At 47.6% G+C, this 72,089-nt stretch overlaps 1 protein-coding gene across 2 annotated transcripts; it reads right to left on the reverse strand.

The window, feature by feature from the left end:
* Nucleotides 1–1,821: 1,821 nt before the first annotated feature.
* Nucleotides 1,822–25,983, reverse strand: LOC146822437 (uncharacterized). 2 transcript variants are annotated; one of them, XM_085613542.1, is made up of 2 exons: nt 25,695–25,983; nt 1,822–5,347 (listed from the first exon to the last, which is right to left on the reverse strand). In XM_085613542.1, exon 2 carries the CDS (start codon nt 4,928–4,930, stop codon nt 3,065–3,067), a length of 1,866 nt encoding a protein of 621 aa, XP_085469668.1. In that variant the 5' UTR covers nt 4,931–5,347; nt 25,695–25,983; the 3' UTR covers nt 1,822–3,064. The 2 variants fall into 2 exon arrangements, with proteins under 2 accessions (XP_085469668.1, XP_085469669.1); XM_085613543.1 differs by having other exon boundaries at nt 25,605–25,913.
* Nucleotides 25,984–72,089: the final 46,106 nt, after the last annotated feature.

Below are 72,089 nucleotides of genomic sequence, written 5' to 3' on the forward strand. Positions count from 1 at the left end.
CTCCAGCCCGCTTCCTGGGATATCCTCATTGCACAAGACACCACCTCTATAATGAACTCCATGCACTCTGGGGTACCCACTGATCCATGCCCCCACCATATCTTTAACCTCAGGAGCACGGCGATCAGATTAGAGCTCACAAACCCACATACCAGATCGATCACCATGGCCTCCTTCGCGGAAGAGTGGTAACACGTAGAAGTGAAACCCCTCCTACAAAAACCTTCAGCAGACCTAGAGCAGCTGAAGAACTCCCAACTGATACCACTGCTCTCGTTCCTGGTCATAGTCTTCGAGAGGACAATCAACAGTAAGCTGACCAGTCACCTGGAGCACAATAACCTCCTGGACTCCTCCCAGTCAGGCTTCTGTGCCAATCAAAGCACAGAGACTGCCCTGATAGCAGCCACAGATGATATCAGAGCCCTCCTGGACCTCAGTCAGAATACAGCCCCCATCCTTCTTGACCTCTCGGCTGCCTTCGACATGGTCTCCCACCAGATCCTGATCGATAAGCTCCACCACATCGGAATCCAAGGAAATGACCTCAAATGGATTGCCTCCTACCTCACCAGAAAAACTCTGAAAATCAGACTCCCACCCTACTCCTGAGCCCAAGGACATCATCTGTGGTGCCCCACAAGGATCCTCCATCATCCCCACCTTCTTCTACACTTACATGATACCCCTAGCCAACATTATTAGATCGCACGGGCTGAAAGTCATCTTCTACACCCACCTCACCAACTCCAGAGACAACTTACATAGGTGCACGGCCAACATCACCGACTGGATGAAGAACAACTGCCTAAAACTGAACACAGACAAGACAGAATTCCTCATCTTCAGTAACCACTCATGTCCTTGGAGCGATGCATGGTGGTCAGCAGAACCTGGCTTCTTCCCCTCCCTTACAGACCATGCCCATGACTCACAATGCACATGCGCTCTAAGATCTTTAGATCTGGCAGCTCCCCATCAGCACCAGACAAATGATGACCCAAGCCCTGGTGACCAACTGGCTTGGCTATCTAAACACTCTGTATGTAGGAATCAACACTAACCTCGAGAGACAACTGAAGACAATGCAGAACTCAGCAGCAAGGCTAATCCTCAACCTCCTGAAGCAGATCCACATCACTCCCCACCTCAGTAAACTTTACCGGCTCCCAGTCCAGAAAAGAGGCAAGATACTGACCCATGCTTATAAGGCACTCCACAACGAAGGATCGTCCTACAGCAGCCAAAGTTTATTCTTTAACCAGCCCACCAGACACCTGCATTCCGCCTCCCTCTTGCTCACTCACACTCCCAGAGTCTGACAAACCAGGCACGGAGGCTGCTCTTTCTCCCACCTGGCTGCAAAGACCTGGGATGAACTTCCCCTGCACTGGAGATCCGACACATCAATGAGTCTGGAAAGAACTCAAGATCTGGCTGTTCAACTGATCAGCCTCTCCAGAAAGCAACTCCTCCCCCAGCGGCCTGAGAATCTCACGGATGATTTGCTGCACTTAATAAATACCCATTGATTGATTTGAGCCTGTACATTCATATAGGTTTTTCCCAGTGGGGACTTTGATGTTGTTTAACTCTCCCTTACTAACAAATGCCTTGCTACAATCAGTGCAGTCTTCAGGGTGGACTTTTGATGTTGCGTTAGCTATCCATTTATGAATTCATGGTCACAATCAATATATTTATAGAGTTTCTCTCCTGTGTGAACATTCTGATATATTACATTTTGTTTTGTAATTGATCCCTTGCCACATTCTATTTATTATTAGGGTTTCTCCCTAGTGTGGATTTGTTGATGCTGCATCAGCTTATTCTTCCTTGGAAGACTTTATTACACTCTGTACATACATTAGATTGTAGATTTTCAGACATCGCTTCAGTTGTCCATTTATTATGAATGCTTTGTGATATTCAATACTTACATTTTCTCTCCTGTGTGAACTTATTGATTTTGTATTCAATTTTGCTTTGTGATGAATGCCTTGTCACATTTTGTAAATGCATGTGGTTTCTCCCCACTGTGGATCTGATATTGTTTTAAATCTCCCTTTATAATAAATAGCTTGTCACATTCAGTGCAGTTGAATGGTCTCTTTCCATTTGGTATAAATGCTTTGTCACATTTTGTACACTGATATAGTTTCTCTCATGTGGGAACTTTCTGGTGAATTTTTAAACTTTGCTTTGTAATAACTGCTAAGTCACATTCGGTACAGCCCTATCGTTTCTCACCAGTGTGGAATTTGATGTACTATTATGTACATTCATAGGGTTTCTCCCCTGTGTGGACTATATGATGTTGCATAAGAAGTGACTTTCTAATAAATGCCTTCTCACATTCAGTGCAGTTGAATGGTTTCTCTCCAATGTGGATTTTCTAATGTCGCTTCAGCTCTCCATTTCTCATAAATGCTTTGTCACATTCAGTGCATTCATACGGTTCCCCCCCCAGTGTGGACCTTTTGATGTTGCTTTAGCTGTCTATATTTTATAAATGCATTGCCACATTTTTTACTTGTTCTGGGTGGTGGTATTTTTAATAGGTAATAGGCGCTTATGGTTTATTCACCTGTTTATCTAGTGGGAATATTATTCACGGTGCTAAAGGGTTGGGGAGAACAACCAGCCTCCCTAAATTCTTGTGGCAAAGCAACAAAACAATCATCAAAGGGTATACCCAAGCACCCGCAGAGTATCAGTTAGCATAAATGCAAGGTCATTTACGGCATGAAACAAAATAAGTTAGTCTTTTGCTTCTTTCTTTGTGGTTTCTTTTCTTTAATATTCCTCTTTTAACAGTAGTTCATCAAGCCAACACGTGTTTCGTCGCCTCCGTAAGATAGTACATGCGACTTGTTCACGGCTGAATACTGTTCTCAATAGTGGTATAAAGTGTGACGATAATTCCAGGTCACACTATCCTGTGACGCAAGGAGGTGCCCTGTTGAGGGTTTGGCATGTTGTTCAGTGAGAGTTCAGATTCCAAGCTTATTTCGTTATAATCTTCTTGTTACTTTATCGTAGATCTTGACTGGGGGGTGTATTGCTACCTCCTCGCGCCGGACTCCATATACGAGTCTGCACATTTTGTACGTTCATATGGTTTCTCCCCAGTGTGGATATTTTGATGTCGCTTCAGCTCTCCATTTGTTATAAATGCTTTGTCACATTCTGTACATTGATATGGTCTCTCTCCAGTGTGGACTTTTTCATGTCGCTTCAGCACTCCATTTGCTATAAATGCTTTGTCACATTCTGTACATTGATATGGTCTCTCTCCAGTGTGGACTTTTTGATGTCGCTTCAGCTCTCCATTTGTTATAAATGCTTTGTCACATTCTGTACATTGATATGGTCTTTCTCCAGTGTAGACTTTTTGATGTCGCTTCAGATCTCGATTGGTTATAAATGCTTTGGCACATTCTGTACATTGATATGATCTCTCTCCAGTGTGGACTTTTTGATGTTGCTTCAGCTGTACATTTGTTGTGAATGCTTTGTCACATTCTGTACATTGATGTGGTTTCTCCCCAGTGTGGACTCTCTGATGTTCCATTAGAGTTGACTTTCTAATGAATGCTTTGTCACATTCTGTACATTGGTATGGTTTCTCCCCAATGTGGATTTTCTGATGTTGATTTAGCTCTCTATTTCTTATAAATGATTTGTCACATTCTGTACATTGATATGATCTCTCACCAGTGTGGGTTTTCTGATGGTTTTTTAGGTCTCCACTGAAAATAAATGCCTTGTCACATTCTGTACATTTATATGGTTTCTCCCCAGTGTGGATTTTCTGATGTTGTTTTAGCTGTCCATTTGTTATAAATGCCTTGTCACATTCTGTACATGCATACAGTTTCACCCCAGTGTGGATTTTCTGATGTAGCTTTAGGTCTCCATTTGTTATAAATGCTTTGTCACATTCTGTACATTGATATGGTTTCTCCCCAGTGTGGACTGCCTGATGTTTCATTAGATGCGACTTTCTAATATATGCCATGTCACATTCTGTACATTGGTGTGGTTTCTCCCCAGTGTGGATTTTCTGATGTTGCTTTAGCTCTCTATTGCTTATAAATGATTTGTCACATTCTGTACATTGATATGATCTCTCTCCAGTGTGGGTTTTCTGGTGTTGCTTTAGATCTCCCTGTCTTTTAAATGCTTTGTCACATTCTGTACATTGATATGATCTCTCTCCAGTGTGGGTTTTCTGATGGTATTTTAGGTTGTCACTGAAAATATATGCCATGTCACATTCTGTACATTTATATGGCTTCTCCCCAGTGTGGATTTTCAGATGTCGTTTTAGCTCTCCATTCGTTATAAATGCTTTGTCACATTCTGTACATGCATACAGTTTCTCCCCAGTGTGGATTTTCTGATGTTGTGTTAGCGTTCCATTTGTTATAAATGCTTTGTCACATTCTGTACATTGATACAGTTTCTCCCCAGTGTGGATTTTCTGATGTTGTGTTAGCGTTCTATTTGTTATAAATGCTTTGTCACATTCTGCACATTGGTATGGTTTCTCCCCAGTGTGGATTTTCTGATGTTGTGTTAGCTTTTCATTTGTTATAAATGCTTTGTCACATTCTGTACATTCATACGGTTTCTCCCCAGTGTGGACTTTCTGATGATTCATTAGATGTGACTTTCTAATGAATGCCATGTCACATTCTGTACATTGGTATGGTTTCTCCCCAGTGTGGATTTTCTGATGTTGTGTTAGCCTTTCATTTGTTATAAATGCTTTGTCACATTCTGTACATTCATACGGTTTCTCCCCAGTGTGGATTTTCTGATGCCTTCTTAGATTATCCTTCCTTCCGAACACTTTATTACATTCTGTACATTGATATGGTTTCTCCTCTACGTGGACACTCTGATGCTGCACTAGGTCTTTCATTGCAAAGAACGCGTTTCCACAGTCAGTCCATCAATCTGGTTTTTCTCCAGTATGAAGTTTCTTATGTCACACTTGCTCTTTTTTTGCCTAATAAATGTTTTGTCACATTCTAGAAATTCATATGGTTTTTCTCCTGTGTGTTCTTCCTGATACCAGGTTATCTCTTCCTTCGTAATGGGCACCTCAGACTTGCTTCAGTATGTCAGTGTGTTTTGTCTCCAATGTCTATCAGCTGATATCTAAGAGCCAAGTACAGACCTCATTGGGCAGTTTGGGTTTTCTGCTGTATAAAAAGACTTTGGCAAGGCATTAGCCTTCAAGGGAAGAGTTTTTGAGGCATACTGTTTTTACATCACTGTCCACACCTGTGATGTTTAATAGCTTTACTTTTTTCGTTTATTACTGCATTTATTTCACCTGTTGGATTAAGAAAAATAAACAATGAATAAGCTTAAATGCAAAGCCCATCAGAAAAACCAATTGGCATTTAATGATACATTTAATTGTCCATATAGACAAGTGCGCTGAAGAAATTCTAGATTCCACTTTCAATGCAAAGATGCAATAGGCAGAGTAAGGGCATACGATCCTTCCGTGATCCCCTTATATCGAGGAGCGTGGACTCAAGGAGTAACCAAGAGACCAGAAACTGTTGCTTGTTCAGTGAGTGAGATCTTCTCCCACGACACATTACAATGTTAAATCCACAGCAACAAGATGCCTCCCTTCTTATCCAGGGAACGGTTCCTATGATCACACGGCCTCACAAATAATGCAAGATGGAGCCTGTTAGAAACCGGGTCTCTAGTTGGCAGAGGAACGCACCATGTCCAAGTAGGGCCAGCAATCCTAGTCACAACACAATTCCAAATTATCCTGTGCTCATCCCCTGGTAGCTGGATACAGAGCAGGCAGGCTTAAAAGGCAATGTTTAAAGGGTTTGTGCAATAACTCATACAACAACACAGTGAATACCTCACAAAAAGACTCATCAACAGTTTAGAAAAATAGAGAACATTTATCTGAGTAAAACAAGTCCAAAACGATCAAAATCAATCAAGTAGAAGCTGAGATATTGAATGTTGAAGAAATAAAAGCTAATAAAACAATTAAAAGCAGGTAACACTAAAAAAGGTTACTTCAGGTTGGTCAAGAGGGACTGGTGCAAATTCAAAGTGCAGGCCGACTATGATGGAGAGCAGGAAGACTACAGGGAGCCATTTGGGCCCACTGAACACAGTACCTTGGAGCTTGGGGTGCAGTGTGCGTGGGGAGGCCTTGTGCCATCTAGCGGCAGAGACTTTGCAGGGCTTCGTGCTGCGTCACATCGGATTTGGCAGAGACTCAGCTGCAGAACCCACTTCTGAGGTCCAGAACTTGGAAGGGGCACCTCAGACAAGGGTAGGACTTACAGAAGGGAGAGTCCAGCAGGATCAGCAGAACTGCAGGAATTCTTTTGTGTCTATGACACTTCAGAAACAGGAGGCAACTAACAAGCCCTTGGAGAACAGGTTGGAGTGAAGGCAGAGTCTACCTCTCCTTCCAGGAGTCAGAGTGCTGCACTCCACAGGGCAACACACAGAAAAGCAGTTCTTCCACAAAAACAATCCAGTTGAGTCTTTTCTGCAGCACCACAGTTCTTCTGAAAGCGGTTCTGTGAAGATCCAGAAGTGTCGGATTTGACGGGGCCAGAGACTTAGCATTTACGTCCAAATGTGCCTTTGATCTGAGGGAAACTCCAAAGAGTGGTTTTGAAGTGCACCAGTATCTCTTTCAATCCCAGCACTCACTCCAGACTACCAAAGGGAGTTATCAGTAATTTGTATGGGTCAGTCTGCTACCCTGTGATGTGTAAGGGTGGGCCCATTTCTCCCATCTGCCCAGGAAGACCCATCAGAATACAGATGGATGCAGATGGGTGCTAAATCACACCCAACCCATGCACTGTCTGTGGGTGTCTAGACGGAATGCACACAGGGGTCGGTCACCAAGCCCAGACGTATATTAGAGACAGGGTGTAAGGCACAAAGAGCAGTACATGCATAGAAAAGTCCACTTTCTAAAAGTAGCATTTTTAAAATAGGAATGTTAAATCAGACTTTACCAGTAAAGAGGATTTATCATTACTATTCCAAATATTTGAAATATGAAACATGTAACAGCTACTCCTTTCCAATCAGGAATTACAGCTCAAAGGTATTCTAAGGAATTCCCAGTTCTAGCCAATGAAAGTCGGCCTTACAGCAGTGAAAAATTAATTTAGCTGTTTGTCATTACCAGGACATGTAAAACATAGAGTATATGTTCTGACTTTTACTTACATAACACTCTCCCATTGGTTTACCAAGGGCAATCCTTAGGGGCAACTTATATGTAATGAAAGGAGATTTGAAGGCTTGGCAAGTAGTTTTCAATGTAAAGTTGATGTGACGGTAAACTGCACATACACAGGCACTGCAGTGGCAGGCCTGAGACATGGTTTCAGGCCGCATATGTGGGTAGAACAATCAGTGCTGCAGACCACTAGTAGCTAATAATTTGCAGACCCTGGGCACATGTAGTGTACTTTACTAGGGACTTATAAGCAAATTAAATATGCCAAGTGAGTATGAGCCCATGTTACCATGTTTAGGGGAGACAGCACAAACACTTTAGCACTGATTAGCTGTGGTTACGTACGCAGAGTCCTGAAGCCAGCAAAAACGAGCACAGAAAATGGAGGGAGGCAGGTAAAAAGTTGGGGAAAGATCACCTTAAGACTTTCAGGTCTAACAGAGCCTTTTCCAGTGAATGGACCACACAGCACAGAGCATCACAATAACAGCGGGAAACATAAGCCACTGCTGCAAGGGAGTCCTCTATACTATCAGGGAGTCTGGGACAGGATCTGGACAGGTAATCTGAGCATCTTCCACATAGTGTAACCAGAGATCAGAGGCTCTGACCAGATCTACACAAGGAACAGAAGGTTTACAACCATAATAAACACACATAGGCAAAGTCAAGAAGTCGCACCTTTTAGACGTATAGGCTTTCCCAATGCTGCACAACATCAAGAAAAAACAAGTATTTGCAACTCAATAGGTCTCGGATTGTTAGAGTTAGAGCTATTGGTGTTGTAAATTTACATATTTTTGACTTATGTGTTTAGTAGTAGAGGGATGTGATGGCAATTGTGTGTTTTACCAATAATCTTAAAGATAGCGTATCAATTGTGTTTCTGGTGTATGGGGCTTACTGGGATACAGTTTAAAGCAATCCTGGATTTGTTTTAGCAAATGAATACTATGCATTTATTAAGGACACAACGAGAATTCTTCATTACATAAAGGGAAATGGTCACCCTAGGTGGTAGGGGTGCATAGAGCACCTTGGTGGGCCTAGGAGAGGGGGCAGAGGCTAGTGCCTGAGAGGAGGGAAAGGCAAGGCAAGCAGGGTGCTTTAGGTGAAGGAGACAAAGAAAGTGCCCCCGGGGAGAAGGGGCAGTGAGGATTGCTTCAAAGGAAGGACATTGTAAAAGAATAACCCAGCACTGGTGAGTTGCATTCTCAATGACATGGAGCCATCATGTAAACCTACCTGGTCAGTAAAGAGTTTGAGGGTGGAGCCATGCCAGATTTTCACAATATCCACCTGAATCTTATTTACATGTGTTAATGAAAATGGGAACCAGAATGGGTGCTTAGTCTGGCCCTCGTCAACCTGGGTTGGGTAACCCTAATTTATAAACAATGTGAAAGCATTATCACGATGCCTCCACAAGAAGAGCAGGCATCTTTTTAATGCTAATAATCATATCCAAAATTAAACTCACTTTTATTTTTAAAAAAAAATGCTCTAGCTAGGAAGGCATGTGTTATTGATGTGTATCGAATGACTAGATTGTCTTATTAAAAACACAAAAAAGAGACTAGGAAAACCCTGAAGGTCAGACGGGACCAGGGGTAGACAAGTATTTTTAAGGAACAGTGGTCCCATTCAACAGGAGTCAGAATAAATATCACAATTACTACAATAAGAAATTGGAGTTCAAAAGAATGATCAATGCAAGTGATGAAAAAAGTATTTATAGTGATAATTAGGAAAACGTAATAAACAATTCAATGAGTGCGCTAGCCGTTAGGAGGTTAGAAGGGAAATCAGCCGATTTCCTTAACCCAGGCTGGTGACTTAAAAAGGTGACTTTTTAATGAACAGCGAAAGTACGTAAAAGTCAGATCAGCATCTCATACTCAATCAACAGATATACAATAAAGTATTGAGTTTAGAGACGTAGGTCGACGACGTTTCGATCCCCATACGAATAGTGGGATCTCTTCAGGACAAGGCAATGGTAAGGGTGCCTGGGAAGTTAGCGTAATAGCAAAATTTGAAGAGGGGCCGGAGAGCCTCAGGTGCGGCAACGCATGCACGATAAGGAGGGGAAGGTAGGGCGTCCGTGATGCAAGGCAGGGTGGTGAGATCCGCGCCGGGACCAGCGAGCGGGAGAGGAGCGAGGCCTCAGGTGCATGCAAGGCTTGAAGAGCTCCTGACCCGACCTAATCATAGGCTTCGGTTCTTGCACCTAAGGTATTGCTCCACTTCATTACGGCAATCCCGGCGCGAACCCAACCGCCCCGAATTGTACCTGCGCGTCTGTCCTTCAAGCCTAAATGTGTTTTAATCAACGCCACTGAAGTTACCATATAAAACTTTGTAAAGGGGGCTTTGCGCACCTGTGTAAACTTCTTGGTGGTCAAAGTACCATTCCACAGACGAGATCCCTGAAGCATCCATGCTCTTTCCCTCCCAAATATGGATATGTGAATTACTCTGCACATGAGCCCAGAAAGAATGGAGCAAGGTGTAAGCAAGTACACTTAACCACTTCCATGCTCATGACTGCTCCCGGCCGTCATGAGTCATGGTAGTCGTGTGCTCATGACGGCCGGGAGCCGTCCGACCGTTGCCGCTCCGCCCACGCGCGGCTAATTCCCCGCCTGTGCAGGCGAAATAATTAGTGGGCGGAGTTCGGACGGCTCCCGGCCGTCATGAGCACACGCCCACCATGATTTATGACGGCCGGGAGCTGTCCTGAGTACCTGGGCGCCACGCCCAGCCGCGCATGCAAGGGGTTAAAGCGCCTTGTGTCCTACAGCTCAAATAGCCGCTCTTTTAGCTACAAAGAATAGAAGACAATGATCAGGGTGAACAAAAATGGCAAACACAAAGAATGCCACAGGAGCTCAACCAGAGCCAAAGAAGTGCGCTTGCATCCACGATGAAGGAACCACCCTAAGGGCTACCTACATCTGAAGCCCAGAACTGCCAATGGGCCCGATAACAAGGGCTTTGCACTCAAGTGACCAACAACAAACCAATGAAGAGTGCGCCATGTCCCATACAGTGCATCCCTCTATGCAAACTGGGCATGTGAACCAGGGACTGGCTGTGAAAGGATGCTTCTGGTAATGGTCAAAATGGACTGGCCCAAACTGCCATCACCCACCAAAGCAGACATCATGCAGGACTTGAGAAGGAAAGATCCGACATAGCTTGTGCATGCTTGCTGGAGGATAAGCTCAATGGAACATGAGGTTGTTTATTGTCTCTATCACAGAGCAGGGACATGATTTACCCAGAGTGAGGACTGGGCCGAACTATTTATATTTATTTATATTTATTTATTAATTGAATTTGTTGAGCGCGAACAGCTACCCCTGAGGGTTTCCCGGCGCTAAGAGACAGATTGACAACATCAGGCAGAAGATTTAGAGATCGAAGAGCCAGGTCTTCACTGCTCTGCGAAATCGCATGTGACAGTTTTCCATCCGTAGGGCCAGTGGAAGTGAATTCCACAGTCTGGGTCCTAAGTTCGCAAAGCTACTACCGCCCATTCTGGTAAGTTTGAACTTAGGTACCTTAAAAAGATGATGGGATGAAGAACGGAGAGCCCGAGTAGGAAGATAGGGGCTGACAAGGGCCTGAAGGTAGAGGGGTGCTGATCGGATTTTGATCTTATGCATAAAGCTCAAAGCTTTAAATTTTATCCGGTTTTCAACACGAAGGCAATGCAGCTCTCTCAGGCGCTCTGTAATGTGGTCACGTTTATGACAGCCACAGAGAAGCCGAGCTGCAGCATTTTGTACCAGCTGAAGGCGCCGTGTGACGGCCTTTGAGAACCCCAGATAGAGGACGTTGCCGTAATCCAATCTGGAGGTCACCAAGGCATTCACAACAGATCTCTGGGTGTTTTTGGGGAGCATCCAGAGGATTTTACGCAGCCATCATAGAATGGTGAAACAGGTGGCTGGGACTCTGTTGACCTGATCTTTCATGGATAGTCCCCTGTCAATAATTACACCCAGGTTACGCACTTGTTCAGATGGAGTTGGAAGGGGACCCATGGTAGTGGGCCAGTGACTCAGGTTCCAGAGATCAGGTTTGTTGCCAAAAATCAGGACCTCCGTCTTTCCGCCGTTTTACTTGAGTAAGTTGTTGCTCATCCATTTAGATATTTTGCTGAGTCCAGTTTGCAACGGAGAGAGAATTGTGGGATAAATTTGAGACAGTGAGAAAACAATTTGTGAGTCATCGGCATTAGAATAAAGATTTAATCCAGAACTTTGTGCAACATAAGCCAAAGGTGTGACATATAAATTAAAAAGAAGAGGGCTAAGAATAGACCCTTGGGGCACCCCATGGGGGGAGGGGTAACTCTTAGAGGACGATGACTTGAAGAAAATTTGAAAAGTGCGGTCAGACAGGAAGGATGCGAGCCAGTTCAATGCTTTGTTTCCAATGCCAATGGCCGCGAGGGATTTGAGGAGGATACTGTGTAACACAGTATCAAAAGCTGTGCTGAGAGCTATGACCAGCCACCGGGAGAACACTACTGATCAGACCATCTTCACACTAGCTCAGTACCCATCTGTCAGGCTTGTGTTCTGAAAATACTAGTGTGAAACTCTACAAAACACAAACAGTTACCATGCATGACGTCCATCCAGCCACCAAATGATATGGAATGGGGTCCTGCCCTCACCTGGTCCTATTCTCTGGGCTGGCAGATTGTGCTCCCTGCTCCCTTCTCTTCCACACATGGGCACACTACACAAGCACTAGTAACATAACATGGGCAAGCGCCAGTACCATAACATGGGCATGCTACACAAGCGCCAGTACCATAACATGAGCACACTACACAAGCACTAGTAACATAACATGGGCACGCTACACAAGCACCAGTAACATAACATGGGCACGCTACACAAGCGCCAGTAACATAACATGGGCACGGTACACAAGTGACAGTAACATGACATGGGCACGGTACACAAGCGTCAGTAACATAACATGAGCACACTACACAAGCGCCAGTAACATAACATGGGCACGCTACACAAGAGTCAGTAACATAACAAGGGAACACTACACAAGCACCAGTAACATAACATGGGCACAGTACACAAGCACCAGTAACATAACATGGGCACGGTACACAAGTGCCAGTAACATAACATGGGCACAGTACTCAAGTGCCAGTAACATAACATTGGCACGCTACGCAAGCGCCAGTACCATAACATGGGCACACTACACAAGCACTAGTAACATAACATGGGCACACTACACAAGCACTAGTAACATAACATGGGCACGCTACACAAGCGTCAGTAACATAACATGAGCACACTACACAAGCGCCAGTAACATAACATGGGCACGGTACACAAGGGCCAGTAACATAACATGGGCACAGTACACAAGCGCCAGTAACATAACATGGGCACGGTACACAAGCACCAGTTACATCACATAGGCACACTACACAAGCACCAGTAACATGAAATGGGCACACTACACAAGCGCCAGTAACATGACATGGGCTTACTACACACGCGCTAGTAACATGGGCACACTACACAAGCACCAGTAACATAACATGGGCACACTACACAAGTGCCAGTAACATAACATGGGCACGCTACACAAGTGCCAGTAACATAACATGGGCACGCTACACAAGCGCCAGTAACATAACATGAGCACACTACACAAGCACCAGTAACATGGGCACACTACACAAGCACCAGTAACATAACATTGGCACGCTACACAAGCGCCAGTATCATAACATGGGCACACTACTCAAGTGCCAGTAACATAACATTGGCACGCTACACAAGCGCCAGTAACATGGGCACACTACACAAGCACCAGTAACTTCACATGGGCACACTACACAAGCACCAGTAACATAACACGGGCACACTACACAAGCACCAGTAACATGGGCACACTGCACAAGCACCAGTAACATGACATGGGCACACTACACAAGTGCCAGTATCATAACATGGGCACACTACTCAAGTGCCAGTAACATAACACAGGCACACTGCACAAGCGCCATTAACAAAACACGGGCACACTACACAAGCGCCAGTAACATGGGTACACTACACAAGATCCAGTAACATGACATGGGCACACTACTCAAGCGCCAGTAACATGGGCACACTGCACAAGCGCCAGTAACATGACATGGGCACACTACACAAGCGACAGTAACATGGGTACACTAGACAAGATCCAGTAACATGACATGGGCACACTACACAAGCGCCAGTAACATGACATGGGCACACTACACAAGCGCCAGTAACATGACATGGGCACACTACACAAGCGCCAGTAACATGACATGGGCACGCTAAACAATAGACCGCTAAAGGCATAAACAGCAAACAAGGCAATAATGTAGAACTTTACTCAGAAAGCTTGAAGGGGGTAATAAAATATTCAGATGTTTTTAACTTTGGCATAATTTGTTGAATTTGCATCAAATGTGGTTGCAGTCAGCAAGTGACACCCTAGTGCCGGGATTTCAGGTTTTATGCAGATCCAACGTGTGTGTGGTGGGGGTGATGGACAGAGCCATAACTCACCTTTCAGCTGTGAAATATGTGGGAACATGCGGTAAAGGGGATTATTAGCCCTACACCAGATGCTCCCCAAGCAGATTAGCACAGCACTTATGTGCAGCGCTCACAGGACTGCCATGAAGTTTGATTTCTGATTGCCTGGACTCATCGGCTGGTTTTATATTCAATGAATGCCCCTCTCTTCATTCTGGGGAATCAGTTCAGTTCAGTTCATGTGCTTTTATTCGGTATGTAAAAAATACAACCATATAAGCAAACAATTATGACAGCATAAAACATACATAAAGTAAAAATAAGATCCAAGTGTAGAATGTAGAATACATGAATCCTTAACGACGTCAGTAGTTACCATCGTAAACATTGCAATAATGGACAGTTTATAAATAGATTTACAGTACAATATCTCTAAATTCCATCAATCCTAGGGTGCAAGTTACGCAGAATATACAGTACCAAAATATTTAGTGCATAAACATTTAAAGTGCATGTACCCGCTTAAAGTGTCATGTGCAACGTAAGCCTAAAATATATAAAAAGCCTAACAAATCTATATAATACAGCTTACTTGTAAATAACATAAGGCATAGCCAACTTTAGATTCCAGCAACTATTTAGTGCAAACTTTGCGGTATGTATGGTACCAAGATATACTAGTGCATGGGCTGCTGCCCTCTACAAAGTGTCATGTGCAAAAGGCTTTCCAAAGTGCAAAAAGCACGTAAAAATACCCTGAATATAATCAGAGAACTATCGATTTCCTGATACTAATACATTTTAAAATGTAAGATGCTGTAAAAAAACAAATATCAGGACTGTTTAAAGATAAAATTAGTTTCATAGCGGTTCTAGTAGTGCGCACTTGATATTTAAAAAAGACAGGTTTTAAATAAAATTTCCTAAAATGCATATAAAATTTGCAGAACATTAAGAAATGACAACAACTCTGTGTGGACACCCCATCACAAGGGCACGCAGATTTGGAACCCTTTTTCATATCGGGGAATGCCACCAAATGGTGGACTATTCCTAACCTCATCCGTGTTAAGGCAAAGCGGTGTGAATTTCTTGTTACTTCGGTAAGATATGGCTGAAAACCCCTGTTATAATTCTGTTCCCGGTAAAATCTGAATGTGGGTTGTTTTGAAATGGCACCTTCTCTGGCAGTTTTGACAAAGGTAAGAAAGGTAAATTTGAGCTCTTTTTTTGGAAGGGAAGCTACGCGTTCAGGATCCAACAAAATATCATAGTGGAACAGTAGGTTGTACCAGTGCCGAATATAGCAAAGCCAGGGGATGTAAAGGGAGTGGTCCAAATTCATACAATCTCTGATAATGGTTTGGGTAAATAGTGTTTCGCTTTTTATCCATATCGAACGCCAAAGTAACAAAGGACGTAAGGCTGCTAAGTCTGTGATATACTCCATACCTACTTCTAGGTGAATTAGCTGTGTGGAGGCCGAAGTGGGTACACATAGCAGGCGTGTGAGGAAACTATTCTCATCTTTTTGTAGTAGATTCCCACTGTCGTGTCCCCACACACCAGCCCCATATAGCGCAGAGGACACACACCTCGCGTTATAAATTACAACCATATCTTTAATTCTTCGCTCACCTAGTTTAGTCAAAAACCTAAAAATACTATTTATACTTCTGGTCATTTTAAAATGTATATTTCCATACTCATTGGTCCATTTACCGTCATCAGAAAAAGTTATACCCAGGTAACAAAACATTTTAACTGACTGTATTTTAAAATCATCTATAGAAAAAGTCCTTGCAGGTTTAACTTTCTTACCACAGGTCATGGTAAAAGTTTTGGTTTTATTTATTAAATGTTTCCTCTCTTTAATGAATACTGTAAAGCTATCTATTAAGCGTTGAAGTCCTAGTTGTGTGCGGGATAACAAGACAGCATCCTCTGCATAAAGCAGAATTGGGATAGCCTCGTGGTTTATTTGTGGTGCATCTGCCGGGATCTTTTTTAAAATGTTGTCAATTCCATTTATAAAAAGCGAAAATAATAATGGTGCTAAAACACATCCTTGGCGAATGCCTCTTTTCACCTGAATATTGGAAGTGCACTCGCCGCTGGTGCCGTAACGTACTTTACATGATAAGGTTTGATAGAGTCGGGCTAAAAAGTATATTATTTCCTTGGGGGCGCCGGCATCAAGTAAAATGGGCCATAAAATTGAATGATCTACAAGGTCAAAAGCGCTGCTTAGATCCGCAAAGCATAAAAACAGGTTCCCCTTTTTTATCTTAGTATATTTATTAATAAGCAAATCTAAGTTAATACACTGTTCTAAGGTCCCCATGCCCTTTCTGAACCCATATTGGACTTTAGTCAAAATATTATTTTCTGTAGCCCAGGTTTCTAACCGGCTCAGCAATATACTACTGATAATTTTGATGGATGAATCCAAAAGAGAAATCGGGCGATAATTGCATGCCTCGGATCTTGAACCTTTCTTAAAAAGGGGAATGATTAAAGATTGACCCCAAGTTAGTGGGAGATCAGATTCAGTAGCAGCATTAAAAAACCGTAGTAAAATAGGTGCCCATAGATCCATTTCATTTTTGTAAAAATCTATGGGTACACCATCAGGGCACGGTGCCTTGCCCCCTTTGCTATTTTTTAGCCCTTCGTATACCTCATCTAATGTTATTGATAAAGATAAAATTGGCCACATCAAAGCACTACAGGAAAAGTCTAAAAGCAACCTGTCTGGGTTAAAAATGGCGGAATAGTGTTCAATCCAAGCATTGCATTCCACGTGGGAAGTTATATCAGGAATGTGGTTGTCAGTTTTTAGAAACGGACAGTTGATGGTCTCCCAAAAAAGTTTGCTGTCCTTTGTATCTGCTGCCTGGTTGAGCTTGGCCCATGCCTCTGTCTGTAATTCTTTTTTTCGCATTTTATGGGATAAATTATACTTGTGGCGGAGGCCCTGGATATTTGTAGTGTCTCTTGGTTTAAAGCCAAGTGCCTGTTTCAGATTATACAAGGCTTCAGCACAGTGTTTATCAAACCAGCCATTCGTTGACGTCTTGTTCGGGAAATATTTTTTCCTAGTTAAAAGGCCCTCTATAGTTTAGTTAATTATTACCATATTCGTGAGCACTATACTCTGTTGGGCCTCATCACGCAGGCAATAATCAATTTCTTGGGAACATTTCTTGACAACTTCCCTTTGTATCTTTTGAGGGTCTGCACCAGCCCATTTAATACGCATGCCGTTCGGCCTTGCCGCTGAAATGTTAGCGACGCAGGTAGTTGTTATTGAAGTTTTATTCCCCCAACAAAGCAATGTTATCGAAATGCTATTGTGATCACTTAAAGGTTCTTCAAGTATCCATAGATTAGAGAATCTAGCATCATTAGAAATCAAAACGTGATCAATATTGGTACTAGCATTCCTGCCCTTAAAAGTCGGACATTTAATATTACCCCTCTTCAATGTACAGTTCAAGAGCTCCAAATTGAATTCGGCCATTAAGTTGTTTAGTGCTGTCCCATAGGTGTTGTGGGGGAAGTGAATGTTTACTGTATCATCTGAAATGTTGCAATCCCTCATATAACCACAGGTGTTGCTTAACACTTCATTCTGGGGAGTCATTACAAGGCAAAGGCAGGCCAGGCTCACACGTGTTTCCTTTATGCACCGAGTGGAATATGTTATTTGCAGCCACTGATGAGCGGTGGCGAGGGTCATAATTTATGAGGGAAAGGGTCAAAGGGCGCAAGGATGCCGCTCATCTCTCAACAATGGTCACAGCACAGGACACTCCATGTCCATCCGATTTAAAATAAGTTAAACCAGGATTTAAGAGGTTACAGTTGTTCAAGGTAAACCGCAGGCACAATGAAGGTGCCATGGGCTGGGGTGGGTGAGGGGGCATGGGAAGGTGCAATTTGAACCAGTAAGCACTGGCTGCTGCCCTTGGGGGCAGTAAACTGGCTCGGGTACTGTGGTATTATGGGATGTGCCCTCTGTACTCCTGTAATGTGCGACTACATCAATGAGCGCAGCGGCTCTAAATACCGTTATTGAGACACCCATGATCCCTGCTATAGAAAATATAGAGTACATGTTCACATACATACTTCGAGCTTGGATGTTTTTATTGCACAACACAGTGGTATTTAAAAATAAAAATAAACATTTCAGAGACTCGTGGTCCTTTCATCGCCATGACCGTTCCGCATAATTCTGGTGGGATTTCCTGTTTAACCAACATTCCGTTAATCAATTCAAAACCTTAAAATAAAAAAGTGCTTTCAAAATATAGATTGAAGTAATACCCAGACTGTACGTAGTGCAAATGTTTTTATAACTATTTGTTAAAAGCACACACTTCACGGCGTAGCTAGGAGCTTCTTTACAATGTCTCTCAGAAAGAATAAATGTGCGTCATCGAGAAGCCTCGAGTGGGTCCATCAATTAAAACCAATACTGGCTTTCAGGCTTCGCAGATGATCACATTGTGCACATTGGCATGCATTCCAGGCAGCAGGCATTCCGGAGAAAGGGCTTCTTTAGCGGCCTGTCCCTCCCTCGGTGTCAGCACAGGAGACTCCCTGACTTACATTCAACTCTTGGAATTAGACATACCGGGACGGTTCCCTCGGTGTCAGCACGAGACTCCCTGACTTACATTCAACTCTTGGAATTAGACATGCCGGGGCGGTTCCCTCGGTGTCAGCACAGGAGACTCCCTGACTTACATTCAACTCTTGGAATTAAACATACCGGGACGGTTCCCTCTGTGTCAGCACAGGAGACTCCCTGACTTACATTCAACTCTTGGAATTAGACATACCGGGACGGTTCCCTCGGTGTCAGCACGAGACTCCCTGACTTACATTCAACTCTTGGAATTAGACATACCGGGACGGTTCCCTCTGTGTCAGCACGAGACTCCCTGACTTACATTCAACTCTTGGCATTAGACATACCGGGACGGTTCCCTCGGGGTCAGCACAGGAGACTCCCTGACTTACATTCAACTCTTGGCATTAGACATACCGGGACGGTTCCGTCGGTGTCAGCACGAGACTCCCTGACTTACATTTAACTCTTGGAATTAGACATGCCGGGACGGTTCCATCGGTGTCAGCACGAGACTCTCTGACTTACATTTAACTCTTGGAATTAGACATGCCGGGACGGTTCCGTCGGTGTCAGCACAGGAGTCTCCCTGACTTACATTTAACTTTTGGAATTAGACATACCGGGACGGTTCCCTCGGTGTCAGCACAGGAGACTCCCTGACTTACATTCAACTCTTGGAATTAGACATACCGGGACGGGTCCCTCGGTGTCAGCACGAGACTCCCTGACTTACATTCAACTCTTGGAATTAGACATACCGGGACGGTTCCCTCTGTGTCAGCACGAGACTCCCTGACTTACATTCAACTCTTGGCATTAGACATACCGGGACGGTTCCCTCGGGGTCAGCACAGGAGACTCCCTGACTTACATTCAACTCTTGGCATTAGACATACCGGGACGGTTCCGTCGGTGTCAGCACGAGACTCCCTGACTTACATTTAACTCTTGGAATTAGACATGCCGGGACGGTTCCGTCGGTGTCAGCACGAGACTCCCTGACTTACATTTAACTCTTGGAATTAGACATGCCGGGACGGTTCCGTCGGTGTCAGCACAGGAGTCTCCCTGACTTACATTTAACTTTTGGAATTAGACATACCGGGACGGTTCCCTCGGTGTCAGCACAGGAGACTCCCTGACTTACATTCAACTCTTGGAATTAGACATACCGGGATGGTTCCCTCGGTGTCAGCACGAGACTCCCTGACTTACATTCAACTCTTGGAATTAGACATACCGGGACGGTTCCCTCTGTGTCAGCACGAGACTCCCTGACTTACATTCAACTCTTGGCATTAGACATACCGGGACGGTTCCCTCGGGGTCAGCACAGGAGACTCCCTGACTTACATTCAACTCTTGGCATTAGACATACCGGGACGGTTCCGTCGGTGTCAGCACGAGACTCCCTGACTTACATTTAACTCTTGGATTCTTGACAGCCTCTGAGGCGGAAAGCCGGAGGTTTAGCTCTCTGTACTTTGTTTTTTAAAAATTGTCACCATTTACTTGTTTTAATCCCACTGAAAACAATCACCTCACCTGTGTTTGAAGCGCTGCCTCTTCGCGCTCACACAGACCCCCGCCCTTCAGGCAAGCACAACAGCGCCAGCGCGCCAAAAGGCGGAGCCACGCCCACTGCGAGGCCACGCCCACCGACCACTACAAAAACGCTTGGAAAGCGCCACGACTGCCATTCTTGACAGCCTCTGAGGCGGAAAGCCGGAGGTTTAGCTCTCTGTACTTTGTTTTTTAAAAATTGTCACCATTTACTTGTTTTAATCCCACTGAAAACAATCACCTCACCTGTGTTTGAAGCGCTGCCTCTTCGCGCTCACACAGACCCCCGCCCTTCAGGCAAGCACAACAGCGCCAGCGCGCCAAAAGGCGGAGCCACGCCCACTGCGAGGCCACGCCCACCGACCACTACAAAAACGCTTGGAAAGCGCCACGACTGCCATTCTTGACAGCCTCTGAGGCGGAAAGCCGGAGGTTTAGCTCTCTGTACTTTGTTTTTTAAAAATTGTCACCATTTACTTGTTTTAATCCCACTGAAAACAATCACCTCACCTGTGTTTGAAGCGCTGCCTCTTCGCGCTCACACAGACCCCCGCCCTTCAGGCAAGCACAACAGCGCCAGCGCGCCAAAAGGCGGAGCCACGCCCACTGCGAGGCCACGCCCACCGACCACTACAAAAACGCTTGGAAAGCGCCACGACTGCCATTCTTGACAGCCTCTGAGGCGGAAAGCCGGAGGTTTAGCTCTCTGTACTTTGTTTTTTAAAAATTGTCACCATTTACTTGTTTTAATCCCACTGAAAACAATCACCTCACCTGTGTTTGAAGCGCTGCCTCTTCGCGCTCACACAGACCCCCGCCCTTCAGGCAAGCACAACAGCGCCAGCGCGCCAAAAGGCGGAGCCACGCCCACTGCGAGGCCACGCCCACCGACCACTACAAAAACGCTTGGAAAGCGCCACGACTGCCATTCTTGACAGCCTCTGAGGCGGAAAGCCGGAGGTTTAGCTCTCTGTACTTTGTTTTTTAAAAATTGTCACCATTTACTTGTTTTAATCCCACTGAAAACAATCACCTCACCTGTGTTTGAAGCGCTGCCTCTTCGCGCTCACACAGACCCCCGCCCTTCAGGCAAGCACAACAGCGCCAGCGCGCCAAAAGGCGGAGCCACGCCCACTGCGAGGCCACGCCCACCGACCACTACAAAAACGCTTGGAAAGCGCCACGACTGCCATTCTTGACAGCCTCTGAGGCGGAAAGCCGGAGGTTTAGCTCTCTGTACTTTGTTTTTTAAAAATTGTCACCATTTACTTGTTTTAATCCCACTGAAAACAATCACCTCACCTGTGTTTGAAGCGCTGCCTCTTCGCGCTCACACAGACCCCCGCCCTTCAGGCAAGCACAACAGCGCCAGCGCGCCAAAAGGCGGAGCCACGCCCACTGCGAGGCCACGCCCACCGACCACTACAAAAACGCTTGGAAAGCGCCACGACTGCCATTCTTGACAGCCTCTGAGGCGGAAAGCCGGAGGTTTAGCTCTCTGTACTTTGTTTTTTAAAAATTGTCACCATTTACTTGTTTTAATCCCACTGAAAACAATCACCTCACCTGTGTTTGAAGCGCTGCCTCTTCGCGCTCACACAGACCCCCGCCCTTCAGGCAAGCACAACAGCACCAGCGCGCCAAAAGGCGGAGCCACGCCCACTGCGAGGCCACGCCCACCGACCACTACAAATGTGTCGACCAACCAAGCGCAGCGGACGAGCGCAGCGGGAGCGCCGTCTGCGCGCCGAAGGCGCGCCAAAGGCGAGCCCGTCTGCGCCCGTCCGCGCCAAGACCGCGCCCAGCGCACGAAACCCTGCGCAAACCTCGACTGTCATTAGATATCTCCCCGAAGAACTCCATCGGTTACGTGGCGGCAAACACTGCCCCTGTACACTCGATCTAATTAAGTCGGCGGACAATATCAGCTGTAAAAATTGTAACTGGACAACCTCTAATTCTCAAGCCTTTACACCCACTCCCTTATCGCACACCAAGGCCACACCAACGCTCTTCAAAGGAGGTCTGATTAACGCACGTTCTATGTGCAAGCATAATCAAGACATCCACGACCTCATCTGCGACTCTGACCTGGACTGCCTTCTAATAACCGAAACTTGGTTAACTGAAGATAGCAATCCTGATATCACCGTTTCCCTACCTCAAGGCTACTCATTCTTTAGGCAGGACAGACCAAAAGGCAGAGGAGGAGGTGTTGCCATAATACTCAGGAACACCTTCCCATGCCACACCTTCAACCTTGAACCCCTAAAAAACACGGAAGGGCTAGGTTTCTCAATCAAACTGAACGAGCAAACCTCCTTCTCTGGTGGCCTTATTTACCGCCCACCCGGTAACGCCACCGAATTTCTTGATTCACTGTGCGACTCCCTGGGCCACTTCCTTCTCCGATACCCCCACTTCACTTTACTCGGGGATTTCAACCTTCATCTCGACTCCAAATCTGATACCCAAGCCATCAACTTCCTCCAAACACTAGAAATGTTTAATCTCCAACAACTAGTCTCACAGCCGACCCACCTGCTTGGTCATACCCTTGATGCTGTATGCACCAATCTCTCCTCCCTCATCACCCTACCCCCACTCCCTCAGATCTGGACTGACCACAGCTTGATCTTGTTTCATATCCACAGTGTACGTTCCCCTTCCCGTAACAACACTAACTCACTCGCCCCCAATTCCATCAACTGGAAAAAAGTCCAAGAAAGCTTGACTCTTAAACCTATGGATCAATCCCATACCCCCACTCTGTCCGGAAATGCAGTAACCGACGCCGACCTCTTTTACAATTGGCTCACGCAGGAAATGACAACCAGAAACCCCCCCAAACGTCAAGGCACTTCTCATAAAAAATCCAAGAGCAATGCCCCCTGGTTCACTCCCGAACTAGCCACCTCTCACCTACTCTGTAGGAAAGCAGAGCGAAAATGGCGTAAGTCCTATAACATTGACGATCGTCTCTTATACACTCAAACAAGAAAATCTTATCTTTCGAGTATTAAATCAGCCAAGAAGTCATACTATGTGAACGCCATCAAAGAATCCCACCAAAAACAAAAGACCCTGTTTTCCATAGTAAAGTCTTTCACCCATCCCAAAACTCTGCAACCTGAAATACCGCCATCACAGGACTTATGCGATAAAATTTCCGACTATTTTGAAGAGAAAATTGTTTCCATTCAAAGCAATTTTCCTCCTTTCTGTACCTCCCCACTCCCCCCTCCCTCTGACTCCCTTCCCGGAAATTTGAGCAGTTTCTCCCCTGTAACTCTTGCGCAAACTAGAGAAGTCATCCTGGCCTGTAAATCCGGCTCCCCCTCCGATCCCTGTCCCCCCAAAATCCTCCACCAAATTATCGACGTAATCAACCCAGTAATTAACGACATAGTCAATTCCTCGCTTAACACAGGAACTGTCCCCCCCCCGGTGGAAGAAAGGTATTGTCAAGCCTCTGATGAAAAAGGCCAATAAACCACCATCTGACTTGACTAATCTTCGCCCGATTTCACTACTTCCAGCCTTAGGAAAAATTACCGAGCAATTGGTCTATAGAGAACTCAGACATTACCTGGAAGTAAATAATATACTCCATCCGCAGCAATCTGGTTTCCGGCCCAAACATTCGACGGAAACAGCACTGATAGAACTATCAGACACGATCAAACTGCTACAAGATCAGCGAAAAAATTCAATCCTCATCCTTCTTGACCTGACCGCGGCGTTCGACACCATTTCCCATTCCATCCTCATCAGTAGACTGATGAACATAGGGATCTCAGACCACGCTCTAGCCTGGTTAAAATCATTCCTGGCTGACCGATCTCAGACTGTCGCTCTGGGCCCTTTTCACTCAAAAGAGAAAACGATTTTCTCAGGTGTCCCGCAGGGCTCGATCCTAAGCCCTCTCCTTTTCAACATCTACCTCATTCCCCTTCTGTCCCTGATTGAATCCTTTGGAATTCCTGTAACCTCCTACGCCGATGACACCCAGCTCATCGTGCCTCTGGATGGTAGTTCTACCAGCGCAGAACTCAACCTTAAGAACTGCCTAACGAAAGTCTTCCATTGGATGAATGCAAATCATTTGAAGTGTAACTCAAATAAAACGGAGATTCTCCCAATCGGCAAGAGTACCCCCTTCTGCCCAGCCCTCTGGTGGCCTGACGACTCAATCGCCCCCCCCCAAACTGTAACTACTGCCAGAAATTTAGGCGTCATCTTTGACTCAGATCTCTCATTCGACCACCATGCTAAGACTGTAGCCGGCAAATGCTTCGGGACAATAAGATCCCTAAGAAAGTTCTTTAACTTCCTCCCTCTCGACGCCAGAAAGAGCGTAACAGTGGCCCTTATAATCTCCCGATTAGATTATTGCAACGGCCTACTGGCAGGGACAAAAAAGAGCACTCTTGCTAAACTCCAGAGCGTGCTAAATACAGCTGCTCGACTTGTACTCAAACTGCCCCGGAGAGCTTCCACCTCCGCAGCCCTTCTTTCCTTACACTGGCTACCTCTCCACAAGAGAATTCTATTTAAGATTCTAATCATTGCCTTCAGATCCTTCAACAAATCCGGGCCAAAATACCTCCACAAACGTTTTCCCCACTACATCCCCAGGCGATCTCTCCGCTCGGCACAGGACAACCTCATCCTGCCTGCAAAATACAATCTGAAGACGAAAGGAGGAAAAACCGTTAGCCACCTAGCCACCAAGGCATGGAACAATTTGCCCAAACACCTCAGGCAAATAACACAAGAAAGACCATTTAGAAAGGCTCTGAAGACCTGGATCTTCAGCCTTCCCGACGATCTCACTAAAGCAGCCATCTAATCCCGCTCTGTTCCCAGACCGGCCATCAAGAACACTTAGCGCCAAGATGCTCCCTCCGGAGCGAACGCCGCGCTTTACAAATACCCCCACAAAATACAAAATACAAAAATACAAATTAGACATGCCGGGACGGTTCCGTCGGTGTCAGCACGAGACTCCCTGACTTACATTTAACTCTTGGAATTAGACATGCCGGGACGGTTCCGTCGGTGTCAGCACAGGAGTCTTATATTGTTCCTAGACACCTATGTAAGATTGGTAATGTCACTGTTTAATGACACACTTGGACTGAACTCATGTCTAGGCGCTACTAGCACCGGATCAGAGACAAGGGCCTGGACAGGAGGGTTAAAAACAAAGCAGGTCCTGCTCTCGTACTGTCTCTTTAACTGCAATTATAACAGTCTTTAGGTGCCCGGTGCCCACGTCTATTACTTCAAACATTACACTTCGGCTAGGAACACGCAGCTGCAAACTGCACGCAGTACAAACACAGCACCTCCAGGTGAAAGTAATGCGAGTGTGTGTCTGCCACCCACAACTCACCTGCAGCAGATCACACGGCGCCCTCACTTCACACAGTACTTAAACATGATAATTGGAGGGTCTGTGTCTGCCACCCCCACAATTCCCCTACAGCACACGACGCGCTCACCTCAGGCAGCACTCCGGGGTGAAAATAACTCGCCAGTCTGTGTCTGCCACCCCACAACTCACCTTCAGCAGATCACACGGCGCGCTCTCCTCACGCAGCACTTCGGGGTGAAAATAACTCGCCAGCCTGTGTCTGCCACCCCCACAACTCACCTTCAGCAGATCACACGGCGCGCTCTCCTCACGCAGCACTGCCGGGTGAACATAACTCGGCAGTCTGTGTCTCCCACAGCAGATCTCACGGCGCCCTCAGTTCACGCAGCACTGCCGGGTGAAAATAATCGGAGTGTCTGCCATCTACCCCCGCCATTACCAGTGACGTCAGCAGTGAGTCATGGTGGGTGGGGGCGTGGGGGCTGTCAGCCGGGCACAGTTCCTGAACACCCTCCTGTCACCCCCAGCTGAAGGACAGAGAGTTGATGTTTAACGACAGGCGGTGTATGGACACAGCGCCCTTCGGACACGCACAGGCTCAATGCCAGGGGCGTAACACAGGCCTCCGCATCCCCCGCGGTGAGGGGGGGCGAGCTGCAGGGGCCCCCCTCAGCACAGTACTCAACCCTGCGCGCTCCGGATTAAATCCGGAGCGGGCCCCCTCTGTGTACATTGCAGGGGGCCCCTTAAACTTTCGTTACGCCACTGCTCAGTGCAGCCAGAGAAGGCGGGGTTTGTATGTTGATGACACTCCTTGGAGATAAGTAAGGTATATATGTAATGTTGGTCTGTGGAGGGGGGGGGCAATACCTGGTTGCAAGGATCACTCTCACGCTGGTTGGTGGTGCACGTTCTTTATTTGTATACTGTACGGGAGCGCCGGAGCGGAGCTCCTTACACTTTCAAATCGGCGCTCTAATGCCGCTGTAAATGGCCGCTGCCGGACGTCCACTGACGTCACGCAGTGCGCGTCCCAAAAGCTAGACCCCTACACCACATCTCCCCCTTTATAACACTTCATAACCTAACACCCCCCATGGAACATATACAGTCTTACTTGTTGTCCATGCTGAACTCCCCGAACCTCCGGGGCAGTATGACTCTCCTTCCGCGCCGTGTCCACTTACTGCCTTCGCCAACCTTCGGAGTGGTGGCAACACCTCCTGGACTGGGTGCCTCTTCCCTGCTCCCTAGTCCTGCGTCTCTCCACTCTTCTAGCTCTGTCCCCTCCTGGGTGTTGGGCGCCTGACCAATCATTTCTTCACTCGCTCTGTGTCCTGTTCCCACCCGGGGACTTCTTTCTTCTCCTCCCTGGGGACTCTCCCGTTCTGCCTCCGGGCTCCTCCTTGCACTGGGTGTTCCTGTGTGGTCTGACTCCTCATTTGTCTTCCTCCCGTCCGTAGGTGTACATCTCGCCATACGGTCTTGGGACCATATCTTCCCGTCGCTGAGAAGAGCTGATCTTGAGTACGATTCCATCACTTGGAACGGGGGGGTGAACTTACTGTCTCCTTTCTTCCTCTGGATAGGAAGTTTAACTCTTACCCATTCGCCCTTCTCGAGTGCGACCTCTTTGGTGTTATGCTTCTGATCATAATGTTCCGTGTACGCTGTCTGCGCTTTTTCCCAATTCTTGCACACTACCGCTGGGGACCAGTGGCTTTGCACCGTAAGGCGTTTCCAGGCCACGTTGTCCTTAGTGAAGGGTTCTCTTCCTCTCAACACTCGGAACGGACTGTACCCTGTGGTGGTGGGCGTTATCCGATAGGCCCACATCAGCCGCTTAAGCTCCTTCTCCCAGTTGCTACCTTGGCTGATCGCTGCCTGCACCGACCCCATGATCACCCGGTTAAATCTTTCCGCCGCTCCATTCCCTGCGGGGTGGTATATCGGGGTGTGTCGTACTGCGATACCATTCCTGTCCATGAAGGTTTCCCACTTACTTGATGTAAATTGCGGGCCATTGTCACTCAGGATCCCTTCTCTTATGAAGACATCCGTCAGGAATTCTAGTATTGTTTCTGTTTCCGCGTTGTCCGCTACGTGGACCTCCGGCCACTTGGAGTAGCGATCGATCACCACTGTGATGTATTTCTGGATGTCATTCGTGTCCAGTATTGGTCCCAGGATGTCGATGGAAATCTCTTCCCATGGGTTTTCCGGACATTCATATCGCCCCAGGGGCGGCCGTAACACTTTTTGGGTCTTGTCCGCGTTGCTACATTGCTCGCATTCTCGTACGTGGCGTTCTACTGCCATGTCCATCCCCGGCCACCAATAGTCTTCTTTAGCTCTCCATTTAGTCTTCACTATTCCTAGATGGCCCTCATGTGTGATGGCTACAATGCGATGTCTCAACGAGAGCGGAGGGACTACTTTACTGCCGCGTAGCAGCAACCACGGTTTGTCTCCCACGGACAATTCTTCCCTTACTTCCCAATACTGTTTCAACTCTTCCTCCAGCAGTGTTTTCTCTGGCCACCTATTTGTTACATACGCTTTTATGGCACTCAGTTTCTCATCTTTTTCGTATTCAGTCTCCCATTCTTGGGCACTTATTGCTCTTTCATGATCACCAGTGAACGCTACAGCGTAGTCCTCCCATCCACCTTCATCCTGGACTTCCGAGACTTCTTTAGATGCTGCTCTACTCAAGAAGTCCGCCACTTTGTTCTTGTGTCCTGGTAGATATTCCACATCATAGACATAGTCCAGTAGCCTTAGCGTCATCTTCGCAATTCGTGGGGTAGCATGTTCATGCCCGCAGGATGTGAGGACCTTCACCAACGGCTTGTGGTCTGTGCGCAACAGGAACCTTCCACCCCACAGGAATTGTCGGAATCTCTCCATTGCCCACACCTCTGCAAGCATTTCCTTTTCAATGACACTAAATTTACTCTCATTCGGAGCTAGCGCTCGGGACGCGAAACTGATCATGGTGATCACCCCATCTGAGGTCCTTTGCGTGAGCACGGCCCCTAGTCCTCGGTCGCTGGCGTCCGTGGTTAATATGGTTTGTGCGTTTGGGTCGAATCCGTGTATGGGCACAGCCTCACTGATGTGTCTTTTCACCTCCTCAAATTCTTTTTGTTGTTCTACGGTCCATTGGAACTTGGATTTGTCCTTGAGAAGCGACCTTAATTGATGGGTCTTGGAGGCGAAGTGTGGTACAAACTTACTATAAAACTCCGCCATCCTTAGGAAAGTTCGGACGTCTTCTTTGTTCGTGGGTGTAGGGGCATCCTTAATTGCCGCGACGTTGGACGCTTTAGGTTCGATGCCGTGTTGACTTATCTCATGCCCTAAATACGTGACTTTGTTCATTCTGAACTTACATTTGTCCCATTGGGCAGTGAGTCCGTTCTGCCTTAACACGGTCAAGACTTCCACCAGTTTCCTGTTGTGATCCGCTTTAGAGGTGCCCATCACCAAGATGTCGTCCTGGAAGTATTGGATACCTGGTTTCTTGTGGAACAACCTGTGCATCAGTTTTTGAAAAACTGCTGCCGCCGAGGTAAGTCCGAACGGCATCCTCAGGAACTTGTAGCACCCGAACGGCGTGATGAACGACGTCAGATGGTTGCATGATCGATGTAAGGCAATCTGATGGTAGGCAGACGTCAAGTCTATAGTGGAGAACCACTGCGCCCCTTGGGTCTTGGCTAACATTTCGTTGATCCTGGGAAGCGGGAACTTGTCCACCACGATGTTCTTGTTAAGTTCCCTTAGATCAACACATAGCCTCACTTTCCCATTGGGTTTCTGTGCTACCACTAAGGGGGCCAACCATTCCGCGTTGTCGATCGCCTCTATCACGCCGTTGTCTTCCAACCTCTGCAGCTCTTCCTGTACTGCAGCCCTTGTTCGGAATGGAATGTTGCGTACTTTGTGGGACACCGGTTGGGCTCCCGCTCTGAGCTGGATCCTATGAGTAAACTTCGTCATGCGGCCAATGGAGTCCTTGAACACCTCCGGGAATTCCTCCTTCCATCGCTGAGCTTCATAGTCTGGTCCGTCCTCGGTCATGAGGACTTGTGTGTGTCCCCCTGGGTTCAGCTTCATTCCTAACTCTCCCTGGTCTCTCCAGCCCAGTACCGATGGTCCTTTTTACGCAACATACAGTTTCCCATCGCATGTTCTGCCCCTAAACTCGAAAGATAGCGGACAATATCCCACCATAGGTATGGGCTCCCCCGTGAACGTTACGGGATGAATGTCAGTGGGTCTCAAGTGATACTTCGTACTTGTTGCGAAATCTTCCTCCCATATCTTCCGTTGTATAATCGTGTAGGGTGACCCCGAGTCCGCTACCATGGTGACTCTTATGCCGCCGATCATCATTTCGCACTTTGGTTTCTTGTCCGCTGAGCTCTCTATGCCCAGTACTTGTTCTTCCACTATCAGGATCTCGTCGTCCTCTTCTTCGTTCTCTTCTTCGTCCTCTTTGCGTGCCCCTTGTGCCACGTACTTTATTTCCTGCCTCGGGGTCTTCCTTCTGCACACCTTTTCATAATGGCCTATTAGCCCACAGTATGCGCATTTGGCGCGAAATGCCGGGCATCCCTTGTCTCTGGCGGTATGTGTGCCGCTGCCACACCTGTAGCAGGCGTTCTTGCTCCACTGCCGGTGCCCTTGTGGTCTCGTAGTCCTGGCATTGAACCTTTTGTAGTTCCGTGTCCCTTGCTGCCACGCCGGTTGCTTGCTGTCCATGGTCTTCCGGTCTTCCACTTTGCACACCGCTTGCACTGGGTGGCTTTCGCGTTTGGCCGCTTCCACACACCTCCTGGTCAATTCCGCCTTCTTTACTAAGGCTACGACAGTCTTCAACGGTGCGTCGCCGTTCGTCCACAGTTCCTCTTGAATGGAGGAATTCACTGTATGCATGATGATTTGGTCTCTTATTAGATCTTCTTGTAAGGTTCCGAATTTACACGTTAGGGCCAACTTCTGTAGGGCCGCCACGTATTTATCGACCGATTCCCCTTTATTTTGTTTCCTATGGTAGAAGTTATACCGATCTATTGCTGTGCATACCACCGGGCGGTAATGGGCGTCTAGGTCTTCTATTGCGTGTTGGAACACATCATCGTCCGCTGCTGCTCTATCCTCCTTCACCAGGTCTTGGTATACTCTTTGCCCCGCTGGGCCCAAATGATGGAGGAGAATTTTCTTCCGCCGCGTGCTCGCGAACGGAGCCTCGCCCTCTTCTTCCAGAGCTGAGAGGTAGTTTAAGAAGTACCTTTTCCAGTCCTCCCACGGCATTTCGGGCTCCCCTGCTTTTGCCAAGAAGGGCACCGGGTTTGTGAGCGAGAAGGTCAGTGAGGTAATCTTCTCACCGCCGCTGGCGCGCCTTCCTCTAGGTGTGGAAGTGTCTGGTGTCTCCGCCTCCTGGGCGTCCCTGCCCTTCTCGTCGTCCTCTTGGCTGGATTCCCCACTCTCCGTGGGACTTCCACTGACCTCCTCCAGGATGCTGGACACCTCTCTGCTCAGGGATTACAGCTTGCACCTGCCTCTCCTCCAGGGGGTGTAGGAACAGTTGCCATGGGTCCTCCCTGCCGGTGGCAGGAGACTGGTGTGTCTGGCACGCAGTGTTCTCCAATCGCTGCTGTTGGCGCCTTCCCCGCGTCTCTGCCGCGCTCCCGATGTCGTGCACGTGGTGTTTCCTGCTGGGCTCACTGCTCCCCATGTAGCCTGGGTCCAGAGTGTCTTCCACCCCTTCACCACCTCGTTGCCATTGTAATGTTGGTCTGTGGGGGGGAAAATACCTGGTTGCAGGGATCACTCTCACGCTGGTTCGTGGTGCACGTTCTTTATTTGTATACTGTACGGGAGCGCCGGACCGGAGCTCCTTACACTTTCGAATCGGCGCTCTAATGCCGCTGTAAATGGCCGCTGCCGGACGTCCGCTGACGTCACGCAGTGCGCGTCCCAAAAGCTAGACCGCTACACCACAATATATATGTAAGGCGTGAGACAGGATTCGATCAGCAGCGAAAACAAAGGTCACATGAGGAGTAGACAAGAGTCCATAATAAGATTGAATAGAGTCTTCATCCTTGCTGGGGCCCCCGTTCCCGGGGGGAGGGACCTGGCGGCCAGTTAGGAGCCGGGGGTCCGAGCTGGGCCGTGAGCGCTGCTGTGGCCCCCCAGGCAGAAGGTAACACTCGGGGTCCCTGAGTCGAGTGCTTGCTGATGGGGGGTGCCATAGAGCCGATGCTGACACATGCTTTAGCTCTGCCTTTATCTGGCAGCGGTGAAAAGGGTCGGGGGGGCCCTTCTCTTCCCTCGTTAGGGGTCACTGGTAGGCTGACTTTACCTACACGGAACTTTGGGAGGCACAGACGAGGCTCTGAGGTGTGACGGAGGCATCGCACCTCAACTTTGGGAGGCCCAGACGAGGCTCTGGAGTGTGACGGAGACATCGCACCTCAACTTTGGGAGGCACAGACGAGGCTCTGCAGTGTGGCAGAGGCATCGCACCTCAACTTTGAAGGCGCAGACGATGCTCTGAGGTGTGACAGAGACATTGCACGTCAACTTTGGGAGGCAAAGACGAGGCTCTGAGGTATGACGGAGGTATCGCACATCAACTTTGAGAGGCACAGATGAGGCTCTGAGGTGTGGAGGAGACATCGCACCTCAACTTTGAGAGGCACAGACGAGGCTCTGTGGTGTGACGGAGGCATCGCACCTCACATGCTTTAGCTCTGCCTTTATCTGGCAGCGGTGGAAAGGGTCGGGGGGGCCCTTCTCTTCCCTCGTTAGGGGTCACTGGTAGGCTGACTTTACCTACACGGAACTTTGGGAGGCACAGACGAGGCTCTGAGGTGTGACGGAGACATCGCACCTCAACTTTGGGAGGCACAGACGAGGCTCTGCGGTGCGGCAGAGGCATCACAACTCAACTATGAAGGCGCAGACAAGGCTCTGAGGTGTGATGGAGGCATCGCACCTCAACTTTGGGAGGCCCAGACGAGGGTCTGAGGTGTGGCGGAGGCATCGCACCTCAACTTTGGGAGGCACAGACGAGGCTCTGAGGTGTGACAGAAGCACCGCACCTCAACTTTGGGAGGCCCAGACGAGGCTCTGAGGTGTGGTGGAGGCATTGCACCTCAACTTTAGGAGGCCCAGACGAGGCTCTGAGGTGTGGCAGAGACATCCCACCTCAACTTTGGGAGACACAGACGAGGCTCTGAGGTGTGATGGAGGCATCGCACCTCAACTTTAGAAGGCCCAGACGAGGCTCTGAGGTGTGGCGGAGGCATCGCACTTCAACTTTAGAAGGCCCAGACAAGGCTCTGAGGTGTGACAGAGGCATCACATCTCAACTTTGGAAGGCACAGACAAGGCTCTGAGGTGTGACAGAGGCAATGCACCTCAACTTTAGAAGGCACAGACGATGCTTTGAGGTGTGACAGAGACATTGCACCTCAACTTTGGGAGGCAAAGACGAGGCTCTGAGGTATGACGGAGGTATCGCACCTCAACTTTGAGAGACACAGATGAGGCTCTGAGGTGTGGAGGAGACATCGCACCTCAACTTTGAGAGGCACAGTCGAGGCTCTGTGGTGTGACGGAGGCATCGCACCTCAACTTTGGGAGGCACAGACAAGGCTCTGAGGTGTGACGGAGGCATCGCACCTCAACTTTGCGAGTGTGAGAAGTTGGCCTGGCATATGCTGTCCACTAGTTATAGGGGACACCTTGCACCAGTCCAATTTGACTCTTAAGGTGATAGGTTAAAAGACAACCTTTAAAGAAAGCTATCCTAGTGGTAGCTGTGGAGAGCAGCCTTCAGGCTAAGTCTTGAAGGAGTGTTAAGCTTATTGTTTTACCATAGATAACCTCTTGAATGACCAAATGAAAGAGTAGTCCACACAGGTATATATTCAAAATATATGTATTTATTCTAAGAAACAATCCCACTAGTCTCTTTATGAGGCTTGATGTAAAGATACAATTCAATAAAGCATTAATAGTTACAATAAATAGCACTGGAATCATAGGGCCCCAGGGGGGACCAAACCATATATTAAAAAAGTGGTATAAGAACCAAGACAATTCCGCAGACAGTGCCTAGGGCACTTAGGGTCACTGGCCCCTTACGAAACCACCCAAGGTAGTAAGGAAGGGGACCCACGGGAGACGGGTGCAGTGTTTAAACTGCAGTCGGGATCTCTATTAAACCCTATGGAGAATGTCGCGGTTGGAAAGTGCAAGAATCTAGACACGTCTAGGAGGAGTTCGAGTTCAGGAGTTTTAAGTTAAGCTCTTGAAGGGCCCACACCCACGACAGTACCAAGGTACCACTGTTACCTGCCCCAGCGAAGCCGGGTGCATATTATTACTACTTAGATTAGGATGTATGTGTTGTAGATATAGAAGAAATAAAAAGAAAGTCACACGAGAAATTTACAAAAAGAGGGAAAAGAAACCAGAAAAAGATCTCAATGAAATAGAAAGGGAAGAATGGAAGGAGAGTATGTATGATAAAACCAAGAGAGAAGATGAAAGGGAAACAGAATTTTAATTAAGCAAAAAGACATTTCAAAATTTCTGCAAAAGGGGAAATAAAATTGAAATTTTGTGGGTTTTGATGGTGATAAAATCACCAAAGGGGGGATTGATGGAGCGGGTAAAATAAAAAAAATTTAGTATACCCAATCCATTTATATATGTTTATATTAAAATGACTAAACGAATAATTTTAATGATTAACAGTGTGCTGTGTTGAAACTAACCAACCTTATTAATCAAGAGAATATACGTGGGAATGCATTAGCATGGCTAAAATAATAAGTGAACTAAGTTTGTACGCATATTAAACTTATATGTTGAAGACGGGTAGCTTGGAACAGCAGCCACGGGCTCCAGGAGGCATCAAGGATGGCCAGCTGCTGGAGGACGACTGTGCCACGAAGGATGAGGGTCGCTGCGATGTTAGTGTCCGGATTGGATCCACTAAGCCTTGGCAACCACAACCCATGCAAGAATCAAGAAACAGCTACTGGTGCAGACACACGAGGTCTGAGCGAGGTCTCAAGCGAGGAGACTGAAGAGCAGGCCTGGAGCAACCAGGATAACTCTTGAAAGTGAAGATTGACCTCTGCCAGGGCCCACCAGTCGCGAGACAAGGGACCGCGGGAGGCAGCAATTTGGCGTGCATAAAGATGCGCCCACGGGTCGCCGGAGCGGGCTAGGGCGTCGATCTTTGGCACAAATGATGCTGAGAGGTAGGCTCAATAATGGGCCAAAGCACAACTTCCCCACATGTCGGGTTTGTGTTGCTGCGCAAGAGGAGGCTGGTATCCTGGGGTATTGGGGATCTCGGCACCCACAGGGTCCACGGTGCTCTGCTTTGCTGTGCACACTCACTGGCCTCTGGGATGCTTGGAAACCCACCTCAAGGTAGGCAGAAGTCTTCGTTGTCCGTAGGAGCAGCGGAGTGCCAACCGGGTCACTTGCAGTGTTTCAGGTGCCTGCCAAGCAGGGGGGTAACTCCTTTACCCCAAGGGAGATTCCTTCATTCAGCTGTGCGGCAGCAAGTCGAAGGTTCAAGTCTTTGAAGTCCAAGATTAATCTGAGGCTCTGGGGACCCTGCACCCACCTTTATCCAGAGATTAGGGGAGTGTCTAAATCAGAGCCCACCAATGAGAGTTCAGGCGGGAAAGGGTGGCTACACCCTCTCCCCTTTGTGTGTTTCCCACCAGGGCAGGGGACAGGATGCCCCTGAACCAGTTCCAGGCGGTGTATGCAGAAGTAGGCACTGGAGAAGCCTACGTGCAAGTCTGAAAGGCATCCTATGGTGCACCCACCCAGTTCCAATCCACATAGTCTGTCTGGGGAGGTGGGGACACCTCCCTGCAACACGATCCCTATTGTCCAGCTGCCGTGGCTGGAGTTCTGCCCAGCAACAGGCAGCTAGAGTCGTGTGGGTGGCGGGTAGCATCCATTTTGTATTACGTGTGCTCTTTTAAATTGGTGTCTTAAATCTGCCGCTTTTACCATATCACCCCTGTAGCAGAGGGGTATCATGCCCTCACTCCAATGGCGGGATTGTGGGTATGATTCCAACATGTTTGACACCAAACACGACATGGTTCTGTGCAGCGACTCTCATGTTATCACGCTATCGTGATTACTTATAATGCGGTTAAGAGTATATGGTATGGCTGCACTACAAACAACCTCACACTAGTTTTAACGAAAGTTGCAGAGGGGCCCTACTCAGGTAGGGGTTCCCCCTCACACATATCTCAGCACCCTGCCTTGTAGGATTAGCAAGGCCTGCTTTAGGGGTGACCTATGAGGATATATGTGTTGTAATTAGTGGGATACAGGGTACCTATATCCCTGTAAGGGGTGCAAACACCACCTTAACCAGACTACAGTAGTGGTCTGGTGGTGTCAGTTTGTATGGCTGTCCCAGGGGTGGCACAATAAGTGCTTCAGCCCCTGGTAGGCCTCTGAGGGAGTTACACGATTTATTTTACTCCAACTGACCATCCGATGGTCGGTATCGATACACGTAGATGGAAAGATGTGAAGGAACAGGTGAGGGAAACTTTTAACTTCACCATTAGGTGAGCAAGGAAGCAATTCCTTTTGGTTTAGGTACCCTCACACACCCTAGTGGTGTCATGCTTCATCATCGGGTCACCCCGACGCCTAAAAGTCGGGGTGGGCTCAACCACAATGTTGGGAGCTCTTTGAAGATATTACAGACCAGGGAGGCTAGAAGATAAAAAACCTCAGGCAGATCCCCAGTTTCCCTTTATTATTGGGTCTGTCTGGGTTAATTAAAATTACTAAAAAGGGGGTCTTTATAGGAGTATTATGGTCCTAGGACCCTTGTGCCAACATGTTTCAGTCCGTATATGGCCGTAAAGGTCCAGGACTTTCTTCAGGGCCAAAGAGGCCACCCTGGATTACAGAGGAGGGAGGTCCCTATCCTGTTTTTTTTTAAACAAGGGCAGAGTAGCTGCTCCTTGTATGAGCGACTGATTAATCAATCTGTCGAGCGTTGAAATTCCATCTGTGAATGTGCACAAGGAGAGTATTTCCTTTTTGGACGTCACATTTACAGCCAAAGAAGGGACCCTTGAAAGCTTCCTGTATACTAAACCTACAGATAGGAACAGCCTGTTAAGATTTGATAGTGCCCACCCGCGGTCCTTAAGAGAGAATCTCTCAGTAGGACAGTTCTTGAGGATACGCAGAAACTGTTCCAACCTCCAGACTTATAAAAAAGAGGCAGCTGTCCTTACGAATAAACTCAAACAAAAGATGTACCCCAATAAAATCATTGAAAGAGCTAACAAAAGAGCACAGAACACCCCACGAGAAGCTCTTTTAGAAACACACATAAAAGAACAACCGGACCAACTTATATGTGTAACCACGTATAACTCCTCATCTAATGATTTGAAGAAAATTATAAACAAAAAATGGTCAATTTTAACATACAACAAACTATCATTTGAGAAACCGATGTTCTCATTCAGAAAAAATTCGAGTTTGAGAAACGCCCTAGTACATACCAACACATTTACATCAAGATCCACGAATCAGATGACACTATGGGGAACACCGCCTGTTATGGGACACTACCCGTGCGGATCATGTGTGGCCTGCCCTTTCACAGAACACAATAAAACATTGGAGTTAGGCTTACAATCACCATGGGAACAGAGGTCACACACTAATTGTAACTCTGAATCTGTAATTTATTATTATTATTATTATTTGGAGTTTTGTACCGCGCACGGTTACCCTTGGGCATCCCAGCGCTGTCATGATTAAATGCCCGTGTGATTTGATGTACATAGGGATGACTAGTCTTAAGGTCAAAGTTCGCATTAGCGAACATAGAAGTACCATACGCAGAGCTGTTACAGCGACTAGGTTAACACATTATCATGAGAAAAACTATAAAGATACAGAGCTTAAATGGACAGTACTTGAAAAAGTCAAAAATACGGGCAACCAACAGCAAAAACTCCTAGAGCGAGAACAACGATGGGTATATGTGAGACCGGCCTCACGGCGTTGCCCTCTCCATCATCCAGCCAACCTGCAACCACCCTCAAGACACGACATCTCCGACTCCGGCCGCCCCAGCCACCCAGATCCGAGGGCCGGCCAGAGGCCCGACAGACTCGACACCCTACCACGCATGTCCATCGAGGGAGCGGGAACCCTCGAGCCAGACCCAGAGGCGCCAGCCCAGTCACACCTCGGGTCGCCTTCCCCGGGAGGACTCGATCGGCCACCAGGCCCCTGGGGAGCAGGCGCCTCCCCTGCCGAGCGTCTGGGGTCCCTCTTAGACCCACCTGAAAAGACCAAAGAAGTGAGCGGCAGGAAATCCCGCCGAACCCCCTCCGTCACCCCAGTCCCCCCTCTGCGAGGACTCCGGACTTCAAAGAGCCAGCGGAGTATAACAAGGGGTGCCGGAGAAACGAGTGCAGAGAAGACCTGGAACCATCCGAGCCTGCTGACGCTGTCGCGGCTCCTGAACGCTGAAGTCACCTGGGCCTGCTGAGTGACTCGCGGCCTCTCGCTATTGAACCATCTGAGCCCTGCTGACGAGGTCGCGGCTCCCGAACACTGAACCACCTAGGCCTGCTGAGTGACTCGCGGCCCCCAGCTATTGAACCATCTGAGCCCTGCTGACGGAATCGCGGCTCCCGAACTCCGACCACCTGTGCCTGCTGAGAGACTCGTGGCGCTCCCCTTGAGGACGACTCGGTAAGAGATCGCCCAGAGACACGACACCCTCCAGCTCGAGGATTGTGAGCTATCCGCAGGGTATTTCGCAGAGACACTATCTTGAAAGACTGTCCCGCTACCCCCATTCCCCACGACCGATTTGTGGTACGGTGTGCCACTGCTGTACTGCTTGCATCTTGGATCATAAAGATCCCTTGAAATCATCGATAAAAGTACCTATCGTCCTACAAGGAATACGTGTGGTGTCACTCTGTTCGTAGAGTAACTCAGGGTGTGCGCGCCTGGTTCGGCCTACGTAGGAGAGGTGGGTCAAAGGGGTGGGCAAGACGGGCATCGAACCCCCCTCCAGCGAACGCCTTTCCAACATTTGGTGGCAGACGACGGGATCCGAGCCGACACCGAAAGAGAGCGTGCAGTGAACGACTGACGCACTACCAAACAGAGATGGAAGGAGAAACCTCCCTGGGTGCTGCAGGTACCGAAATAAGCTCACCGTTCCGAGAGGATCAATTGGACTATTACACGCATAGAGAATTAAAACAGTTTTGCAAAGACCTTGGCATCGCTACCACCGGACTAAGCACAAAGGAACACTTCCAGAAAGTACTGAAAACCTGACCCAAACGGAAGGAGACTCTGCCCATGAACCACCAAGCATCCCGGCGAGAAACAACGGGCCAGAGGGGAACCTGTCCCCCGAGGAGCTAGCGGACCGAGAGAGAAGCCGCAACCACGAACTTGAACTGGCAAAACTAAAAATCGAGGGAGAAATAAAACTGGCAGAGAAGAAGTTGGCCGTCGAGCAGTTACGGCTACAAGGGGAACTCGAAGAGAAGAGACTCCAAAGAGAGCACGACGAAAAGAAACTACAGCTAGAACATGAATGCAGCCTGAAGGAGATTGAGTGGAGGGCTAAAAGCGAAAAGTCACAACCTTCCGGGAATCTACCATCCGCTCCCACCGTGGAAGCCAAAGTCCACATCCCCAAGGATGTGGTAAAATAGTATTACAAGAACGACGATATCCAGCAGTGGTTTAAGGCCTACGAAGTCGCCATGACCTCTCACCGAGTCCCGCAGAAGGATTGGGGGGCTGGCCTATGGGGCCGGTTCTTAAGCGAAGGAAGAGACACTCTGCTAGATCTGCCCTCCACGGTCATGAACTCCTACAGCCACATGAAGGAAGCCCTCGTGGGCCGGTACGGACTCACCCCCGAAATGTACCGACAACGGTTCCGAGATTGCAAGAAGATACCGGGCACCACGTGGGTGGAATACGTGAACTTTTACAGCCGAGTCTTGGACGGGTGGATCAAGGGCAGCAAGGTCTCCACCTTCGAAGAACTGTTCGATCTGATTGCCTGGGAACATTTAGCGGCCAATTGCTTTATAGAACTGCGCCAGCATCTCCTGGACAGTAAACTCACCGACCCTCGAAAGCTGGCCGCTGAGGCTGATCGTTGGGTGAATACCAGAGCCACCCGGGGCCCCGTGGGGGACTACGGCCGCCACAGTTAAGGCCCCCCCCCGCCAAGAGACTTCCCCGGGGGGGTCCTCAACCAGCCCCCCCAGCAGCCCACCAGCGGCGGGTTCAGCCCCGTCCCCAGCAAGCACCGGAGCCCCAGGACAGCCAGTTCCACGAGCTAGGATCACCTGCTTCCGCTGCCAACAGCCCGGACACTACGCCAATGACCCCCAGTGTCCCCAGTATCAGCGAACCACAACGACCAACCCCACGACCCGGCAGATGGCCTCCGTGGCTCTGGGGGAAGAGATGGAAGACTCCGAAGAATGGGAACCGGCGGCCATGGCCCTGGTCTCCCTTGGTGATCGAGAAATGGTCCCCGGGACACCCTTGCCCGCCAACACAGAAAAATACCGACAGCAGGTGACCATCAACGGCCACCGAGTCGAGGGCCTCCGCGACACCGGGGCGAGTGTCACCGTGGTCCGCCGCAGCCTAATTTCAGAAGACCAGATCCTAGCCGGGGCCCTCTGTCCGGTCGTATCCTCCGACAATTCTGAGAGCCTCTGCCAGATGGCGCTGGTGCCCTTCGAGTGGGGAGGGGTCTCCGGAGAACTGAAGGTAGCGGTCCGGACATCGCAGCCCGTAGACTGCCTCCTGGGCAACGACCTGGAGAGTTCCCCGTGGGGGCAAGTAGAACGAAGAGCCCACCTGGAGATGATGGGCCTACCAGAATGGGTCTGCGCCACCACGCGCTCCATGACCGCGCGATTGCCTCTCTCCGAGGGCGGTGAAGCCCTCTTACCGAACACTATCCCCGAGAGCAGGGACATCCTACCAGAAGCAGACAACCCTCCTTCAGAGGGAGAAGGAGACACTAACCCGGGGGAAGGACCGGAACCTTCTGCCCCGGAGGCCCTGATGGAGCTCGAAGAACTGCCCGAGATGGCCCAGTGGCGCTGTGAGGGGGGCCCTCCCGTGAAGAGTTCTGCCAGGAACAGGCCACCTGCCCCTCCCTCGTGGGACTTAGACAACAAGCCGAAGCCCAGGCCGCCGGTGACCGAACCGGAACCCATTGGATCTATTGGGACAATGGCCTCCTATACAGCGAGCAAAAGTCCGCCGAGCTAGGGGCCGCCCGGGTACTGGTGGTACCTCTGCGGTTCCGGAGCCTCCTCCTGGGCCTGGCCCACGATGTACCCTTGGCAGGACACTTAGGCCAAGACAAGACATATCAGCGATTGGTTACCCATTTCTATTGGCCCAAGATGCGAGCGAATGTAGAAGTACACTGCAAATCCTGCCTCACGTGCCAGGGCAGTGGGAAGAGTGGCGGAAAACGCAAAGCTCCCTTACAACCGTTCCCCGTTGTAAGTACCCCGTTCGAGCGGGTCGGCATCGACATCGTGGGACCCCTGGATCCGAAGACCGCCCAGGGCCACAGATTCATCCTTGTCCTGGTGGACCATGCCACCCGCTACCCCGAGGCCATCCCCCTCCGCACCGTGACGGCTCCCGTGGTGAACCGGGCTCTCATGGGGATCTACTCCCGTGTCGGATTTCCCCGCGAGGTTGTGAGTGATCGCGGCACTAACTTTATATCCCGCTACATGAAGTCCCTGTGGCAGCAGTGCGGAGTCACGTATAAGTTCACGACCCCCTACCACCCCCAGGGCAACGGCCTAGTGGAACGCTTCAACCGAACCCTGAAGGGAATGATCCTGGGCCTCGCAGAGCCCCTGTGCCGGAAATGGGACGTCCTCCTCCCTTGCCTCCTGTTCGCATACCGGGAAGTCCCCCAAAAGTCTCTGGGGTTCAGCCCCTTCGAACTGCTGTACGGACATCCCGTCCGAGGGCCCCTGAGCCTGGTCAAAGAGGGCTGGGAGACAAGCCCCCGGGGGACACCCCCTGATGTGTTCCGCTACATCCTGGCGCTCCGCAACCAGACGAGGAAGTTCAGAGAACTCGCAGAGGCTAACCTCGAGGCCAGCCAAGAAGAAATGAAGCGCTGGTATGACCAGAACGCAACCCTGGTCGAGTTCCAGCCGGGCCAGCAGGTTTGGGTCATGGCCCCGGTGAGGCCCTGCGCCCTACAAGACAAATGGACTGGTCCCTTCAAGGTGGTGAGGCGAAAGAGCCAGGTCACGTACCTGGTCGACGTACAGTCCCCACGGAACCCCCTCCGGGTCCTCCACGTGAACCGTCTCAAGCCCCACTTTGTGAGGACGGAATTAAGTTTGCTACTGGCCACCGATGATGGGGCGGAAGAAGACACCGAGCCCCTGCCCGACCCCCTGTGCGCTAAAGACCTGGATGGTTCCGTGGAGGGAGTGAGACTTTCAACCACCCTCACTCCCCAACAGTCCGACGACTGCCGCCAGCTGCTCAGACAATTCGCAGACCTCTTCTCCCTCATTCCAAGGGTCACCGACTGGTGTGTCCACGACGTGGACACCGGCGACAGCCCGCCTGTGAGACACCGAGCCTACCGGGTGCCTGATCGGGTCCGCACCTGCATCAAGACCGAGGTACAGAAGATGCTCACCCTGGGAGTAATCGAACCCTCCGACAGCCCCTGGGCCAGCCCGGTGGTTCTGGTCCCGAAGGCGGCTTCCCCAGGGGTCGCCCCCGAACTAAGATTCTGTGTGGACTACCGGGGGCTCAATGCGGTCACCCGCGCAGACGCTCACCCTATTCCCCGCGCCGACGAGCTCATCGACCGCCTGGGGGCCGCCAGGTTCCTCAGCACTTTCGACCTGACCTGCGGATACTGGCAGATTGCTCTCACGGAGGGAGCGAAAGAGCGCTCTGCCTTCTCCACGCCAGATGGCCACTACCGCTTCAGGGTCATGCCGTTCGGGATGAAAAACGCCCCAGCCACGTTCCAGCGGTTGGTGAACAAGGTCCTGGCCGGACTCGAGGAGTTCAGCGCAGCGTACCTTGACGACATCGCCGTATTCAGCTTTCAATGGCCCGAGCATCTCCAGCACCTCCGACAAGTACTCATGGCCCTGCGCCAAGCCGGCCTAACAGTGAAAGCCAGCAAATGCCAGCTCGGGCAAGGCTCCGTGGTCTACCTGGGGCATCAGGTGGGCAGCGGCCAGGTCGCCCCCTCCAGCCGAAGATCGACGCCATCAAGTCCTGGGAGCCCCCCACCACGCAGACGGAGGTCCGGGCCTTCCTGGACCTTACGGGGTACTACCGGAGGTTCATTAAAAATTATGGTAGTATCGCGGGGCCCCTCACGGAGTTGACCTCCAAAAAGCTTCCGAAGAAGGTGCAGTGGACCACCCCGTGCCAGCAGGCGTTCGACGCCTTGAAAACCGCCATGTGCACCGCCCCCGTACTCAAGGCCCCCGACTACTCCCAAGAGTTTGTGGTCCAGAACGACGCATCCGAACACGGCATCGGGGCCGTGCTCTCGCAGTTCGACGACAAGGGCATTGATCAGCCCATAGCCTTCATCAGCCGAAGGCTGCTGCCGCGAGAGCAGCGTTGGAGTACTATAGAACGAGAGACCTTTGCCGTAGTCTGGGCCCTCAAGAAACTACGGCCCTACTTGTTCGGAACCCATTTCCGAGTGCAGACGGACCACCGGCCCTTGCGGTGGCTAATGCAGGTGAGGGGGGAGAACCCCAAGCTACTACGATGGTCCATCTCTCTCCAAGGGATGGATTTCACTGTCGAACATCGCCCCGGGACGGATCATGCCAACGCCGACGGCCTGTCCCGGTTCTTCCGCTTCGGCGAGGAGAACCCCCCAGTGGATGGGTAGTTCTCCGCGCCTCTCAGCTGGGGGGGACGCGTGTGAGACCGGCCTCACGGCGTTTCCCTCTCCATCATCCAGCCAACCTGCAACCACCCTCAAGACACGACATCTCCGACTCCGGCCGCCCCAGCCACCCAGATCCGAGGGCCGGCCAGAGGCCCGACAGACTCGACACCCTACCACGCATGTCCAACCGAGGGAGCGGGAACCCTCGAGCCAGACCCAGAGGCGCCAGCCCAGTCACACCTCGGGTCGCCTTCCCCGGGAGGACTCGATCGTCCACCAGGCCCCTGGGGAGCAGGCGCCTCCCCTGCCGAGCGTCTGGGGTCCCTCCCAGACCCACCTGAAAAGACCAAAGAAGTGAGCGGTAGGAAATCCCGCCGAACCCCCTCCATCACCCCAGTCCCCCCTCTGCGAGGACTCCGGACTTCAAAGAGCCAGCGGAGTATAACAAGGGGTGCCGGAGAAACGAGTGCAGAGAAGACCTGGAACCATCCGAGCCTGCTGACGCTGTCGCGGCTCCTGAACGCTGAAGTCATCTGGGCCTGCTGAGTGACTCGCGGCCTCTCACTATTGAACCATCTGAGCCCTGCTGACGAGGTCGCGGCTCCCGAACACTGAACCACCTAGGCCTGCTGAGTGACTCGCGGCCCCCAGCTATTGAACCATCTGAGCCCTGCTGACGGAATCGCGGCTCCCGAACTCCGACCACCTGTGCCTGCTGAGAGACTCGCGGCGCTCCCCTTGAGGACGACTCGGTAAGAGATCGCCCAGAGACACGACACCCTCCAGCTCGAGGATTGTGAGCTATCCGCAGGGTATTTCGCAGAGACACTATCTTGAAAGACTGTCCCGCTACCCCCATTCCCCACGACCGATTTGTGGTACGGTGTGCCACTGCTGTACTGCTTGCATCTTGGATCATAAAGATCCCTTGAAATCATCGATAAAAGTACCTATCGTCCTACAAGGAATACGTGTGGTGTCACTCTGTTCGTAGTGTAACTCAGGGTGTGCGCGCCTGGTTCGGCCTACGTAGGAGAGGTGGGTCAAAGGGGTGGGCAAGACGGGCATCGAACCCCCCTCCAGCGAACGCCTTTCCAACAGTATATCGCTTGAAGACCCATGAGAGAGGTCTTAATGTTTGCATACCCTGGAACCAACTGAATAGGTAGATTAATAAGATTTCTTCCCTGAGATGTTATCAAGGGTCAGTAGATTTACCACTAAAAATCCCCAAATATCAAGTGGGGCTGTACTTTTCTACCCACCATCTACAACCACCCCAATAGTTATTAAGAGGCATTCTCCTTAGTGCCGGTAAAAATGCGTTATTAAGCCCCCCAGTACAGGTTGTGAGAATATTTATAGTGTTACTAAATTTAAGACCTCATCACTTAGATAACAACTACCGGGTTATCTATCCTTGAGTGAATTACTTTCTCACTCAGTCACCCTACAGCGAGTTAAACCCACATATATATATATATATATATATATATATGGCTTTTACCAACCGGACTTCGATGAAGTTACGTTGTGTGTAATCCCTGTAAGTGCAACAATAAACACTAATTACCACTTTCTAATGAAATGTGAAATCGGAAATGAAGTAGAACTAGCACGCCTGTCACTATCACATGGTTTTTATTAACATCACGGTCTTAACAACATAGAACTACACTTCCCATGATTCTATGGGAGTAAGGACTACAATCCACGTGTCTGGTTGGACCACAGATGTACGTCTCTAATCACGGGTCCTAAAATCCAATCATAAGGTTACTATACGAACACGGAAGTCTATTAGCTCCGTGCATCGATACAAGAATCACTCTGCCATTACTAATAATAATAAGAGATACTCAAGTCAGCGATCGCACTTGTAACATATATATGGGGCTCATTGAAATCACAGACTCTTGGGAAATAACTTCACTTAAAGAATTTACGGGATTACTAGCGAACGTCATTGATCACGTGACTGTGGTGACCAATCCCGGTATCATCACACAAATGCGGAAGTATAAACTCTGCGATCAACTAAACATGGCGCCAAACGCCGGGGATCGGGACCAAGTAGGTGAACAGGCGGGGCAGGACTCTTGAGGAAGTAAGTACGGGGGGCTAGGGTGAAGGACCCAGGACATGGGCCCAATTCATTTCTCTCGGAGAAGGAATCGATTACATCTTGTTCCCCTTTGCCCTTAAACGTGCTTTAATATTTCCTTCCCTACTTTTCTATACTTTGGGGTTTCCTTGATAGGGTGTGACTATAGAGCTACCCCGTTAGCCCTACGATCACCTGAGAAACGGAAATCATCCGAAGCCCGGGTAAGAGAGTATGCATGAGTGTGAGTGCACTTCACAGTTGCTCACATGTTTTTAAATTATCACGCATGGTTAAAATTACTGTGTTCAGTCACAGATACGGTGAGAATGATGTGTGTAAGCGTACTCTAGGAGAGTTTCTCTACATTGATAGTATGTACTAACTGGCATATGGATTCAGTTAGAATGCGAGCAAATTTGCCACCGCACAACAGATCTGTCACGTCGATTAATTGTGTACAGATACAATTTTGAGTGGCACATATGTGCATATAGCTGCACACCACTATGCCTCATGAGCACTTGGCACGTGTAGGTGTGACTCTTTATCCTCAGCACGATTTTGAGACACAACACTTTGGAACTACCATTAAGAAAACCAATAAGTATAAGATGTATGTTTTGTTTTCTGTGTTCTCTTTTACAGATGGAATTTCAACGCTCGACAGATTAATTAATCAGTCGCTCATACAAGGAGCAGCTACTCTGCCCTTGTTTAAAAAAAACAGGACAGGGACCTCCCTCCTCTGTAATCCAGGGTGGCCTCTTTGGCCCTGAAGAAAGTCCTGGACCTCTACGGCCATATACGGACTGAAACATGTTGGCACAAGGGTCCTAGGACCATAATACTCCTATAAAGACCCCCTTTTTAGTAATTTTAATTAACCCAGACAGACCCAATAATAAAGGGAAACTGGGGATCTGCCTGAGGTTTTTTATCTTCTAGCCTCCCTGGTCTGTAATATCTTCAAAGAGCTCCCAACATTGTGGTTGAGCCCACCCCGACTTTTAGGCGTCGGGGTGACCCGATGATGAAGCATGACACCACTAGGGTGTGTGAGGGTACCTAAACCAAAAGGAATTGCTTCCTTGCTCACCTAATGGTGAAGTTAAAAGTTTCCCTCACCTGTTCCTTCACATCTTTCCATCTACGTGTATCGATACCGACCATCGGATGGTCAGTTGGAGTAAAATAAATTGTGTAACTGTTTATATTGGGAGGAGTTACTCTGACCCATATCCTCTCCACCCTCTAGGCAGAAGGACAAAATCTTTTTCCAATAGCCTCTTGTAGACATAGTATTAGCGCAGCGCACAGCTGTAGGGTTTATACACAGAACATTTCTGTAAAAAAGACTCACTTCATTGTGTTTTGACTCTCCTTCCTCTCGCTCTCATACGACATCGTCTCACCGTTTTTAATAATCACCGTACACACTACTTTAACTAGAAAATGGCAGAACTTTTTGGTATTGGTTACTCTGATGAGGAGGCATCTGCAATACTAGCGGGTCCATCCCTCTTATCTGATACTAATATTAACCAGACTCTTACTCAAGCCCAAAATTGGGATGAACTTAAGGAACTTAAAAGATGCCAAATGAAAATACTACTACATGGGGCGATAATGACAGAATACCTTCGTGGTAATGTCGCACCCACGGGTTTATTAGTGACAAATGCACCAAGGATTTTTTTTGATGATCCACAATTCAAGAAAGAATGGTCCCTAATCGCGTGGAGGTGCTCACGCGATTGGCTTATTCTGATAACCAACACAGCCAAGCGCCTGTCAGATGCACTATTGATAAAAATAAAAATCAGTGAGGATTCACTACTGACAGAGATAAAATTAACCCTATACAAAAAGAAATTGGAAGAGGTTAATAAAGAAGTGAATGAACATAAAGATTACCTGATGCAGAATAAAATCAACAAATTACAAAAAGATCTGAAGAAATCCAGTCATGAGAAGGTTTATCCTTATATCAGAGACGATTACAAAAGCCATGTCCCTTCTGACTCAGGATCCACACGGAGCGAACAGACAGTATCATCTGACTCTGAGTATGATGATTGGTCAAGCGATGGATCGAATAAGAGCTGGCGAGGAAGGGCAAGAAGACCACGAAGAGGCAATTACAATCAAAGATATGGACATCAACAGATATATCCTTGGCCGGGTCCTTTTGGTCCAGTTCAATATCATGGTCCCCCTCAATTCCCAGTAGGACCATATTATCAGCCTGACTTTAACCAACATTTTTTAGGTCAGGGCGGAAGAAAAGGGAGACGAGGAAGAAGGAGCAAAAGAATCCAGTGGGAAGAAGACCGGAGCTCAATGAACACGAGGAGCAACACCAGGGATCAACAACCGAGCACAAGCAACACGAGGGACTAGTGGTAAACCTTACAGACATTACCCTTAGCACAGATGAACAAACGGTTCTGGACAAAGGTTTGGGGTTCGTCCCAACGACCTACTTGGACAAATTCCACCTCCGATGTGAATTGGGCGAGTTCTTCAGGAAAATACGATTGAAGACTTTCTTTCTAAATAAAGAAAGACCCATGGAAGATGATTACTATACGGGTCTTAGACCGAAATCTACTTTCTTTCCGCCGACTAACATGATGCCCCCTGAAGTGCTTTCCTTTGAAGAGGCAGTGAGCAAGGAAGTTGAATTACTTCAACCCAAGAGAAATGGGTTTAATAATTTGAGCAAAAAAGAACGCCAGGCATAGACTACCCTTCAATCCAGAACGGATATAGTCATAAAACCAGCATACAAAGGTGGAGCTACCGTGATTCAGAGTACCAATGCATACAGAACGGCCTGTCTGAATCTGCTGGCTGATACCAGATATTACAAAAAGATCAACAGGGACCCAACACAACGGATAAAAACTACTATCATGACACTAACAGCAGATGCTCTAACTAAAGAATGGATCACTAAAAAGGAATGCGCCTTCTTGAATCAGGAAGATCCCAGAACTCCACTGTTCTACACAATCCCGAAAATACACAAAGGGAAGACTCCTCCCCCAGGCAGACCCATTGTCTCGGGTATTGGTTCTGTTCTGGAACCACTATCAAAGTATACAGATTGGTTCCTACGCCCTTTGGTGAAAAAGATAAAATCGTATGTCCAAGACACTAAGCACCTTTTTAATCTGCTAACACAAGTAGAATACAACCCAGCAGAGAATTTTTTGGTGTGTTTGGACGCGGAAGCCCTATACACAAACATACCTCAGACAGAAAGTATCAGAGTGGTCCATGAAATTCTAAAACAAGAAGACTGGCCTTGGGCAGCACCTATTGAGTGGGTGATTACCCGCATACATCTATTTATTATTTATTTATTTATTTATTTAATTTGTATGGCGCGTTATAACCACAGGGGTCTCTAAGCGCAGATCTGGCCCTTACGGAAAACTTTTTCATCTTTGAAGACCAATTATATCTACAAGTACACGGTACTTCAATGGGCAGCACATTTGCCCCTAGTCTAGCCTGTCTGTACGTTAGTTTTTTTGAAGACCAACATATATGGACACACAATCCGTTTAGTGAAAATATCTGTAAATGGTACAGATATATCGATGACGTCCTGATGATCTGGAGAGGTGATTTAACGAGTCTGGACAATTTTAAGACCTGGATCAATTCTTTGAATCCTCACCTTCATTTCACTATGAATGTGCACAAGGAGAGTATTTCCTTTTTGGACGTTACATTTACAGCCACAGAAGGGACCCTTGAAAGCTCCCTGTATACTAAACCTACAGATAGGAACAGCCTGTTAAGATTTGATAGTGCCCACCCGCGGTCCTTAAGAGAGAATCTCCCAGTAGGACAGTTCTTGAGGATACGCAGAAACTGTTCCAACCTCCAGACATATAAAAAAGAGGCAGCTGTCCTTACGAATAAACTCAAACAAAAGATGTACCCCAATAAAATCATAAAAAGAGCTAACAAAAGAGCATGGAACACCCCACGAGAAGCTCTTTTAGAAACACACATAAAAGAACAACCGGACCAACTTATATGTGTAACCACGTATAACTCCTCATCTAATGATTTGAAGAAAATTATAAACAAAATATGGTCAATTTTAATATCCAACAAACTATCATTTGAGAAACCGATGTTCTCATTAAGAAAAAATTCGAGTTTGAGAAACGCCCTAGTACATACCAACACATTTACATCAAGATCCACGAATCAGATGACACTATGGGGAACACCGCCTGTTATGGGACACTACCCGTGCGGATCATGTGTGGCCTGCCCTTTCACAGAACACACTAAAACATTGGAGTTAGGCTTACAATCACCATGGGAACAGAGGTCACACACTAATTGTAACTCTGAATCTGTAATTTACATGATTAAATGCCCGTGTGATTTGATGTACATAGGGATGACTAGTCGTAAGGTCAAAGTTCGCATTAGCGAACATAGAAGTACCATACGCAGAGCTGTTACAGCGACTAGGTTAACAGCCCATTATCATGAGAAAAACCATAAAGATACAGAGCTTAAATGGACAGTACTTGAAAAATTCAAAAATACGGGCAACCAACAGCAAAAACTCCTAGAGCGAGAACAACAATGGGTATATCGCTTGAAGACCCATGAGAGAGGTCTTAATGATTGCATACCCTGGAACCAACTGAATAGGTAGATTAATAAGATTTCTTCCCTGAGATGTTATCAAGGGTCAGTAGATTTACCACTAAAAATCCCCAACTATCAAGTGGGGCTGTACTTTTCTACCCACCATCTACAACCACCCCAATAGTTATTAAGAGGCATTCTCCTTAGTGCCGGTAAAAATGCGTTATTAAGCCCCCCAGTACAGGTTGTGAGAATATTTATAGTGTTACTAAATTTAACACCTCATCACTTAGATAACAACTGCCGGGTTATCTATCCTTGAGTGAATTACTTTCTCACTCAGTCGCCCTACAGCGAGTTAAACCCATATATATATATATATATATATATATATATATATATATATATATATATATATATATATATATATGGCTTTTACCAACCGGACTTCGATGAAGTTACGTTGTGTGTAATCCCTGTAAGTGCAACAATAAACACTAATTACCACTTTCTAATGAAATGTGAAATCGGAAATGAAGTAGAACTAGCACGCCTGTCACTATCACATGGTTTTTATTAACATCACGGTCTTAACAACATAGAACTACAATTCCCATGATTCTATGGGAGTAAGGACTACAATCCACGTGTCTGGTTGGACCACAGATGTACGTCTCTAATCACGGGTCCTAAGAACCAATCATAAGGTTACTATACGAACACGGAAGTCTATTAGCTCCGTGCATCTGTGGAAATATGGATTTTTCTGGTCAGTTATGTCCCCTATCTTGGACCCCAACGGTTCTATGTGCATGTTACAAGTACATGTATGTTTCCTCCAGTTCCAGTTATGAAGACGCAAATACATGTGCGTCCACCGTCAACATGTCCTCTGTCAGATCCGCCATGAATAGGCCGGATATTCCATTCCTAAATATGAAAGGCCACCGGCTTTATATGGTTCACTTATGCCATTTTACAGTCCAGGCAAGTAGGCCCTGATTCTGTCATCAAACTCCTCTTGCCTTCTGCCTCTGAAAGCTCCAGTCTGAGCCTGCATCTGTGACCATGAACTTTGTCTCATTCTCTGCGCGGCTCACGAAGCCTGACATCAGCCTATTCTCTGCCAAGAACTGTATTTCACCTTCGAATTATCTGCTTCCCCCTCAGCCGATGCATTCCTGCCTAGTAGTTTAAATAAACATTCTTCCAGTTACCGAGCAAAAGGCCCGGCTTCTCTGTCCTCATGCAAGTAATTCATAGCCCTGTTACCATGGAATATTCCTACCCCCTCACATTTAGTGTAGACACTTAGACGCTTGTACACGCACGCACAGTCAGTATAGAATAGATTCTGTCCGAGAGTCCTTCTTTCGTGGATAACATAGTTCTTTAAACATAGGATGTTAGATATGATTTGGGATTAGGTTGACTTGACCCCCCAGACTTTTTGTCTCCACATGTAGAGCTAAGTGTCAAGTCCCCTTCACCCCCTAGATACACGTCAATTACACGTCATACTGCTGCGCGCGCATCTATGCCAAGTATTATCTTATAGATCCACCTATATGTGACATCATAACCAATTATGTTCCTTTTTACTCCTTATTACACCCATTTTCGGTTACGCAGATAAATCGTCATTTTCCTTATCAATTGTTACGCCTACTGCATTTGCTTCATTGTAATGTATGTACTATAAAAGTTACTTCTTGTCAATAAAGTATGTACTTCACTTCCTGAACCTCCGTGGTGATGGAACTTGGAGCAACCGATTATAATCGATTATTGGAATAAAGCCCATTCCGAACCTCTAATACCACGGATTCTGCCTCTCATTTTACTGAGCTATTTTATTATGTTTCTGTATCAAATTAAGTCCAGGTAAAGGAATTTTATTTACCACATGATGGCGCCCGAACAGGGACACTTTCTCATCTCACGCGCCGGCGGTGAGTTGCAGGCCCGGTCTCCTGCCACAGCTGGACGGACAATAACGCGTACCAGCAGGATTTCCTGTATCTCCCTCCGGTCAAGCGGGGGCGACTGAGACTGCGATCAACACCCAGACGAGGCGGTGAGAAGTGCGAAGTATCCCGACCAGAGCCTAGCTGAGAGAGCAAGATCCGAGGTATACAGAGACCCACCAGTTCGAAGTCGAGTCCAGTTTCCGACGAGTCGAGTCCAGTCCGGTTCAAGTTCAAGTTACCGAGGCCTTCCGTTTCCGAAGCTACCCGGTGAGTACCATTACTGGGGAGGCATTTCTGACGTGCACATAGGTTGTGCCGGTCAAGACGGGTTTGGGTACACAAATCCGGTCTGCACTGTTTTAGCAGTGTATCTGTACTGTTTAGCAGTATATCAAGTATTCCGAAGTATCTAGTTATTGTCAAGAATTATGCTTGGTGATTAGTTATGCAGACGATCATCATTGTTGTTTCAGTTAAAGGTTTAATGTTAAATGTTAAATGTTTTAAAAACGTCCTGCATATTGTGGTATGAATGGTTGTTCATTATTGTGCTTTTGTATTAAGTGTGTTCAAGATTAAGTATCGGATCAGTTGCCAATATGCCGCTCTTTTCGAAATTAAGACAGATCACTACTAGAAAAGGGGTTCTCGAAGAAGCCGTCCCTATTCCTCCTAGGGATACTCCAGGGCACTTCATGTATCACAAACATGGCTTGGACGCTATATTATTTCTTGATTTATGGGTAGACTACACCAAGGGATTACCAGAAAGTCAGAGGTGGCCCGCAGCGGGGACCTGGGATGCAGAGTGCATCATGAAAGTCGAGGAAGAGTTATGGAAAAGGAAAGTCAGACAGTCACAGAAAGACGCCGTTGAGTTATGGCGTAAAGAATCTCATAGACGTACAGAAAAAGCACGTAGACAGGAAGAGAAGAGTAAAGAAAGTTCAAACAAAGTTCGAGAGAATCTATTAATTGAGGAAGGTATCCGAGTGAAATCAGAACAAGTAGATAGGCAAAGAAATGCCCTTATGAATGGTATGTACCCCCTTCTAGCCGAAGGATTACCTAAGGCTACTCCAGAGATACCGAAAGACTTGCCACCCCCATTATTCCCGATCAAGGTACATCCTAAGGGGCATCCTAGAACCGCAGAAGATGTTTTTCTTTCCTCATATTTAGATGACGCAGCTCCCGAGTATGCTAATTCCGCCCCACATAGACCGCATACCAGGGAGGTCCAACGCCAAGATCCAGTACCCGTATCCCTACAGCAACAAATCGAGTCACAAGTTCCGGCAAGCACATCTGTTTCTGCATCCGCTCCTACAGCTACTTCTATAGCTGTGTCCACACCTGTAGTTGCTGTGTCACGTTCAACGAATCCTTTCACACCCGACACCCCAGATGGGGCCACGGGAGGTGCTACCAATATTTTTTCTACGCCACCCAGAATAAATAAACTTACTTTCCAAGAGTCAGCACATTCACGTACACCCAAACTCATAAGTGCCCGTACGCTGAAGGAACTTCTTATAGATTGCAGATATGACCCTGTGCCCGGTAAAGAGGACGAAATGACCCTGGCATCATTGCGTATCAGACGAGCCGCAGTGTATTTAGGGAAGTTACCAGGAATGACTGCGCATCTAGATAAAATATATCATTTTGTCCAAACAGGGCGAGATCCAGAATGTATTAACAGAGCTATGGAATACCAGAAAGTAGAGATACAGGGGGAACTGTTACGTTTCCTCATAAACTGTGTGATCAGAAATCAAGACCGACCGGGGGTAGACCCGGAAGCAATGCAAATTCTTACAAGATGGAGCCAGAATATATCAGAAGGGAGACATGATAAGCAAAATTGTATAATAGCCATGTGCCGAAAGATCTGAAAAGAAATAGAACGCCTACACGAAGAGAGATTAGAGGCAGACGAGTTCGAACAAAGCGAGGAAGAAGGGTCAGGACTGTCCACGGGACAGTCGGACACCATAGCCTATGTAGGTAGAGGAAGATCTTGTAATAGGAATCAGACTAGATGTCATACTGACTCAATACGTCCGATATGTCCAGATAATAACAGGAATTTCCAAATACCTATAATTAATATAAGGTCTAACGAGCATTCGTTCCAAACCGCCGACAAGCTACTCCGAGAACGAAGGGGTTATCATTTTCTCGATTCTATGGATGAACAAGATTTAGCCAGGGCAGCTGTCCATTGGGTGGACAGTCCCGGAAAATATAGTGATGATACAGTAGTACGCACATTTTTGAATCTTACCCCAGATGAACAGAGGTTAGCTGGGATTTATATGATTCAACAACTCATTATACTATATCGGAGTCAGCATTCGGACCCTGGTCCCTTACCTGACATATTGACTGAATTGCTTATGAATAAATGGAGAGGTGCAGGTACTAAATTAATTAAAGAAATTCTAGAATCAAGAAAGCAGTATATTCTTTTTGTATGCGCAGAGCATGTCTCATTGCCCGTCAAGGAAAGAACCATCTTTATAAACAACCGCAATGGACCGCACTCCGCTAGCTCCTCCTCCGGGTCGCCCCAAGGGAAGCTGGTACATGAAGTTCTTGAGTGGTTCCACCCCTAACTATTTTCTCTACTGAGGAGGGAAGTTATCCCGAAACCCGAGCCATGTCTCGGGCGATATTTTAAAACCCGGGACATGTATCGGGTCTAGAGATCATCAGTTCAACAAGTACTTACTTGCACCCACTGGGGTGAACCACTCAAGAACTCCATCAGAGATCATCAGTTCAACAAGTACTTACTTGCACCCACTGGGGTGAACCACTCAAGAACTTCATGTACCAGCTTCCCTTGGGGCGACCCGGAGGAGGAGCTAGCGGAGTGCGGACCATTGCGGTTGTTTATAAAGATGGCTCCTTCGAGCTTTGGGCTGACGAGCTCCTGGACGACGCACCTGCGTGCCTGTGCGGGCACTGAGGCCCTTGACGGTTGTTTGGCGGCCCTCTCTTCCACCCCTAACTATTTTCTCTACTGAGGAGGGAAGTTATCCCGAAACCCGAGCCATGTCTCGGGCGATATTTTAAAACCCGGGACATGTATCGGGTCTAGAGATCATCAGTTCAACAAGTACTTACTTGCACCCACTGGGGTGAACCACTCAAGAACTCCATCAGAGATCATCAGTTCAACAAGTACTTACTTGCACCCACTGGGGTGAACCACTCAAGAACTTCATGTACCAGCTTCCCTTGGGGCGACCCGGAGGAGGAGCTAGCGGAGTGCGGTCCATTGCGGTTGTTTATAAAGATGGCTCCTTCGAGCTTTGGGCTGACGAGCTCCTGGACGACGCACCTGCGTGCCTGTGCGGGCACTGAGGCCCTTGACGGTTGTTTGGCGGCCCTCTCTTCCACCCCTAACTATTTTCTCTACTGAGGAGGGAAGTTATCCCGAAACCCGAGCCATGTCTCGGGCGATATTTTAAAACCCGGGACATGTATCGGGTCTAGAGATCATCAGTTCAACAAGTACTTACTTGCACCCACTGGGGTGAACCACTCAAGAACTCCATCAGAGATCATCAGTTCAACAAGTACTTACTTGCACCCACTGGGGTGAACCACTCAAGAACTTCATGTACCAGCTTCCCTTGGGGCGACCCGGAGGAGGAGCTAGCGGAGTGCGGTCCATTGCGGTTGTTTATAAAGATGGCTCCTTCGAGCTTTGGGCTGACGAGCTCCTGGACGACGCACCTGCGTGCCTGTGCGGGCACTGAGGCCCTTGACGGTTGTTTGGCGGCCCTCTCTTCCACCCCTAACTATTTTCTCTACTGAGGAGGGAAGTTATCCCGAAACCCGAGCCATGTCTCGGGCGATATTTTAAAACCCGGGACATGTATCGGGTCTAGAGATCATCAGTTCAACAAGTACTTACTTGCACCCACTGGGGTGAACCACTCAAGAACTCCATCAGAGATCATCAGTTCAACAAGTACTTACTTGCACCCACTGGGGTGAACCACTCAAGAACTTCATGTACCAGCTTCCCTTGGGGCGACCCGGAGGAGGAGCTAGCGGAGTGCGGTCCATTGCGGTTGTTTATAAAGATGGCTCCTTCGAGCTTTGGGCTGACGAGCTCCTGGACGACGCACCTGCGTGCCTGTGCGGGCACTGAGGCCCTTGACGGTTGTTTGGCGGCCCTCTCTTCCACCCCTAACTATTTTCTCTACTGAGGAGGGAAGTTATCCCGAAACCCGAGCCATGTCTCGGGCGATATTTTAAAACCCGGGACATGTATCGGGTCTAGAGATCATCAGTTCAACAAGTACTTACTTGCACCCACTGGGGTGAACCACTCAAGAACTCCATCAGAGATCATCAGTTCAACAAGTACTTACTTGCACCCACTGGGGTGAACCACTCAAGAACTTCATGTACCAGCTTCCCTTGGGGCGACCCGGAGGAGGAGCTAGCGGAGTGCGGTCCATTGCGGTTGTTTATAAAGATGGCTCCTTCGAGCTTTGGGCTGACGAGCTCCTGGACGACGCACCTGCGTGCCTGTGCGGGCACTGAGGCCCTTGACGGTTGTTTGGCGGCCCTCTCTTCCACCCCTAACTATTTTCTCTACTGAGGAGGGAAGTTATCCCGAAACCCGAGCCATGTCTCGGGCGATATTTTAAAACCCGGGACATGTATCGGGTCTAGAGATCATCAGTTCAACAAGTACTTACTTGCACCCACTGGGGTGAACCACTCAAGAACTCCATCAGAGATCATCAGTTCAACAAGTACTTACTTGCACCCACTGGGGTGAACCACTCAAGAACTTCATGTACCAGCTTCCCTTGGGGCGACCCGGAGGAGGAGCTAGCGGAGTGCGGTCCATTGCGGTTGTTTATAAAGATGGCTCCTTCGAGCTTTGGGCTGACGAGCTCCTGGACGACGCACCTGCGTGCCTGTGCGGGCACTGAGGCCCTTGACGGTTGTTTGGCGGCCCTCTCTTCCACCCCTAACTATTTTCTCTACTGAGGAGGGAAGTTATCCCGAAACCCGAGCCATGTCTCGGGCGATATTTTAAAACCCGGGACATGTATCGGGTCTAGAGATCATCAGTTCAACAAGTACTTACTTGCACCCACTGGGGTGAACCACTCAAGAACTCCATCAGAGATCATCAGTTCAACAAGTACTTACTTGCACCCACTGGGGTGAACCACTCAAGAACTTCATGTACCAGCTTCCCTTGGGGCGACCCGGAGGAGGAGCTAGCGGAGTGCGGTCCATTGCGGTTGTTTATAAAGATGGCTCCTTCGAGCTTTGGGCTGACGAGCTCCTGGACGACGCACCTGCGTGCCTATGCGGGCACTGAGGCCCTTGACGGTTGTTTGGCGGCCCTCTCTTCCACCCCTAACTATTTTCTCTACTGAGGAGGGAAGTTATCCCGAAACCCGAGCCATGTCTCGGGCGATATTTTAAAACCCGGGACATGTATCGGGTCTAGAGATCATCAGTTCAACAAGTACTTACTTGCACCCACTGGGGTGAACCACTCAAGAACTCCATCAGAGATCATCAGTTCAACAAGTACTTACTTGCACCCACTGGGGTGAACCACTCAAGAACTTCATGTACCAGCTTCCCTTGGGGCGACCCGGAGGAGGAGCTAGCGGAGTGCGGTCCATTGCGGTTGTTTATAAAGATGGCTCCTTCGAGCTTTGGGCTGACGAGCTCCTGGACGACGCACCTGCGTGCCTGTGCGGGCACTGAGGCCCTTGACGGTTGTTTGGCGGCCCTCTCTTCCACCCCTAACTATTTTCTCTACTGAGGAGGGAAGTTATCCCGAAACCCGAGCCATGTCTCGGGCGATATTTTAAAACCCGGGACATGTATCGGGTCTAGAGATCATCAGTTCAACAAGTACTTACTTGCACCCACTGGGGTGAACCACTCAAGAACTCCATCAGAGATCATCAGTTCAACAAGTACTTACTTGCACCCACTGGGGTGAACCACTCAAGAACTTCATGTACCAGCTTCCCTTGGGGCGACCCGGAGGAGGAGCTAGCGGAGTGCGGTCCATTGCGGTTGTTTACAAGGAAAGAACCACGTATCACATGGATAGACAGAATCCCTTACGAGAAGTGCACCCAATAAAAGGCGAGGACAACGAGTTTAGGCGCGTATTTGTATATACGCCCATATCAAAAATAGAATTGTTACAAATGAAGAAAGTGGTACCCAGTCATGACAAAGATCCAGCGGGTTTTCACCGAGAAATTAAAGACATGTTACTCATGGGAGAGTATACCTATCCTGACATTATGACAATATTAAAGGTATTGATGCCTGCTGGCATTTACGAGAAACTCAAGGAAAAAGAGTGGGAGGTAGGAGACCAAAAAATAGAATGGTCAGTGTTAGAAGCGGAAGAAAAGGCCCGAACTGCAGGAGCAGGACTTGGGGATAAAACTAAAGCATTACCAGGTTTATTAGTACAGGTACTGCCACGTTTGTTAACTACGAAAAAGGAAGATTGGGGTACAATTTCAGCCTGTAAGCAGAAGCAAGATGAAGACACTAGTGATTACTATGCCCGATTCGAAAAATGTTTTGGTATAAATAGTGGCATAAAAGCAAGTAGCGAATCATACCCGCATCTGTTTGTAACAAAATTAGTAGAAAATGCCCTGCCCCCAGTAAAGAATAGAGTATTAAAATTCGAGAGTACCTGGCAAGTTAACACTCCATCACAAATGTTACAAATGTTACAGTACCATCACAATAGAATTAGAGAGGAACAAGAACATGAACACAGACGCATGAAAGACACGAAAATGAAAATGCTAGTTTCCCAGACAGTTCCAGCTGAAGGACATAAAAAGGGTATGACACATTCCGGTGATTCAGCAGGACCTGTAAAAGGGACATGCAATTATTGTAAAAAGCCAGGTCATTACGTACACGACTGTCCAGTTTTAAAACATAATATCGCCATAGGTAAAACACAAGAAAGATCACGGCCACTCAGACAAGATCAGAATGAACAAGGAGCTCTGCAGCATGCCCAGGCCATGCCAGCCGCACAACAGCCAATACAGTTTGTGCCAGCTGCACCACCGTTGCCTGTTGCTGCCACACAGACAACAACACGACAAATGTATCAGACCGCACAGTATGAATATCCTGAGTATCAGCGTTACGCATGAACTAGCCTAGAGAGGGAAGTTGACTTACCCCTTATCGAGATTCCTGTAGATCAAGAAGGACCTTATGTACATAGTGAATTATTAGGCCAAGATAGAAAATTTTTACTCGATACAGGGGCAAGCCGAACAACTATAAAACGTAGTGAAGTTCCAGGGGCACCCCTCTCAGGCTCTCAGAATATTTCCCTTGGTTTTTCAGGAAAACCTATTGTTAATGAAGTATCACAGCCTCTTCCACTTACGATAGGACCTCTGACCCGAACTACAGATTTATTGCTTACTAAATCATGTCCAGAAAACTTGCTAGGAATAAAAACTCTGAAAGCTCTAGGAGCTATAATATGTTGTTCTCCGGAAGGAGTAAGGTTGTTTTTACGTGATTTTAAAGGTCACTATGTGTCTAGAGACATGGATCCCCGACTGCAGACTTTACCTACACGTCTATGGGCACAAGGCCCTACTGATGTTGGTTGCATGAATATTACACCATATCGAGTCACATTAAAGGCAGGAGTGGTGCTACCACGAATGCGACAATACAAGTTACCACCAGATGCTGTAGTGGCTTTACTACAAATCATTGACGAGCTTATTGCCCAAGGAGTAGTTGTAGAAACAGACTCCAATGTATGTAATTCACCGATAATTCCGATTCTTAAACGAACAGATCCAAAGGCCCCGCCAGTATATCGATTGGTTATTGATCTGCGCGAATTAAACAAATGCATTGTGCCACAATTCCCTGTGGTCCCAGATATCTCGTCATTACTGACAGCTATTGATTCTGAAGCAACATTCTTTACTGTAATTGATCTCAAGAATGCCTTTTTCAGCGTCCCAATAGATCCGGAAAGCCAATATTTGTTCGGATTTAGTTTAAATGGGCGTAGCTTTAAATTCTCACGCGCACCTCAAGGATTTACAGAAAGTCCCAGCATCTATAGCCAAGCACTGAAACGAGAACTAGATAGTATCCACATGCCAGTTAACACTGCTCTGCTTCAATATGTCGATGATCTGCTGATCACCGCGAGAAGCGAACCCGAATGTGAGAAAGCATCACTGACAGTTTTACAATTTCTAGCCGAAAAGGGGCACAAGGTGTCCCCTTCTAAGCTGCAATTCTGTGTCCAGCGAGTTGTTTATCTTGGACACTCGCTGTCCAAGGAGGGAAGGCAGCTTACACCCGACCGCATTCAGTTAATAGCTAACATGCCAATACCCAAGACACAAAAGGAGGTGCGGGCTTTCATAGACCTCACTTCATATTGTAGGCAGTGGATCCCTCAGTATGCATTTCTAGCAAAACCACTCATCCAGTTAACCACATCGACTGTTCTCCCTTGGACTCAGGAACATACACAAGCTTTCGAAAGCCTAAAGAAAGCTTTATGTCAAGCACCTGTTTTAGCAACGCCATGTTACAGAAAACAGTTTACACTTTTTGTTACAGAACGCGAAGGTACTGCCTTGTCAGTACTCACACAGGAACAAGCAGGAGCACACAAACCATGTGCTTATTTTTCTAGTACATTAGATCCCGTAGCTCAGGCTTTGCCTGCATGCCTGAAATCAGTAGCAGCGACAGCTTTAGCAATCAGACAAAGCGATGCCATAGTGTTAGGACATCCATTGACAGTTCAAGTACCACACGCAGTGGAGGTTCTTGTAAATAGAACGCAAACACAACACTTGACTATAGCGCGACTTACAGGGTACGAACTTACATTGTTTCAACCACATATAGAAATCCGACGCTGTAACACATTGAATCCTGCCACACTTTTGCCAGTAACCGGAACAGACCCACTAGCTCATGACTGTATTGAAGTTATTACAATAACGACGAAACCCAGACAAGACTTGACAGATGTCCCATTGTCAGATCCAGACCTGACATTGTATGTAGATGGTTCATGTATGAGAAACAGTACAGGAGAGTTAGTGGCTGCTTACGCAGTCACCACAGATACTAAAGTCATTGAAACTAATCGTATAAATACTTTGTCAGCTCAAGCCGCAGAGCTTATCGCTCTGACACAAGCCTGTATTCAAGCCACGAATAAAAAAGTCAACATATACACTGATTCACGTTATGCATTCGGAGTTGTACATGACTTCGGCGTGCTGTGGCGAGAGAGAGGTTATTTAACTTCCCACGGTGCCCACATTCAGCACGGACCCCTCATTCATGCCTTATTAGATGCAATACATCTACCCACTGCAATATCAATTATGAAATGTAAGGCTCATACAAAGGTTACTGATATCATTTCCCAAGGCAATGATCTAGCCGACAGAACAGCTAAACAGACTGCTCAAACTCAAACCCCCGACATGACAAAGACAATAGTCCCGACACCGACACATTGTATGACAGTTAAAGATCCTACTCTTGACGTAATTGACATACAGACACATGCTACACCAGACGAAATAAAGAAATGGACTGAATTAGGAGGGATCCAAACGGATCAAGGATGGATGATGAAGGAAAAGTCTGTATGGTTCCTTCCTGATTCAATGGTCCAAGTAATAATTAACACTATACATAGTCCAGCACATCTAGGAGAAAAAGCTATGCTAGACAGCATTCAACACATTTGGTTCAATAAACATTTACGAGCAGCAGCCAAACAAAAGGTCCGTACCTGTATGATCTGTTGCCAGTTTAACCCAGGAAAAAGCGTTCCCGTAGAACAGGGTGGATTTCATCCTCCTAATCACCCTTTTGAAGCCCTCCAGATGGACTATATCCAGATGGAACGATGTCGAGGATTCAAATATGTTCTTGTAGTTGTTTGTGCTCTTTCCCGGTGGACGGAGGCATACCCGGTTTCAGATTACACTGCCCCGACTACTGCCAAACAGTTGGTTCGAGAATTCTTCCCACGATACGGTTTACCACGTGTTGTCTACTCAGATAACGGCCAGCCGTTCTCATCCGAATTAATGAAACACGTTTCACTTCTGTTAGGATATCAGTGGAAATTCCACTGTGTCCGACACCCCGAGGCAGCAGGTCTCGTAGAAAGACATAATCAGATACTGAAAATCAGATTGTCCAAAATATGCAGAGAGAAAGGTGTCGACTGGATAGTAGCGTTACCAGTTGCACTCTTTTACATAAGAATGGTAGCACACTCTCGAACAGGGCTATCCCCGTATGAGGTGATCTTCGGCAGACCACCAAATATGTGGGGGACGCCTATACCACGCAAAATAACTGATGTTGACTGTAATATGCTGACAGATTACTTGGCTTCCTTGATGTCTGCACTACAATCTTGTCGTTCACAGGTTGCTGCAGCATTTCCCGACAACACTGAGGTGAAACCCCATGACGTAGTTCCGGGTGATCTCGTGTGTGTGAGAAATTTCGACCGAAAGACTCAGCTGGAGCCCAGGTGGAAGACACCCAAGTTGGTTCTGCTGACCACAAGAACAGCCGTGAAGATCGAGGGCCGCAAGGGCTGGATTCATTCAAGTCATATCAAGAAATTTCATGGACTATCCCCGGATATAGACATTGTGCCCTGTACTCCCTCACAGACTGATTCAAAACTTCCTTTGGTTGAAAAGACTGAAACCGAACTCTATAAAGTAAAATTGAGGCCTAGAACGTCAGACGATTTGATTGTTTAAGTCCTCTCCTAGGTGAAGCGGTTGAATCTGTCTCTGACATGTATCCTCTAGACCTGAATCATGGACAGTCGCGAAAAATGTTGAAACGACAGGCGTATTGTAAATCACTGCGTAGCCATTGCATAGTGACATTATTAATTTTGTTTTTCTTGAGTCTTTTAATAATTACTGCAAGTATATTGTTGCACATATATTACCCTATTTCTAGACATGTTTATAATGTTACTGCTGAACATTCTTTTAGTGACTTACCTCCGCATGAATTGTCTTATAGACTTGCGCTGCGCAATAACACTTTCATTAGTATGTTACATCATTCCCATCAGACTAGTAATGCTACTAATTGCTGGGTGTGTGGCCGACTCCCTCCCTATCAGAATTATGAAGGAGTCCTGCCTTTCTTTCCACACCCATTTACACATAATGGCTCCTGTGGAGCATGGTTTAGTTTAATCAATTCCATAGACTCAGACACAGCAGTTTACCAAGATCATTGGGTATGGGGAAACCTGAACCTAGTTTTACTCAAGGTCTGCTACCCTGACAAGGAGGGTCGCCCCAAGAGAACAGGAACTGATCTAGAAAATGAAGTATATGGATTAGGTAATTTTATACCTAATCTCATGATTCTAAATGTCGTATCCGAAGTTGAACTAGTCTTACCCACCATGTCAGTATTCCCAGCGAAGGGTGAATTGTGTGTAAGAAAGGTTGGTTCCATACATATGGGCCATAGTAAATGCACCACTATAGTAGAATTCAGTGATCAAGGCAAATCTTCATTTAGAGCTTCTCGCCACTCCTACTTTATATGTGGTCAGACTGCATATATGCGTCTACCTCTAGATTGGGATGGTACCTGCTACATTGCATTTCTTTTGCCACCTGTTTTCCTAGCTCCTCCTGATTATTACAGAAATATTCATTTAGTACACAACAGAGAGCGGAGAGATCTCCCCATTGTCGATTACACTGAGACGGCATGGGACAAGTATGTAGATTTTAATAAAGGTTTCTTTCCCTATATAGGTACGGTTACCAATAGTAAGCTGATACGTAGATTAACCAGAACCCTTGAAGCAGTAGTGAACGAAACTATTTCCGCCTTAGGCAATTTAACGGAAGAGCAGTCTGCTATGCGGATTGTTGTGCTTCAAAATCGTCTTGTCCTTGACGTCATCCTGGCTGATAGGGGCGGAGCTTGTAGGGTCATCGGATCAAGCTGCTGCGTATTCATACCAGAAAATTCGCCATCAGTATATAAAGCCATAACTCGCCTTCATAAGATTGTAAACCAGATACACCAGAACCCAGGCACTTGGACTTGGTCCAGTTGGTTTTGGAATGTGGTATCAGCCTGGGGATGGAGAGTTCTATCCTTCCTAGGTATTGGCCTTCTCATACTATTCAGTTGCTGTCTATGTCTACAATGTGGACCAGCGATCTGTGGTCTGTGTGCCACATCGTGTATTCCACCACCAAGATCTCATTCATCACGGAAGAAGAAAGAAGAACAAATGATGCTATATGAACAGATCAATGGATTAATGAAGATTGATATCTCTTGACGGGCAAGTAGGGGACAAGGAGGGAATGTGGAAATATGGATTTTTCTGGTCAGTTATGTCCCCTATCTTGGACCCCAACGGTTCTATGTGCATGTTACAAGTACATGTATGTTTCCTCCAGTTCCAGTTATGAAGACGCAAATACATGTGCGTCCACCGTCAACATGTCCTCTGTCAGATCCGCCATGAATAGGCCGGATATTCCATTCCTAAATATGAAAGGCCACCGGCTTTATATGGTTCACTTATGCCATTTTACAGTCCAGGCAAGTAGGCCCTGATTCTGTCATCAAACTCCTCTTGCCTTCTGCCTCTGAAAGCTCCAGTCTGAGCCTGCATCTGTGACCATGAACTTTGTCTCATTCTCTGCGCGGCTCACGAAGCCTGACATCAGCCTATTCTCTGCCAAGAACTGTATTTCACCTTCGAATTATCTGCTTCCCCCTCAGCCGATGCATTCCTGCCTAGTAGTTTAAATAAACATTCTTCCAGTTACCGAGCAAAAGGCCCGGCTTCTCTGTCCTCATGCAAGTAATTCATAGCCCTGTTACCATGGAATATTCCTACCCCCTCACATTTAGTGTAGACACTTAGACGCTTGTACACGCACGCACAGTCAGTATAGAATAGATTCTGTCCGAGAGTCCTTCTTTCGTGGATAACATAGTTCTTTAAACATAGGATGTTAGATATGATTTGGGATTAGGTTGACTTGACCCCCCAGACTTTTTGTCTCCACATGTAGAGCTAAATGTCAAGTCCCCTTCACCCCCTAGATACACGTCAATTACACGTCATACTGCTGCGCGCGCATCTATGCCAAGTATTATCTTATAGATCCACCTATATGTGACATCATAACCAATTATGTTCCTTTTTACTCCTTATTACACCCATTTTCGGTTACGCAGATAAATCGTCATTTTCCTTATCAATTGTTACGCCTACTGCATTTGCTTCATTGTAATGTATGTACTATAAAAATTACTTCTTGTCAATAAAGTATGTACTTCACTTCCTGAACCTCCGTGGTGATGGAACTTGGAGCAACCGATTATAATCGATTATTGGAATAAAGCCCATTCCGAACCTCTAATACCACGGATTCTGCCTCTCATTTTACTGAGCTATTTTATTATGTTTCTGTATCAAATTAAGTCCAGGTAAAGGAATTTTATTTACCACACATCGATACAAGAATCACTCTGCCATTACTAATAATAATAAGAGATACTCAAGTCAGCGATCGCACTTGTAACGTATATATGGGGCTCATTGAAATCACAGACTCTTGGGAAATAACTTCACTTAAAGAATTTACGGGATTACTAGCGCACGTCATTGATCACGTGACTGTGGTGACCAATCCCGGTATCATCACACAAATGCGGAAGTATAAACTTTGCGATCAACTAAACATGGCGCCCAACGCCGGGGATCGGGACCAAGTAGGTGAACAGGCGGGGCAGGACTCTTGAGGAAGTAAGTACGGGGGGCTAGGGTGAAGGACCCAGGACATGGGCCCAATTCATTTCTCTCGGAGAAGGAATCGATTACATCTTGTTCCCCTTTGCCCTTAAACGTGCTTTAATATTTCCTTCCCTACTTTTCTATACTTTGGGGTTTCCCTGATAGGGTGTGACTATAGAGCTACCCCGTTAGCCCTACGATCCCTTGAGAAACGGAAATCATCTGAAGCCCGGGTAAGACAGTATGCATGAGTGTGAGTGCACTTCACAGTTGCTCACATGTTTTTAAATTATCACGCATGGTTAAAATTACTGTGTTCAGTCACAGATACGGTGAGAATGATGTGTGTAAGCGTACTCTAGGAGAGTTTCTCTACATTGATAGTATCTACTAACTGGCATGTGGATTCAGTTAGAATGCGAGCAAATTCGCCACCGCACAACAGATCTGTCACGTCGATTAATTGTGTACAGATACAATTTTGAGTGGCACATATGTGGATATAGCTGCACACCACTATGCCTCATGAGCACTTGGCACGTGTAGGTGTGACTCTTTATCCTCAGCACGATTTTGAGACACAACACTTTGGAACTACCATTAAGAAAACCAATAAGTATAAGTTGTATGTTTTGTTTTCTGTGTTCTCTTTTACAGATGGAATTTCAACGCTCGACAGATTAATTAATCAGTCGCTCATACAAGGAGCAGCTACTCTGCCCTTGTTTAAAAAAAACAGGATAGGGACCTCCCTCCTCTGTAATCCAGGGTGGCCTCTTTGGCCCTGAAGAAAGTCCTGGACCTTTACGGCCATATACGGACTGAAACATGTTGGCACAATTGTCCTAGGACCATAATACTCCTATAAAGACCCCCTTTTTAGTAATTTTAATTAACCCAGACAGACCCAATAATAAAGGGAAACTGGGGATCTGCCTGAGGTTTTTTATCTTCTAGCCTCCCTGGTCTGTAATATCTTCAAAGAGCTCCCAACATTGTGGTTGAGCCCACCCCGACTTTTAGGCGTCGGGGTGACCCGATGATGAAGCATGACACCACTAGGGTGTGTGAGGGTACCTAAACCAAAAGGAATTGCTTCCTTGCTCACCTAATGGTGAAGTTAAAAGTTTCCCTCACCAGTTCCTTCACATCTTTCCATCTACGTGTATCGATACCGACCATCGGATGGTCAGTTGGAGTAAAATAAATTGTGTAACTGTTTATATTGGGAGGAGTTACTCTGACCCATATCCTCTCCACCCTCTAGGCAGAAGGACAAAATCTTTTTCCAATAGCCTCTTGTAGACAAGGCCTGTGAGGGACCCATGCCCTGGGTACCTAGGGTACCATCCACAAGGGCCTCATAGGGTGTCCTCAGTATCCAATTGGTATGTACCTAGGGTACTCACATTAGGTTAGAGAGGAAGCAGATAGGCTGGGGTCCTGGATAGCAGGGCCACATCCTGGCTAGAGTCAGAAAACAGTCAAAACATCAGCAAAAAGTTGGGGGCAACTATGCAGTCGATGCCATTCTCCTACATAACCCCCCCACCCCCCACCCAGGGACATTAAACTAACCTTGACCAGTTGAGTCTTCATGTTCTAAGTGGAAATATCTGGAGAGGCCAACTGCATTTGGCATGGTTGCTGCCAGGTCTATGTTCCACTGTATAGTCCATCCCCTGTAGGAAAATGGACCACCTGAGTAGTTTGGGGATTTCACCCTTCATCTGTTTTAGCCATAGGAGGGGCTTATGGTCAGTTTGAACAAGGAAGTGAGTACCAAACAAGTATGGCCTCAGCTTCTTAAAGGCCCAGACCACAGCAAAGGCCTCCCTCTCTATAGCTGACCAACGTTTCTCTCTGGGGGTCAACCATCTGCTAATAAAAGCTACTGGTTGATCCTGGCCCTCTTCATTCAGTTGTGATAATACAGCACCTACCCCCACCTCAGATGCAGCAGTTTGAACTATGAATTCCTTGGAGTAGTTGGGGCTTTGGAGCATTGGAGCAGAGCACATGGCCTGTTTTAGGTCATCAAAAGCTTTCTGACAGCTGACAGTCCACTGAACTTTCTTGGGCATCCTCTTAGAGGTTAGTCATTTAAGGGTGTCACAATGGATCCATATCCCTTTACAAATCTTCTGTAATAACCAGTCAGGCCTAAGAAAGCTTGGACCTGAGTCTGGGTGGTTGGAGCAACCCAGTCCATGAAGGTTTTTTGTTGCCTTCTTCATGTACTCAGCCATCCGGGAGCGGAGACCAAGTACATAGTCCACAATATCTTGTTTAGGAGGTTTGAGAGGTAACTCCCATCCCTCCTTCACTAGACAGAGTGGCCCTCTGACAGGGTGGCCAAACAAAAGTTCAAAAGGGCTGTAACCAACCCCCTTCTGTGGTACCTCCCTGTATGCAAAGAGAAGGCAGGGCAGAAGAACATCCCATTTTTGCCTGAGCTTTTCTGGGAGCCCTTTGATCATACCCTTAAGGGTCTTGTTAAATCTTTCAACAAGCCCATTGCATTGAGGATGATAAGGGGTGGTGATCCTGTAGTTAACACCACACTCCTTCCACATTGCCTTGAGGTACCTACTCATAAAGTTTGTACCTCTGTCGGACAATACCTCCTTAGGGAAACCCACCCTGGAAAAGATTCCCAGGAGGACCCTTGCCACCACAGGTGCTGTGATGGTTCTAAGGGGAATAGCATCTGGGTATCTGGTGGCATGATCCACTACCACCAGAATAAACCTGTGCCCAGATGCTGTTGGTGGGTCAAGGGGACCAACAATGCCAATCCCTACCCGTTCAAAGGGAGCCCCCACCACAGGTAGTGGTATCAGGGGGGCCTTTGTGGGCTTACCTGCCTTGCCACTGGCCTGGCAGGTAATGCAAGAGCTACAAAAACTCTTACAGTCCTCACTCATTTGAGGCCAATGAAAGTGAGGGACAAGTCTGTCCCAAGTCTTATTTTGGCCTAGGTGTCCTGCTAAGGAAATATCATGGGCTAGTGTGAGCAGGAAACCCCTAAATTTCTGAGGTATGACCAACCTCCTGGCTGCACCAGGTTTGGGGTCTTGACCCTCAGAGTAAAGGAGTCCATCATCCCAATATATCTTATGGGTTCCACCAGCATTCCCAGCAGCCTCAGCAGCAGCCTGCTGTCTGAGGGGTTCAAGAGTGGGGCAGCTCTGCTGCTCCAGGCTCAAGTCTGCCCTAGAAGGTCCCCCTGTCCCCAAGAACTCAACCTGATCAGGCTCAAGTTCATCTGAGACAGTTCCTTCTTCAGGGGTCAGATCCTCTTCTGCTACAAGAGTCTCTTCAGACTGATCCTGGGGGGATTGTACTGCCTTACCCCTGCTACTCCTCCTCTTGGGAGGTCCTTGGTCCATTGTTCCAGGATCCAAGGCCTGTTCAGTTTCTGTCAGCTTAGCTTTTGACCTTGTCAGGGCAAACACTTCTGCAGGGATACCCAGCATTGCTGCATGGGTAGTCAGCTCCACATCAGCCCATGCTGAGGCCTCCAAATAATTTCCTAGCAAACAATCTACTGGTAGGTCTGCACTCACCACAACCTTCTTTAGGCCAGTTACCCCTCCCCAAGAGAAGTTAACAACTGCCAGAGCATGGTTAGTACTGACATTGCTTGCATTGGTCACTTGGTAAGTTTCCCCAAGTATGATTTGGCTAGGGTCCACAAGGTCCTTAGTCACCATGTTGACACTAGCTCCTGTGTCCCTGTATGCTAGAGACTCCCTTCCATTTATCCTAGGCTAATGTTTGTATTTGCCCAGACCACTGAGACTCACAAATAGGGACAGGTCCCCATCACAAACCAACACAACCTGAGTAGGCATTCTGACTAGGCCAGAGTCCTCTCCAGATCCCAGGGTCAACCCTACTAAACCCTTGTTCTGTGTACCACCACCTATAGCTGGACTAGGGGGAACAGATGCCTTAGGGGCAGGAGGAGTGGTACTTGTGGAGTCTTTGGCATAGTTACAGTCTGAAGTCCAATGGGTTTTCTGCTTACAGTTTTTACACCATGGCTTCCTTGGCTGTTTAGCTTTATTGGATTGGGAATTATCAGATGCTGCTTTTTGGGGCCTGTTGAAGACTGCTGGTCTTTTCCCTTTCCCCCACCCTTCTAAGAGTTTTTGGCATCTTACTTTTTAGTTACACCCCCCAAGGGCTGGACCTTTTGCTTGATCCTGGTTCTGACCCATTTGTCTGCCTTCTTTCCCAATTCTTGGGGAGAGGTCAGATCTGAGTCCACCAGGTGCTGATGCAATAGTTGATTCTGACAGTTATTAAGAATCTGCTCCCTCATGATGAGATTGTATAATCCTTGATAATCATTTACTTTACTGCCATTTAACCAACCCTCCAGAGCCTTGGTAGCACAATCTACTAAGTCTACCCAATCTTGATTCTGTGCTTTCTGGGTATCTCTGAACTTTAACCTGTATTGATCAGTGGTTAGACCAAACCCATCTATCAAAGCACTCCTCAAAATATAATAATCATCTGCATCCTCTTCCCTAACAGAGAGGAGCTTGTCTCTTCCTTTGTCAGCAAAGGAGAGCCATAAGATTGCTGCCCACTGATCTACTGGGACCCTTTGAACTTTACAGGCCCTTTCAAGTGCAGTGATCCATTTATGGATGTCATCCCCTGTCTGATAGGGGGGCACAATCTTATGCAGGTTCCTATGGTGAGGAGCTTTCGCTCGAACTCTAGGGGTATTATTACTGCCACCAGGGGTCTCTAGACCCCATTTTTGGAAGCTTTCTGAAGCTCTAGGGACTCCCGGTCTAATGCTAACTGTTCTCTCCTGAGCTGAAGCTTGGCTTGCTCAAACTGGATCAGTCTGAATTTCCTCTCTTGAGAGGAGTCTCTTCTCTGAGAAGAGGCAGAGGTCCTTTTGGATCTCCCAGAATCGGCAGACCCCTCTGAGGGGGATCTGCTCCTCCTGTTTGGATTCACCACTCCCCCATTAGGGATGGAGGGAGTGCCCCTTGGGCCTCCACCTCCATGTATAGAGTGGTCTGTTTCTTCCAGGTCAAGTTCATTATCCTCTTCCTGGTCCTCATCAGAGTCCACCATCTGGGTGTCCTCTTCTGTGGGATGCCCACCCAACCTGTCTACCCCATCAGACACTAGAGTCTGCTTGAAGTCTGCAATGAGCAGAATTTCTCTGAGACGTTGAGTGTTGGCACCTTTGGTTGTCTTCAGCTGTCTAGCAGTGCACATCTCCCTAAGCTCAGCAAAAGTGAGATTGTCATACCTGTTGACTGGGACCCTCTGTGGTCCTTCCAGGGCCTTAGGGGCTCCTGATCCTGAAGACATTTCTAGTGTAGTGGATTGTTGCATCTACCTACACTAGGTGTGGCCTACTGAACCCTTTCTTGAGTTGTAGTGAAGGTGTGCTAAGCCCTCTACACACAACTCCAAGTTCAGTAGAACTTATTGTTTTCTAAGCTGAATTTATATGTACCTATAGTACCAAAGTGGAATTCATTTTAGAAATTCAATTTGTTATCTGGTAAAACAATGGCAAGCTTGAATCCAACCGCTGCACACCAATGTGAGAAGTTGGCCTGGCATATGCTCTCCACTAGTTATAGGGGACACCTTGCACCAGTCCAATTCGACTCTTAAGGTGATAGTTTAAAAGACAACCTTTAAAAAAAGCTATCCTAGTGGTAGCTGTGGAGAGCAGCCTTCAGGCTAAGTCTTGCATATGTGTTAAGCTTATTGTTTTACCATAGATAACCTCTTGAATGACCAAATGAAAGAGTAGTCCACACAGGTATATATTCATAATATATGTATTTATTCTAAGAACAAATCCCACTAGTCTCTTTATGAGGCTTGAGGTAAAGATACAATTCAATAAAGCATTAATAGTTACAATAAATAGCACTGGAATCATAGAGCCCCGGGGGGGGACCAAACCATATATTAAAAAAGTGGTATAAGAACCAAGACAATTCTGCAGACAGTGCCTAGGGCACTTAGGGTTGCTGGCCCCTTACGAAACCACCCAAGGTAGTGA

Source organism: Triturus cristatus, chromosome 6 (genome assembly GCF_964204655.1).
Source record: "Triturus cristatus chromosome 6, aTriCri1.1, whole genome shotgun sequence".
In the NCBI taxonomy this organism is placed as follows: domain Eukaryota; kingdom Metazoa; phylum Chordata; class Amphibia; order Caudata; family Salamandridae; genus Triturus; species Triturus cristatus.

Bases quoted from the DNA above. Each gene is read 5' to 3' on its own strand.
- LOC146822437 (XM_085613542.1), bottom strand. From the start codon at position 4,930: ATGAAAGACCTAGTGCAGCATCAGAGTGTCCACGTAGAGGAGAAACCA.